Raw genomic sequence first — 72,089 nt, forward strand, 5'->3', positions numbered from 1 at the left:
AGGAAGAATTGGTAGAGAAGAAATAATGAGTGTGTTCCAGTGCTTATGAGAAACAGTTTCCCCCTTCCCAGGTAGTTCAAAAAAATCTTACTAAAATATCTTCTAGATGCAAAATGTGACTTAAGGTAAGCAAATCATGAATTCCACCTAAAGGTATTGAGATACTAAAAAGGACTCTGCTAAAGGAATAGTTCACCTAAAAGGCAACATATTAATTATCTACTGCTACATAACAAAGTACACCCATAACTAACAGTTTTACACTGTACATATTTATGATCTTGTAGTTTCTATTGATCAGGAATCCAGGCATGGCTTACCTAGGTTTTCAGCTCAGGTTTTCTCATAAGGCTGCAATCAAGATGTTACCTGAGGCCTCAGTCATTTCAAGATGAGTCTTGAAAATGGGCTGGGGTAGAATCTGATCTGCTTCCAAGCTCACTCAGTGGTTGCTGGCAGGATTTAGTTCTTCGCTGGCTGTCGGGTGGAGGTCATCCTAGTTCCTTGCCACATGGGCCTCTCTCTAAGGCAGCTCATAACATGGTAACTGACTTCATTAGAGTGAGCAAGTGAGAAACAGAGCAAAAGAATATCAGCAAGATGAAAGTCACCACCTTTTATAATCTAATCTTGGATGATTTGCCACATTCCCATCACATTTGCCCGTATCCTATTCATTAGAAATAAGTGTCTAGGTCCAGCTCACACTCAATGGAAAGGAAGTGATTACACTACACAAGGACATGAATGCCAGGAAGCAGGGCTTACTGGGCCCCGCCTTAGAAGTCTGCCTACCACAGGTGGGTCTACAGTTGGTACTGTAGACTCTGTTACAAGGGGACTTGTAAAACTTTTAACATGCCCACCTACAGTTAGATCTCTTGAGCAAGGAACAGCATATACCATTTATAAAGAACTCTAGTTAATGGAGAGTTAATACGTTATTGCATTTTTTCAAACAGAAAAATAAGTGTGTGAAGTGAAGAAGTAACAGTGGGCAGGGATCCCACTGGTTTTTAACAGCTTTAATTTTATTCTTTTATTTCTGGGTGGTCACAAAGCACTCTAAAGGATTTCTCCTGCAGTACCTGACATCAATCTTATTTTTCCCTTTCTTCTCCTCTTCCTACTTCCTTCTCACTTCTTCCACATTCATACTTAGCGGTGACTTCATTGAAGGGAAGAAGAGTGAAAGAGAATAATTTGCAGGAGTTATTGCACTTGCTAATTTTCCACCCATTTCAAGCTGAGAGGAGAAAGAAAGAGAAGAAACAAAGAAATCAAATAAAGAGGAAGGAAAGGAGAAAGAGGAGAGAAAATGAAGGCTACAGAGAAGACTCTAGCCATCTGTGTCTTTGTTGCCTTAAATTAGAAGTGAGGGAGGAATCCCCAGCTCCCTTTTCTGAGCTAGAAAAGCAGAATCCAGGAGGATTGCCAGGAGCAAGTTCTGGGTGCAGTTTTTGGAGTGGGGAAGTGGTGGTAGAGCTGAGGCAGGTGCAGGCTGGTGGGAACGCTAGGGGCTGCAGGCAGGAAAAGCTGCCCAACAGCATGGGGAGCAGTGAGATCATAGGGCAGTGGACCCATAAGGGAAGAAAGGGAACTGTGCCCAGAACAGCAGCTGGAGGGCAGATCTGGGTCCAGATTATGAGTTATGAAATATGAAGACTTGAATGAAAGGTGGAAACTAATCTTTCCCCAAAGACATGGTACTGGATGATCAAAATTGGGAGGGGTCTTTAGGCTGGCCTACAGAAAGACCCCATTTCTGTATTCTGTGCCTGCTTACTTCTCTCTCCCTTCTTCTTCAGGTTCTTCTCCCCTTGTCTCCTAACTCTACCCTTTCCCTTTCCATTTTCCTTTCTTCCGTCTTCCTTTCTCCATGTCTCTCAGTCCTCACTCCTTACGTGAACTAATTATAGGATAGAAAGATATTTATTATATGTTTTACTTCCAGAATAGAATTTCCTGTTCCCTGTTCTAAATTTAAAACCTTGACAGATGTTTATTTGTTATAAATCCTTATGTTTTAACTCCATTAAGTTATTTTTCATTTGTGTGACCCTCAATAGATTTTTCTCTCCTGTGACCCTTGATAAAAAAGAATTTTCATGTCCCTGCTCAAACTATAATTGTCGGATTCAGTGTCTGTATCATGTGCTTGGCTATTAGGATAAAAGAGCACCTTTTTAGCAAATCCTTCCTTGATGAAAGAGATATTTTCAAAAATAAAAGTTCAAGGTTTCCAATTGGAAACTGTCAAATCTGAACTAAATTGAAAATCTCTGCAGATGACCTGTGGATTGAAGATTTCTTACAATAGATAGTAAAAAACAGAGGCTTTCAGTGTTAAACTGGTTTAAACAGTCTATATTGCAAATCTGTTACTGCATCCATTCTTGATGAATGATGGTCAAGAACTTTATTGCCAGCAAGGAAAATAAAGATGATAAGCAACAATTTGATCTCAGGCTTTGTGGAGAAAAAAGGCCTAGCTCTTAAAAGCCTAAAATTAAACATTTCACCTCAATTCTAATACTGTTTTAGCAGCATGTGGAGGGCCTCCAGCTGCTGCACTCTGAGGTGTGATCCTGTCACTGTCACAGCTTACGGACTGTGTCACAGCAGTGCCTTGACTAGGAAAACTCCCAGAGACACCTGCAAGTCCCTGGATGGTGCTCCAGCCACCACAAGGCAGGGCTACAATCTTCCCCACTGCCAGGCAAGGCCAAAACATCCCCTCACATTGGTGAATATTTCAGGCAAACCCAGTGTCCTACCATAAAGACATTTAGATAATACACTGTGTGCAAGTCTAAATCAGGTGAAAATTTTGTAAACTCCCGAGTAAATAGATCGGCAATACTATCGTGTCTTCAGAGACTGCACTGTGCACAATCAGCAGAGTTCGTACACTGTCATCTAACCATCTGACAAGACCAGCCATTTTGCCAGCATTGTTCTCTCAGAAGAATTGTTTTCAGATAAATGCATTCAAGCACATACATTTGTGAAGCTAAAATTAACCACATAAGGTCTGAGATTCTTTTTTATAAAAGTTCAAAAGTGTGAGGGGAGGAAGTTTGAATCTTCCCTCTATCAATGAGGACTACAACTTCCAACTAGGCTTGAAAGAAGATGAAAGAGAAGAAAACAGAAAGCGAAGAAGAAAGGGTAGGGCAGCTAAGGCAGGAAGGGAGGCCAGAAGGTTGCTTTGGAATGAAGGAACAGAATGAAAGTCACTCCCAAAACAGAAGTATTGTTTCTAAAGAACTTAAATTTTGGTCAGACCTAGAATCCATAAGCTAGAAAAAACTATTGAGTGATCCTGCCCTAACCCATCATGTCATGATGAGAAAACCGATGATGCCCAGAGCAAGGAAGCAATTTGCTCAAAGTCCCCTGGCGAGTTATAGGAAAAGATGGGAATAGAAGACTAACTTCTTGATGTTGGACACATCCTTTGCACACACAAGGACTCTTAAAAGAGCCCATGGTTATTGGACTTGGCATTAGCCATGACTATAGTTGGACTCTTTTCTGGGAGTTACGGCAATGGGTTGAATCTTATGCATATACAGAATATATATATGTATATAATGTAAATTGTAACTATAGTTAAGTATGTATACATAATATATATGTTTACAGTATTACACATTTCTTTGTAGATTATTCTATGTAATGTATACTTTAAATAGAAGCAATAATATGTTTTCTACTAAACCATGCTCTAACGTTTACTGAGTTTTTTAGTTCACCTGACCAAAAGTCTTCACCACAAGTACATTCAAATGGAGGAGACAGATAAATAAAGCAAATATCACAATTTATTTACATTTTCCAAAAGCACGTGTTAAGCATTACCTCCACTTTAGCACAGCATTATCCTAGCAACAGCTTTTATTTCTATCTTATTTTCAAGACATGTGAATAAAAGGGATGGATCCTGTAAGAACTTTGACTCCTCCCTTAGAACAGGATTAATTCTAGGCAAAGTGACAACAAACTGACAAAGATTGCTAAAGCTCCTCTTCCTCAGCTAATGTGACCTTAGTCCTTAGTCTTCCTCTTGCCAATCCCTCATACCCTGTCCCCTGGGAATGAAATTATGAACATTTTAACACAGGGGCATCATGGAAACTCTTAATGCTTGACATACGCAGACTATTTCTTCTGCGTATTAAAGAGGACTGTTCAGATCACTAAACTGTGTCAAACCAAATAACTAAATGCTGAAAGCAGCCATATATGTATTAATTAGGCAGACAAGGAAGTATGATTTTCTAGATTTTGAATTCAACTAGGGTTAAGCTACTTGATTTCTCAAGAATGGCTTCTAAGTGTCTTACCGTGCAACCTTGGCGGCATGTTTAGTGCCTATATGTACTAAGATGATGAAGCCCTCTGCATTTCTAGAACTTGTTTTTTCCACCTGTCTTACTCTCATTCCCCTAATCAGGGCCCAGGTGGTATTTCTGTGATGTCCTTCTCTCCTTTCAATTCTCTTCTGTCTCTCCTTAACCAACCAATCAACCAACCAACAAATAACCAACCAATCCTCTTCTGTCCAAAACAAACAAACAAAATACAAAACGAAACAACTTCACAACTAACTCTCTCATATATTCCTAAAATGACTGAAACTCCATCGTCATTTTTCTTCATTCCTTCATTCAAGAGGGTTCCTCTTCTTACCCCTTGAGTGTTCAAATGCTTCACAGTCTCTATCCCAAACAAAAATCTACTCTTGAAAAATCCTACATTAATATTTAAGTGACTACCAGCACTGTAGAAAGATAACATCTCCCAGGGAAGATCTTGCCTTTTAGCAAAGTTCTGTGAGGTTGTATTCCCAGTGCCCATCCAGTTCCCAGGGCACAACAGACTCTAAATTCTTGTTGAATTAGCATATGGTTCTGTGGGCAAAATTAAAAATTTCCCAATCAAACTCTGCTTTTGGAGGGATAACTCTATTGATAATAATTCACTTTGGATAGGGCCAATCTTGGTTGACCAGGTAGGTATTCAAAAAAACTATTGGATTGTGACAATGATAAATTTTATTATTTTAGTCTTGGTGAGGAAAAATAACTCATAATTTTCATGGATGGTTTTTTTGTCACACCAACTAGTTTATAAACTTGAATTCAGAGAAGGTATGAATATGATGTGTTAAGGATTTATTCTCCACACCATCTAACACATGCTTTACCTGTAGTCAGGGTTCAGTAGATACTTGTTGAGTAAATGTGAAAACGAATGAATAAAAATTGATGGAAAAATGAATGGATGGAAAGATGGATGCATGGATGGATGATGGAAGGAGAGACAGCTGGATGAAACAAAAGAGGAGAGTATTAGTTGACTGAAAGGGAAGTCACAGATTAAATGCCACAATTCACTTTCACCCAAGACAAAAATTAAGTGTAGTTTCAACTAGAAGAGAAAATACATATTAAAGACAGAAAAAGTTAATAAAAGGATGAAGAAAGGGATCAGTGCAAGAAGTATACCTGGAAGTAAGAGATTCATGATGATAAGAAAACTTTAGCACACCACGGTGTCAGAAAATTATCTGAAATTTGGAAATAGGCAAAAGGGGATTACTGGGAACTTTTTCAGTCAAGTGCTGAGCTTGGTTGGCATTTTATTGCCAAGGCCAGTTTACCACTCTGCAGAGACAGTGGTTAACCTGTAGATTTTTGCTTGCTACAATGGATAACCAGAGAAGTTATGGTTTATGGTTCTATTGAATATTAACCACTTTTGTATCTAATCCCTCCATCTTATTTTAGCGTTTCTTATAAATTCCTAGCAACTCAAAATGCTCTTGGAACCAGTTTTAAATGTCTTTCAAGTTTCCTTATTAATTAGTGAGTTGAATAAAATCTTTGAAAATTGCTCATTCTATATTTGCATGAGAGTCATGATTTTCTCTTTACAAAATTTATCAAGGGTCTTCACAACACATCATTAGAGAAACATTAGGTTGTTTAGCAAATAGAACTTTCAGCTGTGGTTCTACCTGGTTCTCTGAGCCCAAAACACACGAAGACATTTGGCTAGTCCCTTGCAGTTTGGCTTCTCTCTGTGAAAGTCTTGATGACTAAAGCAAACAGTTGTGCATCCTTTTCACAATATGTATTCAGTACCCATATTACACATTTCTGTACTAGGAAATATGGGAAAAATGTACTTTTTGAAAAATTCACTGTACTTTTGGATAAAATAGGGACATGAAAAGCCATTGCAGTTTTTCACCAAATGAAAAGAATAAATAGTGATTTCCTTTCTGTTTGAAAGTAACTAAAGTTTGAAAATTTTTTATTTATTCTTTTATTTTTAACTTTTATTTTAGGTTTGGGGTACATATTCACGTTTGCTACATAGGTAAACTGTGTGTCATGGGGGTTCGGTGTACAGATAATTTCATCACCCAGGTAATAAACATAGTACCAAATAGGTATTTTTTCTGATCCTCTTCCTCCTCCATTCTCAACCCCCAACTAGGCCCAGTGTCTGTTGTTTCCCTCCTAGTATCCATATGTTTTCGCTATTTACTTCCCACATATCAGAGAGAACATGTGGTATTTGGTTTTCTATTCCTGTGTTAGTTTGCTTAGGATAATGGCCTCTAATTCTATCCATTTTGCTTCAAAGAATTTGATTTGTTCTTTTTATGGCTACAAAGTATTCCATGACATACATACACACACACACACACACACACACACACACACACACACACATATATATATATATATGCATATAGACATTTATATATATATACATTTTCTTTGTTCAGTAGACCGGGCATTTAGGTAGATTCCACGTCTTGCTATTGTGAATAGTGCTGCAATGAACATACGCATGCATGTGTCTTTATGGTAGAATGATTTAGATTCCTTTGGGTATATACTTAGTAATGGGATTGCTGGGTCAAATGGTGATTCCACTTTAAGTTCTTTGAGGACTAGCCACACTGCTTTTTGCAATGGTCGAACTAATTTACGCTCCCACCAGCAATGTATAAGTATTCTCTTTTCTCTGCAACCTCACCAGCATGTGTTATTTTTTTACTTTTAATAATAGTCATTCTGACTGGTATGAGATGGTATTTCATTGTGGTTTTAATTGCATTTCTCTAGTGATTAGTGGTGTTGAGCATTTTTTCACATATTTGTTGGATGCATGTATGTCTTCTTTTGAGAAGTGTCTGTTCATGTCCTTTGCCCATTTTTTAAAGGGGTTGTTTGTTTCCTTGTAAATTTGTTTAAGTTCCTTAAAGATTTTAGATACTAGACCTTTGTCAGATGCATAGTTTGTAAATATCTTCTCCCATTCTGTAGGTTGTCTATCTGTTGATAGTTTCTTTTGCTGGGCAGAAATTCTTTAGTTGAATTAGATCCCATATGTCAATTTTTATTTTTGTTGCAGTTGCTTTTGGCATCTTCATCCTGAAATCTTGGCCAAGTCCTATATCCAGAATGATATTTCTCAGGTTATTTTCCAGAGTTTTTATAGATTTTGGTTGTACATTTAAAAGTCTTTAATCCATCTTGAGTAGATTTTTGTATGTGGTATGAGGTAGCAGTCCAGTTTCAGTCTTCTGCAGATGGCTATCCAGTTACCTTGGAACTAGGGAGCCCTTTCCCTGTTGCTTGTTTTTGTCAGCTTTGTTGAAGGTCAAATCATTGTAGGTGTGTGGCCTTACTTCTGGACTCTCATTCTGTTCCATTGGTCTATGTGTCTGTTTTTGTGGCAGTACCATACTTTTTTGGCTATGGTAACCCCCTAGTGTAGTTTAAAATTGGCTAATGTGATGCCTCCAGCTTTGTTCTTTTTGCTTAGGATTGCCTTGGCCATCCAAATGCTTTTTTCAGTTCCATGGGAATTTTAAAATAGTTTTTTTCTACTTCTATGAAGAATGTCATTGGTAGTTTGATAGAAATAGCATTGAACCTGTAAATTGCTTAGGGCACTATGGCTGTTTTAATATTGATTCTTTCTATCCATGAGTTGGAATGATTTTCTGTTTGTGTCATCTCTGATTTCTTTGAGGAGTGTTTTATAATTCCTGTTGTAGAGATCTTTTACTCCCTAGTTAGCTGTATTCCTAGGTATTTTACTCTTTTTGTTGTCATTGTGAATGGGATTGCATTCCTGATTTAATTCTCAGCCTGTTTGTTGTTGGTGTGTAGGAATCCTCATGATTTTTGATTGTTTATTTTATATCCTAAAAGTTTGCTGAAGTTGTTTATCAGCTGAAGAAACTTTTGGGCCAAGTCTATAGGGTTTTCTAGTTATAGAATCATGTCAACTGCAAACAGTGATAGCTTGACTTCCTCTCTTCGTATTTGGATGCCTTTATTTATTTATTTATTTATTTATTTATTATTATACTTTAGGTTTTAGGGTACATGTGCACAATGTGCAGGTTAGTTACATATGTATACATGTGCCATGCTGGTGCGCTGCACCCACTAACTCGTCATCTAGCATTAGGTATATCTCCCAATGCTATCCCTCCCCCCTCCCCCCACCCCACAACAGTCCCCAGAGTGTGATGTTCCCCTTCCTGTGTCCATGTGTTCTCATTGTTCAATTCCCACCTATGAGTGAGAATATGTGGTGTTTGGTGATGCCTTTTATTTATTTCTGTTGCCCGATTGCTCTGGCCAGAACTTCCAATGCTATGTTGAATAGGAGGTGAGAGACAGCAACCTTGTCTTGTGCTGGTTTTCAAAGAGAATGCTTCCAGCTTTTACCCATTGATTCTGATGTTGGCTGTGGGTTTGTCATAGATGGCTCTTATCATTTTGAGGTATCTAGTTTATTGAGGGTTCCTTCAATATCTAGTTTATTGAGGGTTTCTTAACATGAAGTGATGCTGAACTTCATTGAAAGCCTTTTCCGCATCTATTGAAATAATCATGTGGTTTTTGTTTTTAGTTCTGTTTATGTGATGAATCACATTTATTGATTTGCTTATGTTTAACCAACCTTGCGTCCCAGCAATAAAGTCTACTTGATCATGGTGAATTAGCTTTTTTCTGTGCTGCTGGACTCAATTTGCTAGTATTTTATTGAGGATTCTTGCATCTATGTTCATCAAGGATATTGGCCTGAAGTTTTATTTTTCAGTTGTGTCTCTGCCAGGTTTTGGTATTAGGATGATGCAGCCTCATAGAATTAAGAAGGAGTCCCTCCTCCTCAAATTTGTGGAATAGTTTCAATAGGAATGGTATCAATTCTTCTTTATATATCCTGGTAGAATTTGGCTGTGAATTCATCTCGTCCTAGGCTTTTTTTTTCTTTTTATTGTTTGTATGCTTTTTATTACTAATTCAATTTTGAAACTCATTATTGCTCTATTCAAGGATTCAGTTTCTTCCTGCTTCAGTTTTGGGAGGTTATATGTGTCCAGGAATTCATTCATTTCTTCTAGAGTTTCTAATTTGTGTGCATAGAGGTGTTTATAGTAGTCTCTGATTTGTTTTTTAAAAAAATCTCTGTGGTATCAGTAGTAACATCCCCTTTGTCATTTCTAACTGTGTGTATTAGGATCTTCTCTCTTTTTTCTTTATTAGTCTAGCTAGGGGTGTATCTTATTAATTTTTTCAAAGAACCAAATTCTGGACTAATGTTCTTTTGTATGGATTTTCATGTCTCAATTTTCTTCAGTTCAGCTCTGATTTTGGTTATTTCTTGTCTTCTGCTAGCTTTGGAGTTGGTTTGCTCTTGCTTCTCTAGTTCTTTTAGTTGTGGTGTTAGGTTGTTAATTTGTGATATTTCTCACTTTTCAATGTGGGCGTTTAGTGCTATAAACTTCCTTCCTAACACTGTCTTAGCCGTATCCCAGAGATTCTGGTGTGTTGTAGCTTTGTTCTCATTAGCTTCAAATAACTTCCTGATTTCTGCCTTAATATCATTGTTTACCCAAAAGTCATTCAGGTGCAGGTTGTTTAATTTCAATGTAATTATACGGTTTTGAGTGATTTTCTTAGTATTGAGTTCTATTTTTATTGTGCTGTGGTCCAAGAGTGTGGTTGATATGTTTTCAGTTCTTTGAATTTGCTGAGTATTGTTTTATCTGATTGTGTAGTCTGTTTTGGAGTATGTGCCATGTAACAATGAGAAGGATGTATATTCCGTTTAAACTGTGAAATTTCATACCTACAGTAAAAATATGGCTTCAGAGGGGCTAATGCTTTTCTAAAAGAGGAAATAATTTCAAAACCCTATCACCAATATTTGAATATTTCAATAAAATAGAGGTAATGAAAACTTTTGGTAATTCTTAGACAAATTTCACTAGCTGGAGTAATTAGATTGAGATCTACACAAAGCAAGCATTGCTTCATTATCCCTCTAGTAATGATGATGAATGGGACTGATCATCTGGGATAACCCCCACAGACTGGTTCTCTTGGTTAGAATGCTGTGTTAAAGAGACCAGGATCATAGATTGTCCTCCCGGGTAAGCCAGTTAGTTGTCAATTCTACAGCTGAAAACAGTTCCCATATCTCCTGTTAGCCATACGAATGTGAGGCCGTGTCCATAGCTAGAAGGCCAAAGGACTGGAATTTTTAGTCAAGATTTTACCACTTGTGGGCTAGATGACCTTAGGTAAGTCACTCTGATCCTCAGGATCATCCTCAAGATGAGGTCCCTAATGGAGCACATGTTGTCATTATTACTATATTTAATTTAAACAGTTTGAAGATAAAATTAGGAATCGGAAAGTAACTTGATAAAATGTAGCAATAAGATGAATTATTAAATGTTGTTTAAGTAATGTTATAATAAAAGTTTGAGGTAATTGATAAAGGGGTCAACAGCAACAGGATTACCAAAATAAATACAGTCACACGCCACCTAATGATAGGGATACATTCTGAGAAATGTGTCATTAGATGATTTCATTGTTGTGTTAACATCAAACTGTGTACTTACACAAACCTAGAGGGTATAGTCCACTGCACACCTAGACTATATGGTATAGCCTATTGCTTCTAAGCTACAAACCTGTACCGAATGTTACTGTACTGAATACTGTAGGCAATTGTACCACAATGTTAAGTATTTATTTATTTAAACATAGAAAAGGTACAGCAAAAACACAGTATAAAAACTTAAAAACTGCTACACCTGTCTAGGTCACTTACCATGAATAGAGCTGAGCTGGTTCCATGAATGGAGCAACAAGAAAAGTTATTTTGGGTGAATCAGTGAATAAGTGGTGAGTAAATGTGAAGGTCTAGGACATTACGCAACTGTAGACTTTATAAACACTCTACACTTAGGCTACGCTAAATTTATTTTAAATTTTTTCTTTCTCCAACCATAACATTTTTATTTTATAAACTTTTTAATTTTTTTAAAAAAACTTTTTTACTCTTTTGTAATAATACATTTCTTGAAACACATTATATAGCTATACAAAAATTTTCTTTCTTTAATCCTTATTGTATATTTTTTCTATTTTTAATTGTTATTTTTTAAACTTTTATTTTAAACTAAGACAAAAACACAGACAGTAGCCTAAGCCTACACAGGGTCAGCATCATCAACATCACCGGAAGGTATTCAGGGGCGATAACACCCATGGAGCTGCTGCCATCTTCTAGGATAACAATGCCTTCTCGAATCCCTCCTGAAGACCTGCCTGAGGCTGCTTTACAGTTCATTTTTTTCAAAAGGGCAAAAGGAGTACCCTGTAAGATAATACTTAAAAATATAGTAAATACATAAACCAGTAACACAGTCATTTACTATAATAATAATAATAAATGTATTAATATTATATACTATACATAATTGTATGTGCCATACTTTTATATAACTGTCAACACAGTAGGCTTGTTTACACCAGCATCACCACAAACAGGTGAGTAATGCATTGTACTATGACATTAAGATGTTACTGAGCCATAGTGTCACTAAGCCTTTCACTGTATAGAACATTCCTAAGCAATAGGAAATTTGCAGCTCCATTATAATCTTACGGGACCACTTATGTTGTCCGTTGTTGACCAAAATATTGGGCAGCTCCTGACTATACATGTAACTTCAGTTCAGAAGAAAGAAAAGAGGACCCTAAATATAGTTAACCAAAACTTATTTAGACAAAAATAGTCCTAAGCTGTAGAAAGCTAACATGGCAATATATAAGGCTAAACCAAATATTATTTTAGCAACACCGTATTTCCTCACTCTTACTCGGTGGTCCCCAGGCAGCATTCTCAGCAACAGCTGCCAAACCATCCAAGAATGGACTGCTTATTCAACCAGCTGGGGGAGGTGGTCCTTCCATTGCAATTGGGTACACTGGGATTCCTGTTTAAGAAAGCATTCTATGAATGAGTGTTGATTTAATTAACCCTAAGAAAAGTTAAGCTTCACGAAGTGACAAATTTAATTTCATGACTTTAAAAAATGAAGCTCTTACCTTGAGATAGATATCTTTCCAAAACTGTAACCACTAAGGTTCTACTTGAAACAGGCAGCAAGCTATACCCTTACCTCCAATGAGAGTACATGTGTAGGGCTTTAATCAGAAGTTAGTTGTAAACAGGGAAAATGCTATTAGCAAACTCATTGTGTAGGCTTCCCTTTAAACATGTCATTTAAACATGTCTTTGTGGACGTGCATCTCCCAACTACATGGTGACAACAAAGAGATGTCAAGAAAAAGGAAGAATTTTCTATACCACGAAAGGCATTGATTCAACACTTCCACTTCTCCAGCTACCTCATAAATTGTGGAACATGGGAGAACAGCTTAGGGACATAAGTACTTAGGATGTTAATAACTAAACTTAACTATAGTCATGAGAATAATTGCTGTATTCCATTTATTGAGCTCTTCAGGAGAAGTTGCAAACCACTTGGATTTTTTTTTATTATTTATTTATTTATTTATTTATTTTTATTTTATTTTATTATTATTATACTTTAAGTTTTAGGGTACATGTGCACAATGTGCAAGTTAGTTACATATGTATGCATGTGCCATGCTGGTGTGCTGCACCCATTAACTCCTCATTTAGCATTAGGTATATCTCCGAAAGCTATCCCTCCCCTCTCCCCCCACCCCACAACAGACCCCAGAGTGTGATGTTCCCCTTCCTGTGTCCATGTGTTCTCATTGTTCAGTTCCCACCTATGAGTGAGAATATGCAGTGTTTGGTTTTTTGTTCTTGCGATAGTTTACTGAGAATGATGATTTCCAATTTCATCCATGTCCCTACAAAGGACATGAACTCATCATTTTTTATGGCTGCATAGTATTCCATGGTGTATATGTGCCACATTTTCTTAATCCGGTCTATCATTGTTGAACATTTGGGTTGGTTCCAAGTCTTTGCTATTGTGAATAGTGCCGCAATCAACATATGTGTGCGTGTGTCTTTATAGCAGCATGATTGATAGTCCTTTGGGTATATACCCAGTAATGGGATGGCTGGGTCAAATGGTATTTCTAGTTCTAGATCCCTGAAGAATCGCCACACTGACTTCCACAATGGTTGAACTAGTTTACAGTTCCACAAACAGTGTAAAAGTGTTCCTATTTCTCCACATCCTCTCCAGCACCTGTTGTTTCCTGACTTTGTAATGATTGCCATTCTAACTGGTATGAGATGGTATCTCATTGTGGTTTTGATTTGCATTTCTCTGATGGCCAGTGATGGTGAGCATTTTTTCATGTGTTTTTTGGCTGCACAAATGTCTTCTTTTGAGAAGTAATTTATAGATTCAATGCCATCCCCATCAAGCTACCAATGACTTTCTTCACAGAATTGGAAAAAACTACTTTAAAGTTCATATGGAACCAAAAAAGTTCATATGGCCCGCATCACCAAGTCAATCCTAAGCCAAAAGAACAAAGCTGGAGGCATCAAGCTACCTGACTTCAAACTATACTACAAGGCTACAGTAACCAAAACAGTATGATTCTGGTACCAAAACAGAGATATAGATCAATGGAACAGAACAGAGCCCTCAGAAATAACGCCACATATCTACAACTATCTGATCTTTGACAAACCTGAGAAAAACAAGCAATGGGGAAAGGATTCCCTATTTAATAAATGGTGCTGGGAAAACTGGATAGCCATATGTAGAAAGCTGAAACTGGATCCCTTCCTTACACCTTATACAAAAATTAATTCAAGATGGATTAAAGACTTAAACGTTAGACATAAAACCATAAAAACCCTAGAAGAAAACCTAGGCATTACCATTCAGGACATAGGCATGGGCAAGGACTTCATGTCTAAAACACCAAAAGCAATGTCAACAAAAGCCAAAATTGACAAATGGGATCTAATTAAACTAAAGAGCTTCTGCACAGCAAAAGAAACTACCATCAGAGTGGACAGGCAACCTACAAAATGGGAGAAAATTTTCGCAACCTACTCATCTGACAAAGGGCTAATATCCAGAATCTACAATGAACTCAAACAAATGTACAAGAAAAAAACAAACAACCCCATCAAAAAGTGGGTGAAGGACATGAACAGACCACTTGGATTTTAAGTCAACAAATATTTGCAGAAAACATGTTGCACGCAGGGACTATGCATTCCAATGGCCACCCCTTCAGTAGGTTCCAATCACTAACCAGGCAAATGGCAAAGGTTCCTTAGAGGGAACATTTAAGCCAATTTCAATGTCTTAATATGATGCAATCCTCCATTATTAAGGAAAAAGATAAAAACTGAAATATCAAACATCTTAAGGACTTGACAAGTCTCTAAAGTCACTTATTTTGTTTTCACTTACGAATCTTTGGGCCAGATTTCTGGTGTAATCTCTGGGCCACCTGCTTTGAAACTGCAGAAGAGCTTCTTGAGAATGCAGACTTCTGCTCCACAGGCATACTAAACCAGCACTTCTGGAGTGGAGCCTAGGAATCTATATTTTTAATATCCTGCCCAGGAAATTTCTTTTCTGTTTTTTGTTTTTTTTTTTTTTTTTTGAGACAGAGTCTCGCTCTGTTGCCCAGTCTGGAGTGCAGTGGCATAATTTTGGCTCACTGCAACCTCTGTCTCCCAGGTTCAAGCAATTCTGCCTCAGCATCCACAGTAGCTGGGACTACAGGTGTGAGCAACCATGCCCAGCTAATTTTTGTATTTTTAGTAGAGACACAGTTTCACTATGTTGGCCAGGCTGGTCTCGAACTCCTGACCTCAAATGATCCACCCGCCTTGGCCTCCCAATGTGCTGGGATTACAGGCATGAGCCACTGTACTTGGCCATGCCCAGGAAATTTCTAAACACATTCCAGTTTGAGAGACACTATCTTAAGAGATGTTTACTGAATAGAGACCTAAAAATCAAAACCAAAGAGAATGTGATATTGTTTACTGCAGATCCTTTTGGACCCAGGTCTACTCTCTCCCTTTTTCTCTAGATTAGTGTATTTTACATGCAAATTCAAGAATGTGTAATTCAGCCTTCTGGAATCATCTCCTTCGTCTTAGTCCCTTCAGGTTGCTATAACAAAATATCCTAAATCGAGTGGCTTCTAAACAATATAAATTTATTTCTCACAGTTCTGGAGGCTGGGAAGTTCAAGATCAAGGTGCTGGAAGATTCATTACAGTATCCAGTGAGGGCTTTCTGGTTCATAGATGGCTCCTTGTAGCTGTGTCTTCATGTGGTGAAAGAGTGAACAAATTCCGTAATTTTTTTTTTTTTTTTTTTTTTTTTTTAGACAGAGTCTTACTCTGTTGGCCCAGGCTGGAGTGCAGTGGTGCAATCTTGGCTCACTGCAACCTCTGCCTTCTGGGCTCAAGTGATTCCTTCTGCCTCAGCCTCCCGAGTAGCTGGGATTACAGGTACCCACCAACATGCCTGGCTAATTTTTGTATTTTTAGTAGAGACGAGGTTTCACCATGTCGGTCAGGCTGGTCTTGAACTCCTGACCTCAAGTGATTCACCCGCCTTGGCCTCCCAAAGTGCTGGGAGTGCAGGTGTGAACCACCACATCCATGGGTCTCTTTTAAGGGAAGGACACCAATCCCATCCCTTAGGGCTGCACCCCCACGATCTAATCATCTCCCAAAGACCCCACCTTTTAATACTTTGGATGTTAGAATTTCAACAAATGAATTTTCAGGGAGACGTAAGCCTTCAGACCATAGCACCCTCTCTCTGATCCTCAATCCCTTACCCTAAAACCTCAAAACTACAGGAAGGGTCATGTTCAAGCCCAGAATCACAAAAAACACAGGCTTCCCTTGGTTTGTATGGAGTCGCCTCTGTCATGTTCTGACAAAACATAACTCAATCTGTTTTTATCTATGATAATCCTACTTGAGAGGATGTGAGACCAGCACTGAAGAAAGCACGCTGGCTTTGGTGAAAGGCAGACCTGGGTATAAATCCTGTCATTAGCTCTTGGTAATCCCTTTCGCTTTGGACAAGATAATCTAGCTGAGCTCCAGTTTTCTCACCTAGTAAATGGGAATCATAGTGCTCAGGATTGTTAAAGATAATATCTGTAAGGTGGTTGTTCAATTAATTCAATCATGCATTCAGCAAATACTTACTGAATGCCACTGTTCACTTAGGACTTTTTTCTGGTCCCTTGGGACCCATAAGTGAGTGAAACAAAGATTCCCGTCCCCATGGAGCTTAAAATTTTAGAAAGAGGAGCTAAATGGTAAACAATAAATAAGATCAATAAGTAAATTATACCATAGGTTAGAAGTGTTAAATACAATGAAAAAAGGGGGGAACCGGGTAGATGAGATCAGGATAGCAGGGTGGGAAAGCAGAACAAAGTGGGCTTCTTTGAGACAGTGAGATTGGAGTTAACTTGAGTGGGGAGAGAATGAGCCAGAAGACAAGCGTTCCAGGCAAGGGAAGAGCTGAAGCGAAGGCCTCAAGGTGGAGGGAGGGAAGAGGAAGACTTGAATGGCACTGTGAGGACTTCAGCTTCCACACTGGGTGAACTGGGAAGTAGAGTTGACCCTTGAACAAAACGTGTCTGAACTGTGCAGGTCCAATTATACACGGGATTTTTTCAATAAACATTGAAACAAATTTTGCAGATTTGAGACAAATTGAAAAAACTTGCAGACAAACCACACTGCCTAGAAATATCAAAAAAAAAAAATTGAAAATCAGCCTGCACCATATAGTGAGACCCTGTCCCTACAAAAAATTTAAAAATTAGCCAGGTGTGGTGGTGCACCTCTGTAGTCCCAGCTGCTTGGGAGGCTGAGGCAGGAGGATCACTTGAGCCCAGGAGGTTAAGGCTGCAGTGAGCCATGATCACACCACTACACTCCAGCTTAGGTGACAGAGTGAGACGCTGTCAAAAAAAAAAAAAAGTTAACAAAATGTTAGATATGTCATTAATGTTTAAAATATATGTAGATACTAGCTTATGTTATCATTTACTATCATAAAATTTACACAAATTTATTGTAGGAAGTTAAAATTTATCAGAATGTATGCACACAACACAAAGACCCTACGTGGTACCATTCACAGTTGAGATCAATGTAAACCAACATAAAAATGCAGTATTAAATCATAACTGCATGAAATTAACTGTAGTATACACTGTAATAATTTCGTAGCCACCTTCTATTGCTATTGGTGACCTCAAGTACGTGCTTAAAATGTGACACTAATCATCTCCACATAAGCAGTTCATCTCTCTAGAAAATTGCATATTTCAGTAAAAAGTTATCTCATGCAGTTCTTGTATATTTTTTATTGTGTTTAGTGCAATATCATAAACCTTGAATAACATCACGAGACCCATACAAAGTGCCACTAGTGATGCTGGAAGTGCTCCCAAGAAAAGCCATGAGAGAAAAGCCATGCCATTACATCTGCTTGATATGTACCCTACATTGAGTTCTGCAGCTGCAGGTGCCCAACATTTCAAGATAAATGATCCAGAATAAGTACCATGGTAAAAAAAAGAAGAAAGAAAACCTGTGAACATATTGCTGCAGCTATGCAAGCAGGCATGGAAACTTTGCACATTTTGCAAAATATCTTTTTATCTCCTATTGAAAATGCAGCTTTTATGTGGGTGCAGGATTTCTATAATAAAGGCATACCTATAGACTCCAGTATGATTCAAGAAAAAGCAAAGTCATTATATGAGAACTTAAAGCAAAAGGAAAGTGAAGAATCTAAAGCTAGAGAATTTAATGCCAGCAAAAGATGACTTGATAATTTTAGAAAGAGATTTTTGGCTTTAAAAATGTCAGGATAACAGGAGAAGCAGCTTCTGCCAACCAAGAGGTAACAGACATCATTAAGAAAATCATGACAAGAAAGGATGTCTGCCTGAACAGGTTTTTCATGCAGATGAAAGTGCCATGTTCTGGTGAGGAGAAATGCCACAAAAGACATTTATTAGTAAGGAAGAGATGTAAGCACCAGGATTTAAGGCAGAAAGGGATAGTCTAATTCTACTGTATTATGCAAATGCATTTGGGTTTATGCTCAGGACTGCCCATATCTATAAAGCTGCTAACCCCTGAGCCTTGAAGGAAAAAGGTAAACACCGACAGCCAGTCTTTTGGTTGTACAAGTAAGCCTGGACAGTGAGAACCCCTTTTTTCTGAATTGATTCCATCAATGCTTTGTCCCTGAAATCAGGAAGTACCTTACTAATAAAGAAATGCCTTTTACAACACCATTCAGGATATAGGCATGGGCAAGGACTTCATGTCTAAAACACCAAAAGCAATGGCAACAAAAGCCAAAATTGACAAATGGGATCTAATTAAACTAAAGAGCTTCTGCACAGCAAAACAAACTACCATCAGAGTGAACAGGCAACCTACAGAATGGGAGAAAATTTTTGCAATCGACTCATCTGACAAAGGGCTAATATCCAGAATCTACAATATACTCCAACAAATTTACAAGAAAAAAACAAACCACCCCATCAAAAAGTGGACGAAGGATATGAACAGACACTTCTCAAAAGAAGACATTTATGCAGCCAACAGACACATGAAAAAATGCTCATCATCACTGGCCATCAGAGAAATGCAAATCAAAACCACAATGAGATACCATCTCACACCAGTTAGGATGGCGATCATTAAAAAATCAGGAAACAACAGGTGCTGGAGAGGATGTGGAGAAATAGGGACACTTTTACACTGTTGGTGGGACTGCAAACTAGTTCAACCATTGTGGAAGTCAGTGTGGCGATTCCTCAGGGATCTAGAACTAGAAATACCATTTGACCCAGCCATCCCATTACTGGGTATATACCCAAAGGATTAGAAATCATGCTGCTATAAAGACACATGCACACATATGTTTATTGTGGCACTATTCACAATAGCAAAAACTTGGAACCAACCCAAATGTCCAACAATGATAGACTGGATTAAGAAAATGTGGCACATATACACCATGGAATACTATGCAGCCATAAAAAATGATGAGTTCATGTCCTTTGTAGGGACATGGATGAAGCTGGAAACCATCATTCTCAGCGAACTACCCCAAGGACAAAAAACCGAACACCGCATATTCTCACTCATAGGTGGGAATTGAACAATGAGAACACATGGACACAGGAAGGGGAACATCATGCACTGGGGTCTGTTGTGGGGTTGGGGGAGGGGGGAGGGATAGCATTTGGAAATATACCTAATGTTAAATGACGAGTTAATGGGTGCAGCACACCAACATGGCACAAGTATACATATGTAACTAACCTGCACGTTGTGCACATGTACCCTAAAACTTAAAGTATAATAAAAATAAATAAATAAATAAATAAATAAATGCCTTTTAAGCTTCTTTTGATATTGGACAATGTCCCTGGCCACCCAGAACCCCATGAGGTCAACGCCAAAAGGGTCGAAGTGGTCTACTTGTCCCCAAATACAATGTCTCTAATTCAACTTCTAAATCAAGGGATCATAAGGACCTTTAAGGCTCATTACACATGGTACTCTATGGAAAGGAGTGTCAATGCTATGGAAGAGAACCCAGTGGGGAGAACATCACGAAAGTCTGGAAGGATTACACCATTGAAGATGCCGCTGTTTTTACAGAAAAGCTCATGCAAGCCATCAAGCCTGAAACAATAAATGCCTGCTAGAGCAAACTGTATCCAGACGTTGTTCATAACTTCCCAGAATTTACAAAAGAGCCAATCAAGGAAATTATGAAAGAGATTGGGGATATGGCAAAAAAGTTGGGGAGTGAAGGGTTTCAAGATACGAATCTTGGAAATATTCAAGCGCTAATAGATACCGTGCCAGAGGAATTAACAGAAGATGACGATGGAGGTGAGTTCTTCTGAACCAGTGCTAGACAATGAGGAAGAAGATGTGGAAGAAGCCGTGTCAGAAAACAAATTGACATTAGACAATCTGGGAGAAGGGCTCAGATTATCCAAGATTGATTTTGACTTCTTTTATGACATGGGCTTTCTATATATGGGCACTGAAACTAAAGCAAATGGTGGAAGAATTGGTACTAAATAGAAACATTTTGAGAGACATGAAAAAGCAAAAAAGTCAGATAAATTACCACATATTTTCCTAAAGTTACACCAACTGTGCCTGCCTCTGCTGCCCCCTCTTCCACCTCCTTCACTTCCATCTCTGCCATCCCTCAGATAGCAAGACCAACCCCCGTCTTCCTCCTCCTCAGTCTGCTCAATATGAAGACAAGAAAGATAAAAGTCTTTATGATGATTCACTTCTACTTATTGAATAGTAAATACATTTTCTCTTCCTTAGGATTTTTTAATAATATTTTCTTTTATCTAGCTTACTTTATTATAGGAATATAGTATATAATACATGTAGCATACAAAATATGCATTAATTGCTTATGCTGTCAGTGAAGCTTCCACCCAACAGTAGGCTATTAGTAGTTAGGTTTGGGGGAAGTCAAAAGTTATACACGAATTTTTCACTGCCTGGTGCATCCATGCCCCTAATCATCCCATTGTTCAAGGGTCAACTTTGGTTTTGACCCTTGAACAGTGATGAGGATTAGGGACACAATGCAGGATTTTGAACAGAGGCATGACATGAGCATTATGACTACTTACCTATCATTAGAGATGATGTGCTTCAATTATACATTCTGGGATCTTACCTTAAATCCGAAAAACTTTTCAGTAGATTAGTCCTTTTTCAAATATTCTGCTCAGGTTTACAGGGATTATTTTTTACAACAGGACTTTAAAATAGGACTAAATTTGCCAAAGGCCTCTTCCGTGTTCACAAAACCACCTTTAAATATGACATCTCTGGAGAGGAGTGTGTGTGTGTTTGTGTGAATGTGTCTAAGTGTGTATGTGTATGAAAGCATGGGTGTTGTGGTGAGGGTGTGCATACATGTATGTGGAGGGCTTGGTGTGTACATGTATGTGCAGGCACACACACGCTCCCAAGCTAATACCTGGATGCTGCTGCCATCCTACTGGGCTCATGCCAAGTCCCTTCCCACTCTGATATTTTAGGTGCAAACCTGTGTTTTTGGGTGTGGAGCAGAGTCTGAGAAAAAGTAATATCCCTAGGCGTGTAGTCATGGGCCAGTATGCCTCTGCAACAAATGAAACTTCAGCTCTAGATACACACAGTTCGGGCAACTTGACATCTGCGTGAAAGATTTTGTAAATTATGCATTTTCTCCATGCTGTATAGTTAAATGAGAGATGATAGATACAATGTTAGATCTTGTGCAGGCATTTAAAAAAAGAACATGAAGCATATTTCTATATGTTAATACAGAATTTGTTCCTAATGGTAGCTAGGAGTTGAATCAGAATAAGCTACAATAGAAATTGCTGAAGACACTAAAATAATTTGAAACCTCATTAATTCATTCTCTAATAAAAGCATTGATGCATTGACACTTAAAAAAAAAAAAAAAAAAAAAAAAGAAGGAACCACATCATCTTCAGTTGGTTGGGAAACAGCTAGCAAGGGTAAAAGAGTATTCTTTCACATTGTATTTTTCCACAAAAGCCCTGTTACCAGGCACCACGTATTTCAAAGAAATTTTACTGCTAGAACTTTGTGGTACATTTTAGGGTTTCTAGCAGCAAGGGCATTAACTTCTCATATTTTACTTCATTCCTGATATTTTTATTGAAAGTTAATTTTTCTTTACAGGTCGTTGTACTTGCTAATATTGCCTGAATAAAATGTAATGGTGCAATAAGGTAGAATTTGTCCCATGGAACAAAGAAACGTGAGGCTATCGAATAGGGACCTTCAGCTTACCACCCTTTGTTTGCTGTTCCAAGGTGCCTCTATGATAAGCTTAACAGATCCTTTAACTATTAAACTTTCATATCCAAAAGGCACTCTATTAACATATTTATCTAATAAGAGAGGAGTGCAATATTACCCTGTATTAATTTCTTTTTTAAAATTCATCTAGAAAATTGAATTAAACCAATTCAAATCTTCTGATAGAACATACAAGCCAATAAACTTTCCTCTCTATCTCCCTTCTAACTGTCATGTAATCTAAATGCTGGCACTCAGTATTGTTAAATTATTATTTGTCTAAGGGTGTTTACATCAATATTCAAACTAAATGGTAATCTTCTGAGATGGAAAATATGGCAGTTTAGATGTATTCTTTGCTGATATAGTCAAGGAAAGCATGGACCCTGGAAGTAGCCTGCCTAGGTTTGAAGCCCAGGCCTGAGCCCACTAACTTTGTAAATAAGGTCAAGTTATCTAACCTCTCTGGAACTCCATTTCATTATCAGTGAAATGGAAATAGCAATAAGGATGTCAAGAGGATAAAATGAATTCATATATGAAAGCACTTAGAACAGTACTTGATATGTGATAAGTTGCTATCGATAAATGGAGAAATATTTATCACCTACTCTAAAGAAAAAAACTCATGAGGTGGGGGACATGTAAATTACTGCCTCTACCTCTAGCATTATTTTGCTATAGACCAGCTAGTCTCATTAAATCTCTCTTATCCTCAAAGGTATGGGGCCCATGCTCTCCTCCTTGCAAAGATAGTATTCACACAGGTGATTCTGAACATGAAGCCAAATTGCCATTTTCATTTCTTCTCTTCTTTTTTGAATGTTCTCGTTGATTATTGGGGAAGAATATCTTGAGCTTATCTCTTGTGAGGGAAGACCTAATATGTTCCTTCCCAGGATTATTGGTGTTTATGGGGGCAATATGGAGCGGCAAGGCCTAAGAATATGAATAATATAACCCAGAAATGATTTTAGGGATTCACGCTCCCTGGCAATCTGGTGAAATGCTGATGCTGCCATCCTCCAGGGATGTAGATCAGTGTTGAAGTGAACCAGAGAGAGTGTTGTGCATTATTTCCTATACATGCCCATACACACACACACTAACATGGCCCCCACCCACACAGTGATCATTCACTCAAAAATGGCATGTCCTTCCACCCATCTCCCTCCTGAAGGTTCTGTGTTTGTTCCCTCCGCCCAGAACGATCTGGTCCAGCCCACGTGTTACTTCCTCAGAAAGGTTTTCTGTGATCAATCAAGGGTCTGAAACAGTAGCTGGCACATGATAGACACTCAATAAATAGTTATAGATATGTGAAGGAATGATCTGTGTTTTCACAAAGTCAAACAGTATCTAGCCAAAAAGCTACAAAGTCAAAAGACAGCCTTTGTCACTTTCTTTTGAGGGGATAGAAGGGTTAACATATGCACGTGGTTCAAAATTCAAGTAGTACAAAATAATGTACAGTGAAAAGTCGTCTATTTTCCTGTCCTTCATCCATCCTGTTCTCCTCCTAGATGCAACTGATATTGTGAATTTTTGTGCGTTCATAGATTTTTTCCTTTTGTCAACCACTATGTGTGTATGTGTATAGGCATACCTACACAGCTATACATATATATGTATAATCTGCCCTCCCCTCCCCATTTATAGCTATTTTAAACAATCTTTGTTGTCTATTTCTTCCCAGAGTTCTTCTGTCTTTGTTTTGTGTTTTGTCTGTTTTGAACACCTAATATAGTTGAGCTTAGAGAATTACCAAATCAAATAATAATTATTCAAGTTCTTTAAAATGAGAGCTATTTCACTGAGAATAATGGCCTCAAGTCAAACAGCACATGTCCTCTCTTATAAATGGGAGCTAAACAATGGGTACACATGAACATACAGGTGGAATAATGGACACTGGAGACTACAAAACATGGGAGGATAGGAGAGATGGGGGCTGAAAAGTTTCCTAGCGAGTACAATGTTCACTATTTGGATGAAGGGTACACTAGAAGGCCAGACTTCACCCGTGCGCAATATATTCATGTAACAAAAATGCACTTGTATCCCCGGATATATAAATGTTATAATTTAAAAAAATAAGTAAAATAAAATGAGAGCTCCTCTAATGTTTATAAAATTTATTTTATAAACATTAACATTAACATTATTATAAACATTAACATTATTTTATAAACATCTTGTTTATAAAAATTTATTTTGGGCCAGGCACGGTGGCTCCCACCTGTAATCCCAGCACTTTGGGAGGCCAAGGTGAGCAGAACACTTGAGGTCAGGAGTTCGAGACCAGCCTGGCCAACATGGTGAAACCCCATCTCTACTAAAAATATAAAAATTAGCAGGGCGTGGTGGTGCGTGTCTATAATCCCAGCTACTTGGGAGACTGAAGCAGGAGACTCGCTTGAACCCGGGAGGCAGAGGTTGTGGTGAGCTGAGATCGTGCCACTGCACTCCAGCCTGGGCAACAAAAGCAAGACTGTCTCCAAAAAAAAAAATAATAATATATATATATTAATATATATATAAATAATATAATAATATAATATATATATAGCAACTCATTTTTTAGAATACTATGTGTTAAATAAAACAAATAAAATGTAAAATCTACAGATAAGTTCATGAGGAGATAACCTTTCTATGGCATGGGATATATTAGGAGAAGGCTCAGGAACATATCCTATCAACATAGGATATGTGGTATTTTTATATTTAACATTAGTGTGAATGTGATTTTTAAACACAGAGGGATTCTGGTAACAAATTAAGCATTTTTATCCTTTAATAGTTTTTTGGAATGACTTACCTACATAGGTTAAAAATCTCCATGTCCTATGTGATCCATATCTAGTTATGCTGTTTGGGCCTCTAATGCTAACATTCCTTTATTTTCTACCCACTCAACTGCATGAAGCCATGACTTCTGCCTTTCCTCATTTCTAGAATATTTTATTTTACTTGTCTTATCTCACATCCCAGAGGTAATGTACAAATTTCTGCCCAACACGAATATCTACTTGCTTCTTTTTACCCCCATTTTCAAATTTTCAGCTCTTACAAAATGTCTTTGAGGCTTACCCACAGCTAAAAGTGACGAACCATAGAATAGGTTATGACCAGTGCTGTGTCTTAGAAATAGGAATCTTTCTAAATTAATTGGCTTAAAAGTCAATACTTTCCCACTATGAAGCCTATTATGGAAATGAATAAAACTGTAAAGTAATGAATTAAAGGTAATTTTGCATTGTATACCATTTGCCGTATTTGACTTACAAATTTCACATTTAAATAAAAGAAGTTGGGGTTGAAATAAAAAGCTGTTACACAAGGGAAAAAGAAAAATACTTAACAGAAATTCATGATCAATATTTCTCTTGAAAGAAAAATAGATCATTTTTGATAAAAGAGTTCAAACAAGTGACTCATGACAATATTAGTTATACATTTAAATATAAATGCGTGTGTGTGTGTGTGTATGCACAGACAACAGTGAATTTCCTTGGAAAGCTTGGGTTCTTCTCCAACCTAAGGCCAACTGAACTGAATAGCATCCTTGGAACTTTATCTTCTACCACTAATAGGCTATATTTCAGACAGACAAATTGAACAGAAGAATGAGAAAATGTAGCTATAGAAGTTTTTTTAGAAAAATTTATTCAATATGTTTTCAAATACAGAAACTATATACATAAAAAATATAAATACATGTGTGTGCATTTTTCATAATAAAAACTACAGAAAGCAAATCAATACTTGACAACATTTTCTTGGCTGGAAGAAATATGCAGAATGTATAGTGATTCTCAAATGGAGGTTTACAACTGGGGAGGTACTGAAATCTCAAAAAAAGGGAAAGATGCAAAATGTTTTTATTCCACTATAAGCAAAGAATCTGAAGCGTTTCAAAACATGGGTATGTGGGAGATAGAAAGAGGGTAAGTGACTATAGGACTGCTTGGACTAAAGAAGGAACTAGTCTCTGGACTCTGGCCCCAAGTTCATAATCATGATTCTAACAGCCAGCATTTTTTGGCCATCACTCTGAGCGCCAGGCACCGGACTAAGCACTAACTCGTTTTATCCTTCCCAGACCTTCATATACACAGTGTTAATACTTCTATTTTATGGATGAAGAAACAGATGTCTTGAGAGCTCAAGTAACTTACCAAGATCACACAAATAGTAAAGTCGAAGTCAAGATTTGAAACAGGACATCAATGCTTTACTTTTCTTTTCTTTTTTTTTTTTTTGAGACGGAGCCTCTCGCTCTGTAGCCCAGGCTGGAGTGCAGTGGCGCCATCTCGGCTCACTGCAAGCTCCGCCTCCCGGGTTCACGCCATTCTCCTGCCTCAGCCTCCTGAGTAGCTGGGACTACAGGCACCCGCTACCAGGCCCGTCTAATTTTTTTTTGTATTTTTAGTAGAGACGGGGTTTCACCGTCTTAGCCAGGATGGTCTCGATCTCCTGACCTCGTGATCTGCCCGCCTCGGCCTCCCAAAGTGCTGGGATTACAGGCCTGAGCCACCAGGCCCGGCCAGGACATCAATGCTTTTAACCACTGTATACTGTGCTACTCTATTCTATTCTACTCTACTGGAAAGAACTGATTTTTGCTTTTCACTAAAACATTCTCATTAATGTCTTTGCTATAGTTGACTATGATTACACCATATAGTCTGTTCTCTTAAACCATATCATTTCCTAAGAGCTATATTCCAAAATTATTTGGATATTTAGCATAAATAGATGGATTGTACTGGGATCCAATGATTGAATTGCTGGCTTCCTACAAATTTGTTCTGTGGCGAGGTGCATAATAAAAGCTCTTTTGTCTAACAGGAATAATAATAGCTAATGATTTTTGAGTACCATGTGCTAGCTGCTATTCTGAGAGCTTTAAGTTTATTAACTGAAAGGGATTTAATCTTCATAACAACCTTATGAAGTAGGTGCTATTATTATATCCAATTTATAGATGGGAAAACTGAAAATGTGCTTTTTGAAGACCTGTGAACAGATATAATCCCTAAAAAGATATGAAAAGCAAGCTGCAAAATTAAAACAAATGCTTAATAGAATGTCTACCATACATAACATTATATAGGTTCTATTAGTTATTGAATGTAATATATGTGAAGTCTTTATTACATCTGAAAACAACTTGTAGAATAGATTTTTCTCACTTGCAAGAATTCCTGAGTATTCACTGTGCTTTCTAAGAAAGACATCTCAGCCAACCTTTAAATAAAATGAGTATTCATAGCCAAAGACCTCAAAAGGAAAATCATAAAAATCTCTCAAACATTTTCACTGAAAAAATAGAGAGAGAGAGAGAGAGAGAAAGTTGAGGGGTTTCCCAAAGAAAGGGAAAGACTTTTGAAGGGGCTAAAATAGCCTTGAAAGTGCTAAGGACTTTACATTCACCTTGTTCAAGTTCACTCTAAGTTTAAGATGCACTAAAGAACCATGAAATAAGATTTGAAAGCTGATGATCCTGCTCTGCTCCCCGCTGGCCGTATGACCCTGGGCAAAGCCCTTAGTGGCCCTGTTCCTCATCATCAAACAGTACAGTTGTAAAGATTAAACAAGGTGGTGTACTGGAAAGTGCTTTGCCAACCATATATTTCTACAGAAGTAAGATAGAGCTGTTAATTCCAGCCATTCAGTTTTTCTCCTATTGAGAGAAAAGCAATTAAAATTCTAAGGTATTTTTAAAAGAAATTTTGTATTCTTTATTATTAAGTAAATGTAATAATGCAACAAAATGTTGTCAAGTCACTCTCTGTCCTTGGGAGACTTCTTTCTATAAATAGCTAAGGATAATTAACCTATTGACTTTCTGTAAATGAGCATTGCTTAGATGCTGGAGAAGTTTATTTATTTAAGTAGTCTCAACATACTCTCTGAAATATTATTTATGCCTGCCAGTGCTCATCAAGGTGCCCTGAGCACTTTTGCAGCCACTAGCCTCTGGGTAAGGTGCTACTGAGACCCACAAGGCAAATGTCCACTCTGTTTTCTCAAAAACCCAAGTCCCTGCAGCTGCCTGTGGGGCTGCCCTAAACTGTGTGAGGGCCTCAGGCACCCTTTCTCTCACTCAAGGCCTGGGCTTGAGCAGAAGAGATAAAGACCTTCTTTTCTCAGGTTCAGTGAGGAGATGGCTCAATCTGCCAGCCAGACTTTTCCCTCCACTTCAGAAATTTAAGGAACCCTATGCAAGGGGACCTTGCAAGCCCGTCTTGGCACAGAGGTCACTAGAGACAAAATAAAGAGAAGCAGAAAGAGAAAGAGGGGAATGATGGAATCCCGCAATTCTCTTCAGCTGTCCAACTATGTGCCAGTTAATTTTCACAATATTTTCACCTGGCTGAGTGGAGCCTAAAATACTGAGGACAGCCAAACCTTCCTTCCCCCTTCTCTTAAGCTGTGTCCCCACCCCAGCACCTGCGTCCCTACACTCACAGGCATGTGCATAGCATTATGTCTTCTACCTGGGAGAAACTGGGGTGGGTGTAATGAAAGGGGAGGAGGGTTAAGAAGACAAACGTAGAGGAAGGGGCAAAGGGTAAGGTAACTACTCCATCTCTGTCCCTCACTCCAAAACTGAAGTGTTTGAGAGATTTAGTGCAGCTCCAGAAGTAGCAGAGCCACCTCTTGGCCGGGGGAACAAAGTGCAGGGCAGGAGGGCCATTCTCCCAGCCCCTTAAAGAAGGCAGGAACACCTGAACTCTGGAAGCATTGGAAACGTGGAATCAGCCCAGACTTGTTGCAGGACTTCTTGTGCTGGGCATGGCAGCAGTGAGAAATCACCAAGTGACATTACCACATCGGAGTTAGAATAGAATCTGAATCAAGGGTGCACGAATCACTGCTGCCAGCCTGGTGCATAGATGTGCATAAAACACCCTAAAAACCACACCCGGAAATAATGCAAGTGACCTTGAGAGGCCACCAGAGTCAGACAGGTGGGGGCTCATGCTACCATGGCTTACTCCCTAATGACAAATGTGGCCTGGGACACCTTGGTTACATTCCCTGCATTACTCCTCTCACTAATCCATCCATGTGTCTTACAGTCCTGACCCACATCACAAGGCTCCCCTGTAGATGGAGGGGGAAGCCTTCAGCTCCCAATGGAGAACCACTTGTGGGCTCGACAAAACTCCTTCTCATATAAAAGTTCAACTAGGTTTTTGACTCTTTATCAAAAATTCGAACATGGGACAAGTTGATAAAGTTTACACCTGTCAGTGAGACAAAGATGATAATAATTAGGCACAAAAACTGATTCATCTTATGCAACTCTTGCACCCAAGAGGGCTGTGTAACAGGTAGTCTGAAGTTGCTACATATCATGCCTTAAATCTTTGTCCAAAGAAAGACAGCACTGAGACAGGCTTACACTGAACCTAATGAGTTGCTCTGGTGGTCTTCTCAAGCTTGAAGCAACTATTTCCGTCTTCCCAGGACTGAAATGGTTATGAATCACTGTTTCTGTGTTTAAATCTTGATTTCTTATGATTTTCAAACATAAATGTTGCTACTTTTAGCTGCTCACAGATCTAGAAAGACATGGATACATACCTAAAATTTGTGGCTGTATTAGATACAATCTCCTTTCACAAAATCTTGCATATCACACTACTTGCAAAAGGGTGCCTTTTCCCAGTTGTGTGGCAGGGAGTGGGAGGAAATTTCACTTTATGTTAAAATGTCAACTTTTGATGGAATAAAACCTGAAAATGGAGAGACTATCACACGAATAAGAGAAGATAATATTGTCCATTTACTACCTAGGTGGATTTCACTGTTTCTTTAAAAAAAAAAAAGTTTGAAATGGAAAGGAACTTTTAAAAGCCAAATTAGGCACCAAAAAAAAGTTCTTATCTTACTCTGATTCCCCCTAGTCCCATTCACCTGTGTCTATGACCCAAAGCATTCTAGAGAGAATAATAGGAAGAGGTAAAAGGGAAAGAAGGTAGAGGATGAATAAAATTGTCCTCCAAGAATCTTGGGAGACACTAAAAATTAGGGAAAAGGATTCAGAACTTCAAATGAAATTGCAGAATAAAATCTTACATTTTTGCTCCAACACAAGCATGATTTCTATGCTCACCAGTTATATAAATATAAGGTGTAATTTAATGGGTCTTCATTTGCCATTTGGAATCCGTTTAACAGAGTTGCTCTATCTGGTTTTATCTACTTTAATTAATTTTTACACTTCTACTCCTAAATCTAAGGCATCTTCAAAAAGGGTATTGCCTAAAACTTTAAAATAATACAACTGTTACTCTAAATAGTCATTTAGTCTCAATCCTACTTGGGTCTATTTGGTTCTGGCTGGAGTACAGTGGCTCCTTCATAGCTCACTGCAGCCTCAATCTGCCAGGCTCAAGTGATCCTCCAGCCTCAGCCTTCCGAGTAGCTGGCATGTGCCAGCATGCCTGGCTGATTTTTTATTTTTATTTTTAGTAGTGGTGAGGTCTTCCAATGTTCCCCAGGCTGATCTTGAACTCCTGGCCTCAAGCAATCCTCCCGCCTCAGCCTCCCAAACTACTGGGGTTACTGCACCCAGCAATTTAAAAATCTTTAATGGAACAAAAGAGAGTATTTCAGGGGAACACTCCTTGCTACATGGACAAAGGATGCAGGAGCTGGAATCTAGCTTTTGTTTTTGTCCTCCTTCGCTGAGCAGCAGGAGCAGAGGATTGAGCTAATTGACTTCCATAATGGCACATTGCTTTACTTGGTCCTAGGAAAGTCTCTCTTTTATTTTACTTTCGAATTTTGTACTACTCCCTATTCCTTTTCCATCTCCCCCTCCCCAAATTGGCCTCATTTCTCATGTGTTTGATATATTTTTCTTTTATCGGACCACCCTTATTCTGTACTCAAGCCTCCCCCTAATCTTGGCACCCACTCTCCAGAGTCTTCTTTCCATCTATGGTCATGCCCTGATGTCAGCTTTAGCACCCTGGGTTATCTGTCCCTCTGCCTCCTCACTCACCATTTCCTTCCCTGCTGGCTTGATGTTGCCATGACTGTCCAATCAGTAACCACCCTGCTAGGTAGGCTCAGGGCTGCAGTTCTGGAACAATGGCAATCTGCAGGAATAGCCTGGATCTTCCAGGAGGCCTTTGGCTTCCCAGGATCTGCTGTCAGGGAACCTCCATCTAACACATAACCAAAAAAAAAATAACTCTCAGGGAGGAGCCAAGATGGCCGAATAGGAACAGCTCTGGTCTACAGCTCCCAGCGTGAGCGACACAGAAGACGGGTGATTTCTGCATTTCCATCTGAGGTACCGGGTTCATCTCACTAGGGAGTGCCAGACAGTGGGCTCAGGTCAGTGGGTGCGCGCACCGTGCTCGAGCCGAAGGAGGGCGAGGCATTGCCTCACTCCGGAAGCGCAAGGGGTCAGGGAGTTCCCTTTCCTAGTCAAAGAAAGGGGTGACAGAGCTGGAAAATCGGGTCACTCCCACCTGAATACTGTGCTTTTCCGATGGGCTTAAAAAATGGCGCACCAGGAGATTATATCCTGCACCTGGCTCAGAGGGTCCTACGCCCACGGAGTCTCGCTGATTGCTAGCACAGCAGTCTGAGATCAAACTGCAAGGCGGCAGCGAGGCTGGGGAGGGGCGCCTGTCATTGTCCAGGCTTGCTTAGGTAAACAAAGCAGTCAGGAAGCTCGAACTGGGTGGAGCCCACCACAGCTCAGGGAGGCCTGCCTGCCTCTGTAGGCTCCACCTCTGGGGCAGGGCACAGACAAACAAAAAGACAGCAGTAACCTCTGCAGACTTAAATGTCCCTGTCTGACAGCTTTGAAGAGAGCAGTGGTTCTCCCAGCACGCAGCTGGAGATCTGAGAACAGGCAGACTGCCTCCTCAAGTGGGTCCCTGACCCCTGACCCCCGAGCAGCCTAACTGGGAGGCACCCCCCAGCAGGGGCAGACTGACACCTCACATGGCCGGGTACTCCAACAGACCTGCAGCTGAGGGTCCTGTCTGTTAGAAGGAAAACTAACAAACAGAAAGGACATCCACACCAAAAACCCATCTGTACATCACCATTATCAAAGACCAAAAGTAGATAAAACAACAAAGATGGGGAAAAAACAAAGCAGAAAAACCAGAAACTCTAAAAAGCAGAGCGCCTCTCCTCCTCCAAAGGAACGCAGTTCCTCACCAGCAACGGAACAAAGCTGGACGGAGAATGACTTTGACGAGCTGAGAGAAGAAGGCTTCAGATGATCAAATTACTCCGAGCTACAGGAGGATATTCAAACCAAAGGCAAAGAAGTTGAAAACTTTGAAAAAATTTAGAAGAATGTATAACTAGAATCACCAATACAGGGAAGTGCTTAAAGGAGCTGATGGAGCTGAAAACCAAGGCTCAAGAACTACGTGAAGAATGCAGAAGCCTCAGGAGCTGATGTGATCAACTGGAGGACAGGGTATCAGCGATGGAAGATGAAATGAGTGAAATGAAGCAAGAAGGGAAGTTTAGAGAAAAAAGAATAAAAAGAAACGAGCAAAGCCTCCAAGAAATATGGGACTATGTGAAAAGACCAAATCTACATCTGATTGGTGTACCTGAAAGTGACGGGGAGAAAGGAACCAAGTTGGAAAACACTCTGCAGGATATTATCCAGGAGAACTTCCCCAATCTAGCAAGGCAGGCCAACATTCAGATTCAGGAAATACAGAGAACGCCACAAAGATACTCCTTGAGAAGAGCAACTTCAAGACACATAATTGTCAGATTCACCAAAGTTGAAATGAAGGAAAAAATGTTAAGGGCAGCCAGAGAGAAAGGTCGGGTTACCCTCAAAGGGAAGCCCATCAGACTAACAGCGGATCTCTCGGCAGAAACTCTACAAGCCAGAAGAGAGTGGGGGCCAATATTCAACATTCTTAAAGAAAAGAATTTTCAACCCAGAATTTCATATCCAGCCAAACTAAGCTTCATAAGTGAAGGAGAAATAAAATACTTGACAGACAAGCAAATGCTGAGAGATTTTGTCACCACGAGGCCTGCCCTAAAAGAGCTCTTGAAGGAAGCGCTAAACATGGAAAGGAACAACCGGTACCAGCCACTGCAAAATCATGCCAAAATGTAAAGACCATCAAGACTAGGAAGAGACTGCATCAACTAATGAGCAAACTAACCAGCTAACATCATAATGACAGGATCAAATTCACACATAACAATATTAACTTTAAATATAAATGGACTAAATGCTCCAGTTAAAAGACACAGACTGGCAAATTGGATAAAGACTCAAGACCTATCAGTGTGCTGTATTCAGGAAACCCATCTCACATGCAGAGACACACATAGGCTCAAAATAAAAGGATGGAGGAAGATCTACCAAGCAAATGGAAAGCAAAAAAAGGCAGGGGTTGCAATCCTAGTCTCTGATAAAACAGACTTTAAACCAACAAAGATCAGAAGAGACAAAGAAGGCCATTACATAATGGTAAAGGGATCAATTCAACAAGAAGAGCTAACTATCCTAAATATATATGCACCCAATACAGGAGCACCCAGATTCATAAAGCAAGTCCTGAGTGATCTACAAAGAGACTTAGACTCCCACACATTAATAATGGGAGACTTTAACACCCCACTGCCAACATTAGACAGATCAACGAGACAGAAAGTCAACAAGGATACCCAGGAATTGAACTCAGCTCTGCACCAAGCGGACCTAATAGACATCTACAGAACTCTCCACCCAAATCAACAGAATATACATTTTTTTCAGCACCACAACACACCTATTCCAAAATTGACCACATACTTGGAAGTAAAGCTCTCCTCAGCAAATGTAAAAGAACAGAAATTATAACAAACTGTCTCTCAGATCACAGTGCAATCAAGCTAGAACTCAGGATTAAGAATCTCACTCAAAACCGCTCAACTACATGGAAACTGAACAACCTGTTCCTGAATGACTACTGGGTACATAACGAAATGAAGGCAGAAATAAAGATGTTCTTTGAAACCAACGAGAACCAAGACACAACATACCAGAATCTCTGGGATGCATTCAAAGCAGTGTGTAGAGGGAAATGTATAGCACTAAATGCCCACAAGAGAAAGCAGGAAAGATCCAAAATTGACACCCTAACATCACAATTAAAAGAACTAGAAAAGCAAGAGCAAACACATTCAAAAGCTAGCAGAAGGCAAGAAATAACTAAAATCAGAGCAGAACTGAAGGAAATAGAGACACAAAAAACTCTTCAAAAAATTAATGAATCCAGGAGCTGGTTTTTTGAAAGGATCAACAAAATTGATAGACCGCTAGCAAGACTAATAAAGAAAAAAAGAGAGAAGAATCAAATAGATGCAATAAAAAATGATAAAGGGGATATCACCACCGATCCCACAGAAATACAAACTACCATCAGAGAATACTACAAACACCCCTACGCAAATAAACTAGAAAATCTAGAAGAAATGGATAAATTCCTTGACACATACACTCTCCCAAGACTAAACCAGGAAGAAGTTGAATCTCTGAATAGACCAATAACAGGAGCTGAAATTGTGGCAATAATCAATAGCTTACCAACCAAAAAGAGTCCAGGACCAGATGGATTCACAGCCGAATTCTACCAGAGGTACAAGGAGGAACTGGTACCATTCCTTCTGAAACTATTCCAATCAATAGAAAAAGAGCGAATCCTCCCTAACTCATTTTATGAGGCCAGCATCATCCTGATACCAAAGCCTGGCAGAGACACAACAAAAAAAGACAATTTTAGGCCAATATCCTTGATGAACATTGATGCAAAAATCCTCAATAAAATACTGGCAAATCAAATCCAGCAGCACATCAAAAAGCTTATCCACCATGATCAAGTGGGCTTCATCCCTGGGATGCAAGGCTGGTTCAATATACACAAATCAATAAATGTAATCCAGCATATAAACAGAACCAAAGACAAAAACCACATGATTATCTCAATAGATGCAGAAAAGGCCTTTGACAAAATTGAACAACCCTTCATGCTAAAAACTCTCAATAAATTAGGTACTGATGGGATGTATCTCAAAATAATAAGAGCTATCTATGACAAACCCACAGCCAATATCATACTGAATGGGCAAAAACTGGAAGCATTCCCTTTGAAAACTGGCACAAGACAGGGATGCCCTCTCTCACCACTCCTATTCAACACAGTGTTGGAAGTTCTGGCCAGGGCAATAAGGCAGGAGAAGGAAATAAAGGGTATTCAATTAGGAAAAGAGGAAATCAAATTGTCCCTGTTTGCAGATGACATGATTGTATATCTAGAAAACCCCATTGTCTCAGCCCAAAATCTCCTTAAGCTGATAAGCAACTTCAGCAAAGTCTCAGGATACAAAATCAATGTACAAAAATCACAAGCATTCTTATACACCAATAACACACAAACAGAGAGCCAAATCATGAGTGAACTCCCATTCACAATTGCTTCAAAGAGAATAAAATACCTAGGAATCCAACTTACAAGGGATGTGAAGGACCTCTTCAAGGAGAACTATAAACCACTGCTCAATGAAATAAAAGAGGATACAAAGAAATGGAAGAACATTCCATGCTCATGGGTAGGAAGAATCAATATTGTGAAAATGGCCATACTGCCCAAGGTAATTTATAGATTCAATGCCATCCCCATCAAGCTACCAAAGACTTTCTTCACAGAATTGGAAAAAACTACTTTAAAGTTCATATGGAACCAAAAAAGAGCCCGCATCGCCAAGTCAATCCTAAGCCAAAAGAACAAAGCTGGTGGCATCAAGCTACCTGACTTCAAACTATACTACAAGGCTACAGTAACCAAAACAGCATGGTACTGGTACCAAAACAGAGATATAGATCAGTGGAACAGAACAGAGCCCTCAGAAATAACACCGCATATCTACAACTATCTGATCTTTGACAAACCTGAGAAAAACAAGCAATGGGGAAAGGATTCCCTATTTAATAAATGGTGCTGGGAAAACTGGCTAGCCATATGGAGAAAGCTGAAACTGGATCCCTTCCTTACACCTTATATAAAAATTAATTCAAGATGGATTAAAGACTTAAACGTTAGACCTAAAACCATAAAAACCCTAGAGGAAAACCTAGGCATTACCATTCAGGACATAGGTATGGGCAAGGACTTCATGTCTAAAACACCAAAAGCAATGTCAACAAAAGCCAAAATTGACAAATGGGATCTAATTGAACTAAAGAGCTTCTGCACAGCAAAAGAAACTACCATCAGAGTGAACAGACAACCTACAAAATGGGAGAAAATTTTTGCAACCTACTTATCTGACAAAGGGCTAATATCCAGAATCTACAATGAACTCCAACAAATTTACAAGAAAAAAACAAACAACCCCATCAAAAAGTGGGTGAAGGACATGAACAGATACTTCTCAAAAGAAGACATTTATGCAGCCAAAAAACATGAAAAAATGCTCACTATCACTGGCCATCAGAGAAATGCAAATCAAAACCACAATGAGATACCATCTCACACCAGTTAGAATGGCAATCATTAAAAAGTCAGGAAACAACAGGTGCTGGAGAGGATGTGGAGAAATAGGAACACTTTTACACTGTTGGTGGGACTGTAAACTAGTTCAACCATTGTGGAAGTCAGTGTGGCGATTCTTCAGGGATCTAGAACTAGAAATACCATTTGACCCAGCCATCCCATTACTGGGTATATACCCAAAAGATTATAAATCATGCTGCTATAAAGACACATGCACACGTATGTTTATTGTGGCATTATTCACAATAGCAAAGACTTGGAACCAACCCAAATGTCCAACAATGATAGACTGGATTAAGAAAATGTGGCACAGATACACCATGGAATACTATGCAGCCATAAAAAATGATGAGTTCATGTCCTTTGTAGGGACATGGATGAAATTGGAAATCATCATTCTCAGTAAACTATCACAAGAACAAAAAACCAAACACCGCATATTCTCACTCATAGGTGGGAATTGAACAATGAGAACACATGGACACAGGAAGGGAAACATCACACTCTGGGGACTATTGTGGGGTGGTGGGAGTGGGGAGGGATAGCATTGGGAGATATACCTAATGCTAGATGACGAGTTAGTGGGTGCAGCGCACCAGCATGGCACATGTATACATATGTAACTAACCTGCACATTGCGCACATGTACCCTAAAACCTAAAGTATAATAATAATAAATAAATAAATAAAAAACAAACAAACAAAAAAAACTCTCTTGGAACTCTAAGGAGTATGTGTCATACATACTCCTAATTCAGAATTGGAGAACAAAAAGTATCATCATAATGGCATTGAACTCTACTTCAGGGGAATTTGGAAAATATGAAAAACACAAAATACCTGTTTGTGTCTGCTCTTCATCAATCGTGGCCTGCTATTCAGGATTTACTAGGCAAACATAATGTTCAAGCATTGACTAGCTATCCAGAATGCAGACAATGTGTGCCCCCAATTCAAAAGAAGCATAAAGGAGAAAATATTATTGTGTTTATAACACCATAAAGGGATTGAAAATGAGCCATGGTCCGCCAAACTAACAATGTTCAGATTTGTGCTGCTCTTCGGGGGCCTGTTGCCGATCTAGGACTCCAGTGGACCCTGCTGTAGGCTGAAAGAGTTCTTAAATGTCCAAGAAAACTCTGGTCACCCACTGGACACATCATTCTTTTGGTGGGATTTACCACAGCAGGCCCATCGGAGAGGTGGCTTAGTATAGTAGACTGTTAATAATTGTGTTCTTTATGAAAAAGCTTTCAAAATATGCAATATGATGGAAATTCTTTGAAACTCATTTTAAATCTTCAATCTGGCAATGTCAGGCAGACAAAACATGGAGCAGCATATGTTTTTAAGTATCTCACAGCTGTCGTCTTAAAAGCTGTAGACAGCTTTAGTTCAGCCAACATACTCATTTCCTGCAAATAAAAAGTTGAACAGACAAATACCCATATCTCTGCACTCAAAATGCATGTGTTTGAATATTATTCTTCATTATATATAGCACTTTTTATTTGTAAAGCACTTTCTAATTACTCTGGTGACTTACTCTCTAAGGCAATCCTGTGAATGGCATTTTCAGAGTTGATAGACAAGAGAACTAAAATGCTGAGACTGTGGTACAGGCTGAGGGCCTGTGCCTCTTAGGTCCTGCAGCTCCATGTGTTGGGATGAGGAGATGTTGAAAAATGTGAGGTGCATTTAGAGACTTCTGAATCACTACTTTCTGCCCTAAGTGGATGTTCTTGGGGCAACCTGTTATGTGGTGAGATCTGTCCTTGGCAATGTGAAAGTAATGCTGGTTTATACTTTATGATTCTTTTCTCCTAAGTTACTTAAAGTGCTTTTCAGGTAATAACTCACAAATTACCCTAGCATCTCTATGATACATGTCTGCGGCAGATATTATCTTCATTTTAGCAATAAGAAAGAAATGGAAGCATAGAGTCATAGAACAACTTAGAGCCTCTCCTGCCTCCCAGCCAGCAGGCTGATTTAGCAAAGAAGCATGCAAGTAAATTCAATGAAGATCATTTTTCTTTGAGACAGGGTCTTGCTCTGTTGCCAGGCTGGAGTGCAGTGGTGCAGTCATAATTCATTATAACCTCAAACTCCTGGGCTCAAGCTGTCCTCCCTCTTCAGCCTCACAAGTAGCTGAGACTACAGGTGTGCACCACCATGCCCAACTAAAATTTTTTAAGAAATAGGGTCTTTCTATGTTGGGCAGGCTGCTCTTGAACTCCTGGCCTTAAGTGATCCTCCTGCCTCAGCTTCCCCAAGTGCTGGTAATACAGGTCCGAGCCACCATGCCTGGACTCAAGGAAGAACATTCTGATGGAAAAGACTTCAAACATACTTATGTATTAGCAACAAAACTAAGAAATAATTATGTGGTGAGTCCGAAATAGGGCTCTTTGCATTGATGATTCACAAGAAATATTAAATAACTGCAGCAACAATAAGAATCTGCTTGTTCTTTGTTTAGGAGCTGATTGCAGACCCACTTTGGCCATTTAAACTCCTTTTCAAGGCCAATAAATTCTTATTGAAGGATTTTTTCGTTCCCCTCTACTTAGAAAATAGAAGCCCCTTTTGCATCAGAAAATGTTTCTCTGACAAAAAATGTTTTTAAAACTTTATGAAATAAACAGAAAAAAGAAATGGAACAAGTATAGTTCCTACCATGCATAATTAACCGGGTAGCTCTTAGCATGTGTGTGTGTTTATTCATCTGATTTTCCAGCTCTTTCAAGGATCCAAATGTAAAATGGAGCACTTGGGAAAAACTCACAGATTTATAAGGCGCTCTGGGGAATGCAAGGTCTATAAACCCACACATTAGCCTCATCCATAGCTAGGGTATGAAGTTCTTTTACTGCCACAATATGGACCGTGATGTTTCTAATCCAGAGATAATTTGGTATCAGTAACCAATATAACATTGGCACTGAAATGTCCTTCATTTCCCTTTACTGCTTCCAACCTAGGCAACGTGAATGTAATTGAGTGGAAATTGCTTTTCAAGGAGTTGTGTCTGCATGAGAACATGAAACAAAGGATTAAGAGTCCATCTCATCTCCTCAGGCCAGCTACCAAGCACTTTTATATTTGAAAACTTAACAGAAAGTTCATATGGTGGCTTCTCATGCTGAATTTATATGGTTTAAGTAGAATTATGTACTGAATACAGTTTTCACAAGCCAATAAACAGGAGTGCAAAAATAGAACCTTTACTTTTCTCTGTAATCAAGCTAAACTTCTATCTCAAACTCTGAGTCTTCTCTGTAGCAGGAAAGTTAATCTTCCCGATTTAAATTAATTCAAATTAGTGGTTCTTCAGTCACTTCAAGGATAAAATTAGACAAATTCAGGGTTTCATGCTTTCCCTTTCATTGTTTTGGGATGTCAGTGCAGTTCTGTGGGAACTGCATGCATTATGGTGCTGAGAAGTGAGGCAGCTTCTCCACTGGCATCTGATGACAGCACTTTCACCTGCTGGTCTTTGGTCAATAGTCTCTATCTCCATAGCATCCTCTGTTGGTGTGCTTGGGTCCACCATGGCCTCTGGCTTTTCCACGCTGCTCCTGACTGGAAACCCTTGTCACAACCAATCTCAGCCATGTCCACAACCCACTAGGGACATTGAAAATTCTTGTGGGCTCTTCTCTAAGCTGCAGGAGTCTCAGAATTGCCAGAGCCCTTCTCACCTAGATTTGCCTCATTGTCCTCTCTGCTTTGCTACTGCTTCAGTGTGCCCATGAGGTTCACTGTGCCCTCAGGCCTCACCCACAGAGCAAGCACAGTTCTTCTCTGCTCTTGGAACCCTCCAAGTCAATCTGAGCCTTCTCTCAACCTCACCCAGGCATTGGTCACTGCTAAACAAGGACTCTAGAGTCAAACTTGCAGAGTGCAAACACTGGCTCTGCCACTTACTAGCTATGAGACTTTGGGCCAGTCTCTTGACTCCTTTGTGCCTCAGCTTTCTCATCTACAAAATGGGATCTACATCATAAGGTTGTTGAGAAGAGTAAATGGATTAAAATATGTACACTTGGAATACTGGTTGGCACATAGTAAGTTCTACATGGGTTGGATATGATTATTGCTGCTGGTCCATGGTGGAGGCTGAGGATGGGGCACTTCTCTCAGAGCCATATCAGCATCTCCCTCCAAGCCCGTTGAGGGGAAGAATTAGCTGTCACTTTGCACTGTCTTCTCATTCTAATGTCTATTGTATAAACATTGTGCTCTGAATCCTTCAGTCTCTTAGGCTTTGGGAAATCAAAACACCTTTTCTCTTTCAAAAACCTGAACTTATCCAATTTCAGTCTTTGACTCTGCCATAGACATCAAGAAACTATTAAACTGTTGGAAATTAAAAGTCAAGAATTTGTCTTCTTCACTTGTCTCTCCCCTAAGGTAATAACCCTGATCTCCCTGATCAGGGGGAAAGACTATAAGTTACAAAGTTAGCATTTCCCTCTTTTTTTTTTGGATGAGGAAATTAAGTTTCCATCCAATTATTTTTTTCTTTTTATTCCTTTTATGGCCATCAGAAAACTTCAGAAGAAAGAGAGATAGAAAATAGGATATTATGGGGATAAAAAGGGAGAAGGACAAGATGGCTGGCTAAATCCAGCCAGGAATAGCTTCTGCCACTAAGAGAGGCCAGAGTAGCATGGCATATTCCAAACAGATCTTATGAGAGAATGCACTGAAAGTGGATGGAGAAATGATACAGATACTGGGGCTGAGGTGAGAGGAAGCGGGAACCCTGCACAAGGTTGCCAAGTGCTGGGTCTCATTCCTGCCCCTGAAAGCTCCCAAGCAAAAGTGAGTTAGGGAATTGCAGAGTGGCTAACTCTTACCATGGACCGCTGGGATCCTAGCTGCAGGAGATCGCATGGCCCCCATGAGCATTTAAGTTGGTAGGGAAAACTACCAGGAGAGTCAGTAGAGACAGAGATCCAGTCTGCAGGGAACCTGGGGAATTTGATGTACAAAGGGGTGCAAAGGAATACGGACATACCACAAGGCTTGCCATACTTCTCTAGGTGGCTCTGACCTTTGTTAACTGCTTGACCTGGCAAGCAGGGCTGTCTTTTCCATGGAACCAAGTTAAGTGTGATCTACACACACACACACCCATCCACTGGTCCCTCGCAGGGTCCCTGCCTGGCCACTTCCATGAAATCAGGCACACAGTGAAGCCTCCCCTGCTCTGCCAGAGCACTTTTGCCAATCACCAACACCGTAGTGCTATTACTGGTGGCCCCTGCCACCCCACCATAGCACTTTCACTGGTGGCCCCCACTGCTCTACTGGAGCACTTTCACCAATGGCCCCCCAACTGTCTTGCTGGCGTGCTTTTGCTGGCAATCCCTGATGCAACACTTTAGCCAGCAGCCACCAACAGAGCACTTTTGCCAGTGGCCTAGAAGCACCTCAACCCTCCAACCTCAGTATGGCCAGTGCTCAACCTAGAGGGGCCAGAGGGCAAAGGCATGGGAATGGTCCCAGCCCCCTAGGGCTAGAGGACACAGCTCAGGAGTGCTATATGAAGGCTTGTCCATCTGAAAACATCCATAACTCCAACTTATAGTTGAAGTCAATCAACTATATTCAACTTAAATGATCCAAGAGTTGAAAGATGATATAACCATTTTAAGAAAGATTTAAACTGAACTTCTAGAATTGAAGAATTCACTACAGCAATTTTGGAATACAATGAAAGTATTAACAACAGAATAGCCCAAGCTGAGGAAAAAATTTCAGAGCTTGAAGATTGCTCCTTCGAATCAATGCAAGCAGACAAAAATATAGAAAAAAGAATTTTTAAAAATGAGCAAAACCTCCAAGAAATGTGGGATTATGTAAGGAGACCAAACCTATGACTCATTGACATTCCTGAAAGAGAAGGAAAGAAAGTAAGCAACTTGGAAAACATATTTCAGTATATAATTTACAAAAATTTTCCCAATCATGCTAGAGAGGTTGACATGGAAATTCAAAAAATTCAGAAAACCCCTGCAAGATACTATACAGGATGACCATTTCCAAGACACAGTCATCAGATTGTCCAAGACCAACAGGAAAGAAAAAAATCTTAAAGGTAGAGAAAAGGAGCCAGTCACTTAAAAAGAAAACTCCATCAGGTTAACAGTGGACCTTTCAGCAGAAACCTTACAAGCCAGAAGAGACTGCGGGCCTATTTTCAGTGTCCTTAAAGAGAAGAACTTCCAACCAAGAATTTCATATCCCCCCAAACTAAGCTTTATAAACAAGGGAGAAATAAAATCCTTTTCAAACAAGCAAATGGTAAGGAAATGTTTTACCACTAGGCCTGCCTTACATAAGGTCTTTAAGGAAGTGCTAAATATGGCAACAAAATAAAGATTTCTGCCATCAAAAAAAAACACACACACATACACACTTGCGGATGCAGGGAGCGGGGGCTGGTGTAGCCTCTGTGCCTCGTTCTTCCTAGACCACCCAGACATCGCTCAGGCTGCCAGCACCGTGAAGATCTGGACTTCGGAGCACGTCTTTGACCACCCGTGGGAAACTGTTACAACAGCTGCAATGCAGAAATACCCAAACCCTATGAACCAACTGTGGTTGGAGTTCATGTGTTGGACAGACATATAGATCCCTCTGGAAAGTTGCACAGCCACAGACTTCTCAGCACAGAGTGGGGACTACCTTCCATTGTGAAGTCTCTTATTGGTGCAGCAAGAATGAAAACATACGTGCAAGAACATTCTGTAGTTGATCCTGTACAGAAAACAATGAAACTTAAATCTACTAATATTTCATTTACAAATATGGTTTCAGCAGATGAGAGACTTATATACAAACCACATCCTCGGGACCCAGAAAAAAATATTTTGACTCAAGAAGCCATAATCACCATGAAAGGAGTTAGCCTCAGCAGTTACTTTGAAGAACTGATGGCAAGTATGATATCCTCAAACACTAGTAAAGGCCAAGAAGCAATAGAATGGGTAATACATAAATTAAATGCTGAGATTGAAGAACTGACAGCCTCAGCAAGAGGAAGCATAAGGACTCCAATGGCAGCAGCAGCGTTTACAGACAAGTGATCATGAAAGTTGGTAGACAACGTTGGGTAGCCCAGGTCTCTCCAAGCTGACTATATATTTATTTGTTATTTAAAAAATGCAACTACATTTTAGGTAGTTTTTTTTTTATAAACTGGTGTAAGGCTATGTGATTTTTGATCAAAGCAGATGCAGGGCCTCTAAATAAAAGGGATCATCCGAAATTAATGTTGTTTGAAATTACTATCTGATTTTGAGGGTTCCAGTCTTTCTGTGAAAATTCAACAAGAACTCCTTGGAAATTGGTATTGATATTGAATCTCCTTAAGGTAGAATTTTCAAGCTTTTCATATATTGGAACTCCACCTGACTTTGGACCAACCCCAGAACAGAGCAGAGCCACCTCCTATAGATGTCCATTGCCCTGCTGATGTACACTTCAACAGCTTGCACAAGGGAACTCACTTAAAAGGAGAAATTGTGTAGTTTTAAAATATATTTTGTGTAAAATAACTTGCCGTGCTATAAACCACCATTCAAAACCAGTGTTTTGATTTGGTACTTAAATATTTTGGGAGTGAAAATTATCACTAAAGTAACATAACTCCAACAAAAGTATGGTTTCATTAAAGAATACTGTATTGATTTGCCAAAGTTTTGTATCTTAGTAAAGGTATTAACTTCCTTGGATTTGTACTTTGTGATTTTGTATGCTGTACCATGGGCTGGTTATGTTTACTAAAAAAAATAAAGTCATTACCTGGGTTTTGCAGTGCTCTAACTTAAACAGAAGAACAGCTGTTCACATCTTTTAGCATTTCACATTTGCCTAACTTAAAAATTTTCATGTGTCAAAATCACGGTTGTGTAATTGCTAAGTATGATATGTCAGATTATTTTAATATAATTACTTTTTGAAGTAATCGTGACCACAAAACATCTTTTTTACGTGAAGGAGCTGTATATCATTTGAAATTACTCAACTGATGTCTTGCTCTGAAGCATAAACCCCAGGTACTTAATGTTTTTAATAATACAGGGCCACTGCAGGATTTGGGGGCAGTGGGGAAGAACAAGGATAATGGTGGGGGGAGGCTTGGCCTGAAACTAACCACTAAGTGAATTGCACTGCAGCTTTATTTATGGGGATTCCTTATTTGGGATGTCAGAGGGCAACTACAAATTGAAAAACAATTCAGTAAATGTACTTTGTTTTACATTTTGTAGCAGGCAATTATCAACCACTAAATAATAGCTTTGACATTTGCAGTTGTTGCATAGAGAGTATTTTTGCTAGAAGATGATTAGCTCTTGCCTTTATTTTACTGTGCTTAATGTGATAAACTTCTGGTCATGTTTCCTATCAAAGAGACCAGTTTATGTATGTACACCACAGAAATAGTATAACAAACTATTTTTAAATTATCATTTTTCTACTTAAAAATTGTTTAGCTTAAGAATTCTTAGGACATTTGTAAAAGCAGGCTAAATTTAATAAGGTTTCTGATTCTTTTTTGTAACCAGAGATAGTTTTTACAAGTGAAATAACATTTCAGCTAAATAAAACATCACTAAATAATTGATATTTGATGAAAATCTGCCTTGTATAATTTCTGCAAATTACAGTTGTTCTGAAAAAGGTGTAAGGCCCTAATGATAAGAGATTTTTAAACAAATCCTTATCCTTTGATTTTTTAAACTCTGATCTAATGATAAAATTCTATACATTTTCATTTTCTGGTGTAGTTAGTTACTTTTTTTGAAATAGCTGGTAATTGATAGCTTTTACCTGTTAAACACAAATACACAGCAAGCAAATGTATTTAGGAGGACTAAACTGGAATAAGTGTTCATAAATGAAACCCTTGGACTATCTAATACTAAAGTTGAAATGTAGATTCAGAAAAATTTTTGTTAATAAAAACTTTCTTTTAAGTGAAAAAGAAAAACACACTTAAGTACATAGCCCACTGACACTAGCAAGCAACTACACAATCAAGTTTATGTAACGATCAGCCAACAACATAATGATAGGATGAAATCCTCATATATCAGTATTAACCTTGAATGTAAACAGGCTAAATGCCCCATTTAAAAGATGTAGAGTAGCAAGTTGGATAAAGAAGGAAGACCCAACTGTCTGCTGTCTTCAAGAGACCCATCTCACACATAACACCCATAGGCTCAAAGCAAAGGGATGGAGAAAGATCTATTATGCAAATAGAAAACAAAAAAAGAGCAGGGGTTGCTATTCTTATATCAGATCAAAAAGACCTTAAACCAACAATGATCAAAAAGGACAAAGAAGGGCATTACATAATGATAAAGGGTCCTACACGAAGACTCAACTGTCCTAAATATACATGCACCCAACACTGGAGCACCCAGATTCATAAGACAAGTTCTTAGAGACTTAAAAAAAGACTTAGCCACACGATAATAGTGGGAGACTTCAACAGCCCCACTGACAGCATTAGACACATCATCAAGGCAGAAAACTAACAAACATATTCTGGACTTAAACTCAACACTTGACTAATTGGACTTAATAGACATCTACCGAATACTCCATCGAACAACAACAGAATTACATTTTTCTTATCTGCCCATGGCACATACTCAAGATCAACCACATGCTCAGCTGTAAAGCAAGTCTCAATAAATTAAAAAAAACTGAAATTATACTAACCACCCTCTTAAACCACAGTGCAAAAAAAAATAGAAATCAATATCAACATCTCTCAAAACAATGCAATTACATAGAAATTAAACAATTTGATCCTGAATAGCTTTTGGGTAACAAACAAAATTAAGACAGAAATCAGAAACTTTTTGAAATTAATGAAAACAGTGATACAATACACCAAAGTCTTTGGAAAACCATTAAAGCAGTGTTAAAAGGAAAGTTTATAGTACTAAATGCCTACATCAAGTAGTTAGAAAGATCTCAAATTAACAACCTAACATCATATCTAGAGGAACCAGAAAAACAAGAGCAAACTAAACCCAAAGCTAGCAGAAGAAAAGAAATAACCAAAATCAGAGTAGAATTGAATGAAATTGAGACTCAAAAATCTATTAAAAAGATCAATGAAACCAAAAGTTTGGTTTTCTCAAAGAATAAATAAGAATGATATCCCACTAGCTAGGTTAACAAAGAAAGAATGAGAGAAAATCCATATAAGCACAATCAGAAATGACAAAGATGACATTACAACTGACCCCACCAAAAAAAAAAAAAAATCCTCAGAGACCATTACTAACATCTCTGTGCACATAAACTAGAAAACCTAGAAGAAATGGATAAATTCCTGGAAACACACAACCTCCCAAGAATAAACCAGGAAGAAACTGAAACCCTGAACAGACCAATAACAAGTTCCAAAATGGAATCGTAATTTAAAAAACCTAACAGCTAAAAAAGTCCTGGACCAGACAGATTCACAGCTGAATTCTACTAGACATACAACAAAGAGCTAGTACAAATCCTATTAAAATTATTCCAAGAAATCAGGGAAGGGGGGACTTCTCCCTAACTCATTCTACAAGGCCAGCATCATTCTGATACCAAAACCTGGCCCAACAAAATGCTAGCAAACTGAATCCAGCAGCATACCAACAAGTTAATTCATCATGATCAAGTACGCTTTATCCCTAGGATGTAAGATTAGATCAACATACACAAATCAATCAATGTGATTCACCATGTGAAGAAAATTAAAAACAAAAATCATATGCTCATATCAATACATGCAGAAAAAACTTCCAATAAAATTCAACACCCTTTCATGTTAAAAACCCTCAACAAACTAGACATCAAAGAAACATACTTCAAAATAATAACAGCCATCTATGACAAACCCACAGCCAACATCATACTGAATGGGCAAAAACTGGAAGCATTCCCCTTGAGAACTGGAACAAGACAAGGATGACTATTCTCACTACTCCTATTCAAGATAGTACTGAAAGTTCTAGCCAGAACAATTAGGCAAAACAAAGAAATAAAAAGCACCCAGATAGGAAAAGAAGAAATCAAATTATGTCTCTTTGCTGACAATACAATTCTATACCTGGAAAACCTCAAGAAATCTACCAAAAGGCTCCTAGAACTGATAAATGACTTCAGTAAAGGTTGAGGTTACAAAATCAATGTACAAAACTCAGTAACATTTCTATACACCAATAACGTTCAAGCTGAGAGCCAAATCTAGAATGTAATCCCATATATAATAACCAGAAAAACAATTTTTTAAAAAAACTTAGGAATACAGCTATCCAAGGAGGTAAAAGATCTCTACAATGAGAATTACAAAATGCTGTTGAAATAAATCAGAGATAACACAAACAAATGAAAAAACATTACATGCTCATGGATTGGAGGAATCGATATTGTTAAAATGGCCATAAGCCCAAAGCAACTTACAGATTCAATGTTATTCCTATTTACCCCAATGTCATTTTTCACAGAATTAGAAAAAAATGATTCTAAAATTCATATGGAACCATAGAAGAGTCAAAATAGCCAAAGCAATTATAAGCAAAAAGAACAAAGCTGGCAGCAACTTACTACATGATTTCAAACTATACTATAAGGCTATGGTAACCAAAACAGCATGGTACTGTACAAAGACAGACACATAGACCAATGGAACAGAATAGAAAACCCAGATATAAAGCCACACCTATAACCACCTGATCTTCAACAAAATTGACAATAAAAACCAATGGTAATTTGACTTATGTTATTTATTCAACAAATTGTTCAGGGATAACTTGGTAGGCATATGCAGAAGATTGAATCTGGACCCCTACCTCTCACCATATACAAAAATTAACTCAAGATGGTTTAAAAACTTAAATGTAAAATGTAAAACTATTAAAATCCTAGAAGAAAAACTAGAAAATACCATTCCAGACATGGGCCTTGGGAAATAATGTATGTCTAAGTCCACAAAAGCATTTGCAACAAAACCAAAAATTGACAAGTAGAAACTAATTGAAGAGCTTCTGCACAGCAAAAGAAATTATCAATCGAGTAAACAGAAAATGTACAGAATGGGAGAAAATATTCACAAACTATGCATCTGACAAAGGTCTAATATCCAAAATCTATAAGGAACTTAAAAATTCAATGATCAAAAAACAAATGATCTCATTTAAAAATAGGCAAAGGACATGAACAGACACTTCTCAAAAGACATTCATGTGGCCAACAAACACATGAAAAAACACTCAACATCAGCAATCATTAGAAAAATGCAAATCAAAATCACAATGAAATACCATCTTATGCCAGTTAGAATGGCTATTATTAAAAAGTCTAAAAATAACACACACTGGTGAGGTTGTAGAGAAAAGGGAACACTTATACACTATTGGTTGTTATGTAAATTAGTTCAGCCTCTGTGGAAAGCAGTTTGGAGATTTCTCAAAGAACTTAAAACAGAACTAGCATTTGACCCTGCAATCTTACCCAAAGGAAAATAAATCATTCTACCAAAAAGACACACACACACGAATGTTCATTACAGCACTATTCACAATAGCAAAGACATAGAATCAACCTAGATGCTCATCAATGGTGGACTGGATAAAGAAAATGTGGTACATACCCACTATGGAATACTATGCAGCCATAAAAAAGAATGAAATTGTGTCCTTTGCAATAACATAGATGAAGGTGGAGGCCATTATCATAAGCGAACTAAGGCAGGAACAGAAAATTAAATATCACATGTTCTCACTCATAAGTAGGAGCTAATATTGAGTACACAAGGACATAAACATGAGAACAATGGAAACCTGAGACTACTAGAGCAGGGAGGATGAGAGAGTGAGAGGGGGTAAAGGTTGAAAAATTATCCAGTACTATGCTCCCTACCTGGCTGATGGGATCATTTGTACACCAAACTCCAGTAACATGCAATTTACCCTTGTAACAAACCTGCACACGTACCTACTGAAGCTAAAATAAAAGTTGAAAGAAAAAACAAGAAAAAAGAATGAGAAGGAAGAATTGGTGCAATCCACTGAAAATTCTTGTTAGAAAAGTGATGGTCCTTGGGTCAGAAGTTAGAGAATATGGCTTGCTCATTGGTGTGTTTTTGACATCTTCTTTCTGCTTTTGCCCTCTTTTCTCTACTTTCCAATGATGAGAAGTGGAAATTTTATTTAATACTAGGCAGGTGAATTCAACTAAAATACTGCAAGGGCTGGCTTTGTTTTCCATGCCACAGTACCTCATTCAGCAAACAAGCTGGTAGTTTGCTAGGAAGCATTTTCTCTTAATTGGACTGCTAGTCTGATCATTTGTGGGGATAAGAATAAGAAGGTGGCTAGGGTGGCCACACCTGTCCCATGCTTCAAATATTTCCAGAAGTCTTGAGAGCAGTTAAACACTATCCAAGGAAATAACCCACTAAATGAATGACTTCAGGCAACTCATGGAAAAATGTGAAAAATACACTAAAACAAGTGTGACATTGTCATCTGCAACAACACAAAATCAACCCATATCACCAGGACTCAGCTGCTCTATGATTGGAGCAAAGATGCTAATGGTTATACTGAAAAATTAAAATTAGTAATAATTCTGTTCCCACAAGAGCTTTGTTCTGTTCTGAGCACAAATGGCATCAACATCTTGGAAGCTGATGGTTAGCTAACTTGAAGCAGATCCTCTAGAAATGTATTTGTTTATGTATTTATTTTAGAGACAGGGTCTTGCTTTGTCACCTAGGCTGGAGTGCAGTTGTGCAATCATAGCTCACTGGACCCTCAACCTCCTGGGCTCAAGTGATCCTCCCGCCTCAGCCTCCCAAGTAGCTGGGTCTACAGGCATGCACCACATGCTCAGATAATTTCTCATTTTTTGTAGATATAGGGTCTTTCTGTGTTGCCCGGGCATGTCTTGAACTCCTGGCCTCAAGCAATCCTCTCACCTCAGCCTGCCAAAGCCTAAGATTAGAGGCATGAGCCACTGCGCCCAGCCTAAACATTTATTTAAATCATGGGATTTCCCATTGGAATTTTCATTTTTAGCTCTAAATATGTTTTTGGTTACTGAACCAGATCTTCCAGCATTAGAATACATCCCCTGTGCATACTCAAGAGATATATTGCCTCTTCCAGGCCACTACAGGAATATTTAATGAATTATGACCCAGGCTATAATAGGAGAACATTACTCACACCGAGTCCCTGAAAGCAGCTGTTTAGTTCTACAGGCTCAAATGTTACAGCTTAAAGTCTTCAAAAACCTTTTTAAGAAACAGCTAAATGACACCACTGGCGTTTTCAATCAACCCACATTCATTTGAACTTCAAGTGGTCAAACTTTGTGTGAGAAAAGGTAACACCTTTTTCTCAATAGTCATGGGCTACCTCAATACAATGTTCTTCCACCCTCAGATTAGCTCCATCCACGATTTTTAAATGTCAGCTTTCAGGCACTAATGAATCCACAGCTTCAGCTCAGTGGTTACAATGGAGTTAATTATGATATATGAGAAGGCAGGATCCTTGAGAATGCCCCAGGGAGGGAGCTTTTAAAATCTCAGATTCATTTATATACGTAATGGAGCCTGTTCCATGTTTCTGTAAAACCACAAAATTATTGATCATTTTCATCGGCATCACTTTCATCTTAATAGTCTCAGACTGATATTAAATGTATAATTAAATGACTGCCCCATTGTTTGGTCTCAGATAATGGTAATAGCTCACACTTAACAGAGGGTTTATTATGGTCTACTCACTGTGCTAAGTTCTTTACTACAAACATTGACATTTTACATAAGCCTCAGGAAGGTTCAGGAGCTTGTCTAATGTCACACAGCTCATGAGTGGTGGCACTGGAACTAAACCCAGGTTGGTCTGATTTCAGAGCATCAGCTCTTTACTCCACCAGCCCATCCCACTGCATATACTACATAACTTAATCAAAAATTGAGATTCTCTATTTTCAGCCGCCAAATCAGAGCCAAATATGATTTTGACTCTGAATAGATATTAAATTTTCCTCCTTGAATTGTCTTTCCTTTTTTCCTCCTTTCCTTTTTAGTGTATCTCTTTGCCTCCTTTCACCTTAAATCCTTGCCCCCTTTTAAATGCCAATAGTCTCAAGCTCCACCCTCACAGAATGTCCCTGCAATAACACAACATATCCATTAGGGTCTAGAAGTCATTTGGAAAACTAAAGCAAAATCTCACAAAATATGATCATTCTTAATTCTTAAAAAATTAAAAGCAATTAAACTGAACAAAATATTTTGTCATAAAAATTTGTAAATTTGTACTGATATTTGCTTCTTTATAGCCCATACCTGAAATTACAGTCATGTACCACATGATGCTATTTCAGTCAGCAATGGCCACACTGCCAGTCTATAAAAGTATAGCACATGCAATTGTGCATAGTATATAACACTTGATAACAATAATAAATGACTATGTTGCTGGGTTATGTATTTATTAGACAACACTTTTTATCATCATTTTAGAGTATACTATGTCTACTTGTTTTTTAAAAAGTTAACTGTAAAACAGCCTCAGGCAGATCCTTCAGGTGTATTCCAGAAGAAGGCATTGCTGTCATAGGAGATGGTAGCTCCATGTGTATTATTGCCCCTGAAGACCTTCTAGTGGGGCAAAGTGTGGAGGTGGAAGACAGTCATACTGATGATCCCGATCCTGTGTAGGCCTAGGCTAGAGTATGTTTTTGTCCAGGTTGGAGTGCAATGGTACAAGCATAGCTCACTGAGCTTCAAACTCCCAGGCTCAGGCAATCCTCCCACCTTGGTCTCCCAAAGTACTGGGATTACAATGCAAACTGCCACACTGGACCCCCAAAATTTTTAAAAATAGAAAAAAGTTTACAGAATAAGGCTATAAAGAAAGAAAATACTTCTGTACAGCTAAACAATGTGTTTGCATTTTAACCTGTTATTACAAAAGTCAAAAAGTTAGAAAAAATTTTAATTATATGAAGTAAAAAACGTTACAAGTTAAGGTTAACTTATTATTGAATAAAGAAAAATAATTTTTATAAATTTAGTGTAGCCTAAGCATATAGTGTTTATAAAGTCCACAATAGTGTACAGCAATGTCCTAGGCCTTCACGTTCACTCACCACTCACTCAATGACACCCAGAGTAACTTTGAGTTCTGTAAGTTCCTTCATGGCAAGTGCCTTAGGCAGGTGTACCATTTCTTTCTCTTTTATACTGTATTTTTACTATGTCTTTTCTATGTTTAGATATGGATGAATACATAAATACTTACATTGTGTTCCAGTGTCCTACAGTATTCGATACGCTAATACGCTGTATAGGTTTGTAGCCTAGGAACAATAAGCTATATAGCCTGGGTGTTTAGTAGGCTATACCACTTAGGTTTGTGTAAGTACACACTACGATGTCTGCACTATGACAAAATCTTCTAGTGATGCATTTCTCAGAAGAGGATATCTCTGTCATTAAGCAATGCATAACTAATCTAATGTAAAATACCCCAAAAACTTAATTTGGACTTGCTAATTTTTCATTGTACATTATACTTAGATTAATTGTTAACTTACTGTCACTTTCATCCATTTTCTAATCATTCATAATATCATGTTTAAGTAGTTTATTTTTACACCATTAAAATATAGAAATACTGTAGATCAGTATAAAATGACACGTATAATTTTGTTAAAACTTACATAGAGTAAGTATGTATTAGTCTATGTGGTACTCACAATAATTAATTTCATCATGGGGAAAATTATAATAGTCTTTAAAATTATTACATGAGTATAATCTAAATGATAGGGTTGCATTCTGTGATCTGCTGTGCAAACACGACATGGACACCACACGATACAAATACAAAATAAGATTTTTAGGAAAAAGCAGTCAAAGAAACGTCAGAGGTTATGAGCTCCATCCTCTTGCTATCCTGTAGTGAGGCAATCTCAAGTGAAGAATATCCAGGCATACCATGGAAAGCACATTAGAGGAAGGACCCCACACCTGTGCCACTTTACATAGTTATCAAAGCATGGAAAGGGGCCAGGAAAGCTCTAGACATCTGTAAAACAGTGGGAACTTCATGGAAAGGAGATGACCTTCTTAGAAAGGGGAACTGTCCTGAGGTCAGCCTCTGGAGAGCCTACTCTTCTGAAGAATCAGCTTCTTTCCAAGCTTGTGAAAAAGCAGAAGGGATGAGCCTCCAGAAAAGTCTCTGGATTTGTATCTTCTCAGCATCTAAGCCAATATTTTTAGCGTGTCTTTATTTCAAATGGGAACAACTTAAAATATGTCAAAAGGACACAGCAACCAACTTAGAGGGGCTCTCAGTGGTCAGATTTGAGGAAATTTAAGTAACAATAAGAAAAAATTATAGTAATGAATTACGACCCATAGACTAAAATAAGAAACCAAGAGCCCACAATGATATAAATAAACAAATAAAATCTTCTCACACTAGGCTTCCAACTTGTAGATGTTGGATAAAGGAATGATGAAAATGGAAAATCAATTTGGCAAACATCACAGTAATCATTTTTCTTCAGACAAGAATAATTGACACATTCTTAAATTTCTGAAAGTTTGATGAGATACAGAATAGTTTACTGAGTCACAAAGTATCTTTCCATAAGATGCATATTAATCACCATGGAAAAAGAATAACTTTTTGGAAAAGCCTGGTAGACATCTTCTTAAGTGATTAAAAGTTATCACCAGTAATGGAATAAGTTGATATCATGTGCTTCTCAATATAATGCACTGAATATCAATTTTATGGTCTTCTTGCCAAAAGGGTGCATAACCTAATTTGAATCATGAAGAAACATCAGAAAAATTCAAACTGAGTGACATTCTTCGAAATAACTGGTCAGTCAATACTCTTCAAAAAGTGTCAAAGGTGATGGAAGACAAAAAAGACCAAGGAACTAGCACAGATTAAAAGACCCAAGGATACATGATAACTAAATCCATCATGTAATCCTGGGTTAGGTCTTGGACCAGAAAGGAAATTCATGGAATGGTTGCTGAAGTTTGATATGCATTATTAACAGTACTGTATCTATGTTAATTTCTTGATTCTAATAATTTTACTATCATTAAGTAAGGTATAAGCTTTTGGGAATCTGGGCAAAGGGCTTGCAGATATCCTTTGTACTGTTTTTACAACTTTTTTGTAAGTGTGAAATTATTTTTAAGTGAAAAGGTAAAAAAATGATCAATGATTGTTAAAACCCTAGTAAACTCTGAAGTAAGTACTTTTAGTATTTAAATATTACTTTGTTTTACTAACTATATATTCCACTCTGTAATAATGTATAATGATCCTACTATTAAAATAATTCTAAATTTGTTTTGTGTACATTTGTGAAATAAAGAAAGACAGTGCATATTATTTTCTTTATTGTCAGCAGTTCTGTGTCCTTTGCTCTTCAACTTCCTAATTTCTCACTCCTTCAAGACTTGAAATATAGCTTACACTTCCATTCTCTTGACTCTTCACAAATCTACAAAACTTCTTTCTTAAGGGTCACTAGTGACTTCCTAGCAAGGGTATTTCTTTGTCTTCACCGTCCTTATTGTGCTTCAGCAATGTGACAATATGGGTGACTGCTTTTAAATAAATAAAAGGTGTGTCAACAATTATTAAGTCTTGGACCATCTTCTTTTTCCTAGTCCCATTACCACTAGATTTTTGTTTTTGTAGAGATGGGGGTCTCACTATGTTGCCCAGGCTGTTTTCAAACTCCTGGGTTCAAGTGGTCCCTCCACCTCAGCCTCACAAAGTGCTGATATTATAGACATGAGCCACCATGCGTGGCCACCCACTAGATTATTTCAAAGACAATCCCAGACATGCTACCATTTCATTCATAACTATTTCCTTGTACATCTCTAAAGACAGTATCTCTTTTTAACATAACCACAATACCACTATCAATTTGAAAAAAGGCCAATGTTTGAATTTCCCCCCTTGGTTTATATTTTATACTGTTGATTGGTTTGACCCAAATAAATTTATAGGTTATGGTTGGTTGATATTAGACCTTAGCAGTCACCTAACAAAATCCCAGTCCAAGTTAAACCAATCTGTGCACTTGTTCAATGCACCCAAGCGACCCATGGAACAGAGCTGTAGAAAATGATACATAAAACTGCCCTCATTTTAAATGTGTGACAGTTGCAGAGGAAACCTCTTCTCCACAGATTCATGTTTCTATGCAGAGAAAGCACTGCAAAGCAACACTATTTGGCCTTTTTTGCCCCCCACCCTCCATTACTCATTCCTCTGCTGTTCCATGAGGTGGCCCCACTGCAGACTGGGTGGAGGGCAGTGGTGGTATGGTGCTCAGTGCTGCTTGTGTCTAGGTGGTACATCTGCCTAATTTTGAGGTAAGATGTTAACAAGACCTATAGCTTCATTCTCCACCAGCTGTATCAGTTACGAAGCTGACATTTTGCTTTCTATCAGTTGGGTTTGTGGGCTATTTCTCAATAAGTCTGAATCCGGACAGAAAGGAGATAGCATTATTTATTAGGAGGGTGGCTATACTATACACTTCATTGCCCAAACAGAGACACTTTTAAGAAAGAAAGGGAACACTCCAGGAAAATCAGGACTTGTCCCCTAGCAAACCAGGTTGTATTAGGCCTGGCTTGTGCCTGAGCTGAGATCTTGAAAAATAAACAAAGAATGGAATTTGAGGAAAAATAACACTTTGAGATTGAGATGAGGTAAGAGACAGGACTAGACTCTGGAGGTAGGGCTCAGACACTGGACCAAGTTGAGGATTAGCTAAAACAGACACAGGGTGGAAGCACCTCCCCGTAAGATACACCTATCAGTATGCCATGTCAGTTTCCCATTGCCATGGCAACACCCAGAAGTTACTGCCCTTTTCCATGGTAAGGGCCCAGCAACCTGGAAGTTACCACCCTCATCCTAGAAATTGCATAAAATGTGCCTTAATTTGCATATAATTAAAAGAGGGTATAAATATGAGTGCAGAACTGCCTCTGAGCTGCTACTCTGGGCATCTACTGCCTATGAGGTAGCTCTGCTCCATAAGGAGCAGTACCTCTGTTGCTGCTATACACTGCCACTTCAAAAAAAGTTGCTGTTTACCACCACTGCCTAACCCTCAAATTCTTTCCTGGGCAAAGCCAAAAAACCTCACTTGCTAAGCCTCAAATTTGGGGCTTGCCTGTCCTGCATCAGAGGCTCTTGGTGAAGTTTGATAGGATAGCTTAGACTTTAGAAAGCATAGCCACATGGAATTTCTTTTACCATTATATTATAAAATAAAACAGACACAGAAAATAGCACATAACAAATATATAGCTTAGTGAATATTATAAAGTAAACACTCTTACAACAACCATGACACAGCTCAATAACTTGCTACATGACAAGAATTTTGGAAATTATACAAACACGCAGAAATTAAACAATATACTCCTGAATGAACAGTGGGTCAATGAAGAAATTAAGAAGAAAATTTAAAACTTCCTTGAAACAAATGACAATGGAGACACAAAATACCAAAGCCTATGGGATACAGCAAAAACAATATTAACAGAGAAATTTACATCTATAAGTGCCTACATCAAAAAAGAAGAAAAACTTCAAATAAATAACCCAATGAGGCATTTTAAGGAATTAGGAAAGCAAGTGCAAACCAAACCCACAGTTAATAGAAGAAAAGAAATAATAAAGATCAGAGCAGAAATACATGAAAATGAAATGAAAAAACAATATAGAAGATATTGACCAAAACCAATGAAAGGTTGGCTTTTTGGAAAAAAAAAAAATTTACAAACCTTTAGGCATACTAAGAAAAATAAAGAAGACTTGGCCAGGCACGGTGGCTCATGCCTATAATCCCAGCACTTTGGGACGCTGAGGCGGGCAGATCACGAGGTCAGGAGATCGAGACCATATTGGCTAACATGGTGAAAACCGGTCTCTACTAAAAATACAAAAATTAGCCGGTCGTGGTGGCGGGCACCTGTAGTCCCAGCTACTTGGGAGGCTGAGGCAGGAGAATGGCGTGAACCCAGGAGGCAGAGCTTGCAGTGGGCTGAGAGCACGCCACTGCACTCTAGTCTGGGTGACAGAGTGAAACTCCATCTCAAAAAAAAAAAAGAAGAAGACTCAAATAAATTTTTAAAAAGAGGTAAAAAAGCAGAAATTATAATTGATACCACAAAAAATCAAAGGATTTTTCGTGGCTACTATGAGCAACTATATGACAGTAAATTGGAAAATCTAGAGGAAATGGATAAATTCATAGAGACATACAACCTACCAAGATTGAACCATGAAAAAATCGAAAACCTGAACAGACAAATAGCCAAGTAACAAGATCAAAGCCATAATAAAAAGTCTACCGGTAAAAAAAAAGAAAAAAAAAAAACCCAACCCAACCCAGGACCTAATGACTTCACTGCTGAATTCTGCCAAAAATTTAAAGAGGTAATATCAACGCTACTCAAATTATTTCAAAAAATAGAGGAGGGAATACTTCCAAACTCATTATGTGAGGCCAGTATTACCCTGATACCCAAAACTGGGCAAAGACAACATCAAAGAAAGAAAACCACCAGCCAGTATATCTGATGAATATTGATATAAAAATCCTCAATAAATACTAGCAAACTTAATTCAACATTGCATTAAATAGAGCATTCATCATGACCAAGTGGGATTTCTCCCCAGGAAAGCAATAATGGTTCAACATATACAAACCAATCAATATGGTACATCATATCAACAGAACGAAGAATGACAACTTTATAATCATTTCAATTGATGCTGAAAAGGCATATAATAAAATCTAACATCCTTTAAAGATTTAAAAAAAACAGCAAAAAAAAAATTGTGTATAGAAGGAACATATCTTAAAATAATAAAAGCCATGTATGACAGACCCACAGCTAGTATCATACTGAATGGGGAAAAAACTGAAAGCCTTTCCTCCAAGATCTGGAACACAACAAGGATGCCCACTGTAACCACTGTTATTCAACATAGTACTGGAAGTCCTAGCTAGAGCAATAAGACAAGAAAAAGAAAGAGCAGGCATCCAAATTGGAAAGGAAGAAGTCAAATTATCCTTGTTTGCAGATGATATGATCTTATATTTGAAAAAATCTAAAGACTCAACCAAAAAAAAATGGTTAGAACTGATCAATAAAATCAGTAAATGTGCAGGATACAAAATCAACATACAAAAATCAGTTGCATTTCTATATGCCAACAGTGAACAACATGAAAAAGAAATCAAAAACAATAGCCACAAATAAAAATGCAATACCTAGGAATTAAACAAAGGAGTGAAAGATCTCTATAATGAAAACTATAAAATACTGATGAAAGAAATTGAAGAGGACACCAAAAAAAGAAAGCTATTCCATGTTCATAGGTTGGAAGAAACAATATTGTTAAAATGTCCTTATTGCCCAAAGCAATCTACAGATTCAATAAAATCCCATTAAAATGCCAAGGACATTCTTCACAGAAATAGAAAAAAACAATTGTAAAATTTACATGGAACCAAAAAGACCCAGAATAGCCAAAGCCATTCTGAGGAAAAAAAAAAAAAAAAAACTGGAGGAATCACACTATTGGATTCAAATTATACTACAGAGATATAGGAAGCAAAACAGGTATAGGAAGCATGGTGCTGGCATAAAAACAGACACATAGACCAATGGAATAGAATAGATAACCCAGAAACAAATGCATATGTCTATGATGAACTCATTTTTAACAAAGGAGCCAAGAACGTAACTGGGGGAAAAGACAATCTCTTCAATAAATCATGCTGGGAAAACTGGATATCCATATTGGGAAGAATGAAAGTAGACCCCATCTCTCACCATATACAAAAATCAAACAAAAGGGATTGAAGACTTATATCTAAGGCCTCAACCTATGAAACTACTACAATAAAACATTGGAGAAAATCTCAAGGACATTGGAATGGGCAAAGATTTCTTGAGTAATACCCCACAAGCACAGACAACCAAAGCAAAAATGGACAAATGGGATCACATCAAGTTAAAAATCTCCTGCACTGCAAAGAAAACAATCAACAAAGTGAAGAGACAACCCACAGAATGGGAGAAAATATTTGCAAACTACCCATCTGACAAGGGATTAATAACAAGAATATATAAGGAGCTCAAACAACTCTGCAGGGAAAAAAGTCTAATAATCCAATTTAAAAATACACAAAAGATTTAAATAGATATTCCTCAAAAGAAGACATACAAATGGCAAACAGGCATACGAAAAGGTGCTCAACATTATCAATCATCAGAGAAATGCAAATCAAAACTACATATCATCTCACCCCAGTTAAAACAGCTTTTATCCAAAATACAGACAATAAAAATACTAAAGAAGATGTAGAGAAAGGGAACCCTCATGCACTGTTGGTAGGAATGTAAATTAGCATAACCACTATGGAAAACAGTTCTTTTTTTAGCTTTTTGTTCCTCAAAAAACTAAAAATAGAGCTACCATGTGATCCAGCAATCCCATAGCTGGGTATATAATCAAAAGAAAGGAAATCAGTATATTGAAGGGATATCTGCACCCCCATGTTTGTTGCAGCACCGTTCACAATAGCCAAGATTTGGATGCAACCTAAGTGTCCATCAACAGATGAATGGATAAAGAAAATGTGGTACATAAACACAATGGAGTACCATTCAGCCATAAGAAAAAATGAGATCCTGTCATTTGCAACAACATGGATGGAGCTAGAGGCCATTAAGGTAAGCAAAATAAGCCAGCCCCAGAAAGACAAACATTGCATGTTCTCACTTATTTGTTGGATCTAAAAATCAAAACAATTGAACTCATGGAGATAGAGAGTGGAAGGATGGTTACCAGAGGCTGAGGAGAGTAGTAGTGGAGTGGGGTAGAAATGTGGGAATGGCTAATGGGTACCAAAAAAAAAAATAGAATGAAAGAGACCCAGTATTTGATAGCATAACAGGGGGGTTATAGTCAATAATAATTAAATTGTACATTTTAAAATAATAAAAAGGGTACAATTGGATGGTTTGTAACACAAAGGATAAATGCTAGAAGGAATGGATACCTCGTTTTCCATGATGTGATTATTACACATTGCATACTTGTGTCAAAATGTCTCATGTACTCTACAAATGTATACACCTACTATGTACCCACAAAAATTAAAAGTAAAATATTTTAAAAAGAAATTGCCCTTTGCCAACCATTCCAGAAGCCTTCACATGTCCTAATCCCAATCACAGCTTCCTCCCTTCCTCCAGAAGTAACCTCCATATTATAATAATCACTGCCTTTTATTTCTTTTTGTTTGTTTTATTGCCCATGCATGCATGTATCTTTGGACTCAATAGTTTAGTCTTGCCCATTTTGAGTATTTTATTAGTTCTTTTAAGTCTCTTTTAATCTACAGATTTTCCCTTCCATCTTTTTCTTTTTCTTACATTTTATCTATTTGAGGTCGTATATCATTTGACTTGGTTTCCCACAGTCTAGATATCACTGTCTCTATCACAAGAATAGAATGCAGGAAACCATACCCATGATTCAATTGTCTCCACCTGGTCCCTCCCATGACATGTGGGGATTATAGGAACTACAATTCAAGATGAGATTTGGATGGGGACACAGCCAAACCATGCCAATGCCCCATGTAAAAGGCACAGAGTGGAAAGCTGGATAAAAAAGCAAGACCCGATGGTATACTTTTCAAGAGACCCATCTCACAGGCAGTGACATCCATAGGTTCAAAATGAAGGGATGGAAGAAAATCTACCAAGCAAATGGAAATCAGAATAAAGAAGGGGTTACAATCCTAATTTCAGACAAAACAGACTTTTAACTGACAAAAATCAAAAAAAGACAAAGAAAGGCATTCATTACATAATGGTAAAGGTTTCAATTCCAAAAGGAGATCTAACTATCCTAAATATATACACACCCAACACAAGAGCGGACCCAGATTCCTAAAGCAAGTTCTTAGAGACCTAGAAAAAGACATACTCTCCCACACAATAATAATGGGAGACTTTAACACTCCACTGACATATTAGATCATTGAGGCAGAAAATTAACGAAGATATCTAGGACCTGAACTCAGTGAACCAAGTGGATCTGATAGACCTCTACAGACCTCTCCATCCACCAAAAACAGCCAAGCCGAGAGCCAATTCAGGAATTTGGACCCATTCATAAGTACCACAAAAAAGAATAAAATGCCTAGGAAGACAATTGACCAGGGAGCAGAAAGATCTCTGCAATGAGAACTACAAAACACTACTCAAAGAAATCAAAGATGACACAAACAAATAGAAAAACATTTCATGCTCATGGAGAGGAAGAATCAATATTAAAATGGCCATACTGCTCAAAGCAATTTACAGGTTTCTATCAAACTACCAATGACATTCTTCACAGAGCTAGAAAAAAACTATTTTAAAATTCATATAGAACCAAAAAATAAATAAATGAAATGCCTTGAAGAGCCAAGGCAAGTTTAAGCAAAAAGAACAAAGCTGGAGACATCACACTACCAAACTTCAAATTATACTACAGGGCTACAGTAACCAAAAAAGCATGGTACTGCTACAAAAACAGACACATAGACCAATGGAACAGAATACAGAGCCCAGAAATAAAGCCGCACACCTATGATCATGTGACAGTCAACAAAGCTGACAAAAACAAGCAATGAGGAAAGGAATCCCTAGTTAATAAATGGTGCTGGGATAACTGGCTAGCCTTATGCATAAGATTGAAACTGGACCCCTTCCTTATACCACATACAAAAATTAACTGAAGATGCATTAAAGATTTACATGTGAAACCCTAAACTGTAAAAACCCTGGAAGATAACCTAGGTATAATACCATTCTGGACATAGGAACTGGCAAAGATTTTATACCAAAGACAGTAAAAGCAATTGCAGCAAAAGCAAAAATTGACAAATGAGATCTAACTAAACTAAAGAGTTTCTGCACAGCAAAGGAAACTATCAGAGTAAACAGACAGCCAAAGAATGGGAGAAAATATTTGCAAACTATGCATCTGACATAGGTCTAATATCCAGAATCTATAAGGAACTTAAATTTACAAAAAAAAAAATAATTAAAAAGTGGGCAAAGGACATGAACAGACACTTTTCTAAAGAAGACATACATTGGCCAAAAAGCATATGAATAAAAGCTCATAATACTGACCATTAGAGAAATGTAAATCAAAACCACAGTGAGATACCATCTCATACCAGTCAGAATAGCTATTATTAAAAAGTCAAAAGATAGATGCTGGTAAGGTTATGGAGAAAAGGGAATGCTTATATATTGTTGGTGGGAGTGTAAATTAGTCCACCCATTGCGGAAGGCAGTGTGGGGATTCCTCAAAGAGTTAAAAACAGAACTTCCATTCAACCCAGCAATCTCATTATTGGATATAAACCCAAAGGAATATAAATCATTCTACCATAAAGATAGATGCACACAGATGTTCATTGCAGCACTATTCACAATAGCAAAGATATGAAATCAACCTAAATGCCCATCAATGGTAGGCTGCATAAAGAAAATGTGGCACATACACACCATGGAATACTATGCAGCCATGAAAAAGAACAAGATCATATCCTTTGCAGGGACATGAATGGAGCTGGAGGCCATCATCCTTAGCAAACTAACACAGGAACAGAAAACCAAATATCTCAAGTTCTCACTTATAAGTGGGGGCTAAACAATGAGAACACATGGATACTAGGAAGGGAACAATAGACACTGCAGCCTACTTGAGGGTTGAGAGTGGGAAGAGGGAGAGGATCAGAAAAAATAACTAATAAGTACTAGGATTAGTACCTGGGTGATGAAATAATCTGCACAACAAACCCTTGTGACATGAATTTTCTATATAACAAACCTGTATATGTACCCCTGAACCTAAAATAAAATTTTAAAATAAATTAAAAATTTAAAAATACTAATGCAATATCACCTTATACCTACTAGGATGGCTACAATAATAATAAAAATAAAATGACAAGTGTTGACAATATTGTGTAGAAATTGGAATGCTCATGCTTATGCATTGCTGGTGGGACTATAAAAGAGTGCAGTGTTGTGGAAAACAGTATGGCAGTTTCTCAAAAGGTTAAATACAGAATTGCCATATGACTCAGCAATTCCACTTATGGGTGTATACACAAAAGAACTGAAAGCAGAGTCTCAAGGAAATGGTTGCACACAATGTTCATAGCAGCATGATTCACAAGAGCTAAAATGTGGAAACAACCCAAGTATCTATCAACAGATAAATAGAAAAACAAAATGTGTCCATACATATGATGCAATATTATCCAGACATAAAAAGAAATAAAATTCTGACACATGCTACAACAAAGATGGACCTTGAACACATTACAGATTGTGAAGTGAGCCAGACACAGAAGGGCAAATATTGTGTGGTTCCACTTTAATGAAGTTCCTAGAATAGGCAAATTCAGAGACAGAAAGTAGAATGGTGGTTGTCAGAGGCTGGACAGAAAGTAGAATGGTGGTTGTCAGAGGCTGGAGGAGGAGGGGAGAAAGGGAGTTATTGTTTAATGGATACAGAATTTTCTTTGGGAATGATGAAAGTTTTAAGCATGGAAAGTGGTGATGACTACACTGTGAATGTATTTCATGTCATTGAATTGCATACTTACTAATGGTTAAAATAAATATTATGTTTTGTTTTGTATATTTTATCACAATTTTGAAAAGCACATTAGAAAAAATAATAACAGGTTCCTTACAAGCTCTCAACTCTATCCTGTATTCTGAGAGGCTTTTAGAAAAATTCAACGATACCCCCTAACTTTTACTTTTTTAGGAGATGAGAATAGTAGGAGGACAGAAGGAGAAGTTTCTTTCCAGAACATTGCAAATTCAGGACCTATTGATTCCATAATTCTACGGCCATGTAGATGGACAGGAAGACCAAGAATAATGGATTCTTTTTAAGCTTTTGCTTGCTCTTGTGGGGGATGCTAAAGAGGCAACCCTCCATGTGATGGGGCTTTTATAGAGTAGGAGTAGGATACTCTCTGATAGAGTCAAAGTATGGAGTATGAGTGGAGAGGATGCAGACAAAGTGGGGACTTTACCCTACTCTAGGGCTTCACATTTATGGAAACTGAAGAGCAGAAGCTCTTTTCTCCTGTTACAAGAAAAAAAGATAAATAATAATGTTAAAAGTAGATGCCATCAGTGTTTTCAAGATGGACTATAGCCATATGCCAATTACTGAAATAAAGCAAGAGACCATGTGTATCTAGAGAAACAGAACTAATAGGATAGATATATATATAAAGGGCAGTTTATTAAATGGTATTAACTCACAAGATCACAAGGTTCCTCAATAGGCTGCCTGCAAGCTGAGGAGCAAGGAAGCTAGTCTGAGTCCCAAAGCTGAAGAACTTGGAGTCTGGTGCTTGAGGGCAGGAAGTATCCAGCACGGGAAAAAATGTAGGCTGGGAGGCTAAGCCAGTCTAGTCTTTTCATGTTTTTCTGCCTGCTTTATATTCTGGGCATGCTGGCGGCTAACTAGATGGTGCCCACCCAGATTAAGGGTGAGTCTGCCTTTCCCAGCCCACTGACTCAAAGGTTAATCTCTTTCGGCAACACCTTCACAGACACCCCCAGGATCAATACTTTGCATCCTTCAGTCCAATCAAGTTGATAGTATTAACCATCATACCATGTAAGTATTTAGCATTTTTTAATGAAGTGCCTTGTTACGGATATTTTACTGCTCTGTGAAAAGCTGTGTGATTATTGGCCTTCTTGTCAGAAAACAGTACTTTTCACTCCCTGGCATATGGTAGTCATTCAGTGCATTAAACATAATTTTCTGTGTTAAAGATAGTTTCTAGGAAACTTCTGCTTCTGGGAATATATAGTAGACATATTTTTCCCCGTTTCTCCAATGAGTACTATGAAATGCTGAGACTTTACTTATAAAACAAACACAAGAAGATTCTGAAAAGTGAAGAGACAAAATGTGCTTCTTCAGATTATGTTAAACTGACACTCTGTTTCAAGATTCTCTTTGCGTTTAATGTTTCACTTTGCCCAAATAATGCATGCGGGAAATGTCTCTGTCAGATAGCTCAGTGAAGAGCATTTCACCACAGGACCTCACTGCTTTTTACTTCTCTCCCTGATGGACTTGGACTAAGGAAAAACAAAACTTTAGAAGCACTCAAATGGTTGTAGAGTCACAGCTGTGTATAGGTATGAACCTCATTATGTGGCCTGATCTCTGGTTCATTCTAGGCCGATAAGTCCCAGAGTAGAAGTCCAAAGAAGTTTCAAAGAAGTCTTAATGAATTCTCCTTTCAGTTCTTAACAATAACTAACTTTTATTGAGCATCAGCTGTGTGCCAAGCATTCTCCTAAGTGCTTTAAATGGATTAACACATTTAATTCTCACTCCATGAATTAAATTCACTCCTTTTTATTTGGGAAACTGAGGCACAGAATGATTGTATAACTTTGCTCAAAGTCATACAGAAAGTAGAAGGAGCAAGATCTAGACCTCGGGAAACCAACCTCTGGACTTCTCCAGCTTTGGAGACTAAATGCTTAAAAAAAGGTTTTTCAAGTTTGGTCCAAAACATTGGCTTCAAGATCGTGCAGATCAAGTGCCTGTAATCCCAGCACTTTGGCAGGCTGAGGTGGGCGGATCACGAAGTCAAGAGATGGAGACCATTGTGGCTAACATGGTGAAACCCCATCTCTACCAAAAATACAAAAAATTAGCTGGGCGTGGTGGCACGTGCCTGTAATCCCAGCTACTTGGGAGGCTGAAGCAGGAGAATCACTTGAACCTGGGAGGAGGAAGAGGTTGTGGTGAGCCGAGATTTTGCCACTGCACTCCAGCCTGGGTGACAGAGCAAGACTCTGTCTCAAAAAAAAAAAAAAAAATCATGCAGAGGGAGTGCTTGTTATAAAGCTGATTACTGGGTCCCACCACAGCATTACTACATCTAAATTCTGAGGGTGTGGTCTAGGAATCCAGATTTTCAACAAGCACCCTAGTTGATTTTTATGTGAATCAAAGCTGGAAACTCACTGGCCTACACAGAGCATGCCTCAGCTCCTACAGGAAAAACTCACAGATTTCTGAGAGAACCAGATCAAGCATAGGTCCCTCTTGATGGCCCAGTGGGTCCCTCACTATCCCAATATGTAAAAATGGAAACCAGAGTGAGCAGATGCGTCTAGCAGCTCCCGAGCGAGGATCCTGGAGACTGGTGCTGTGTGGAGGTTGTACACAACAGTGTTTCTTTTTTATTCTCTTTCTTTAGAGCTTTAGTCCAAAGCTTAGTGGCAGCATTGTCTTCCCACTCAATGAACCATCCATTTAACAGTCAATGCACTTCATTAGAAAAGTCCTGATATTTTGCCTGCTTGTTTAACTGAAGTTTCTACTACTGCCCAAAATTCCAGACCACAATTTTCTTTTGAAAACAAAATAACGAATTAACTGAATGAATAAAAGAATGAATGGACAAATAAATAAACTTGAAATGTACAGATCATGCATCGAAATTGCTCACAATTTCCCATTCACTTTAACAAATATCTCAAGGTACTGTCATTTACAAGCAGCATTACTCATGTTAAGATACAAGATATCATGGTTTATTTACCTAGGTAGCATTTGTCCCTTGAGCAATATAACTGTGGGTGCCCTTTATGATATAATGATTCAAAGATGACCATTCTTCATGATAAAAATTGACAAGATTCAGAAGTGAGTAGTGGGGGAGCATTATAAATGTTGGACTAAAAAAATTAAATGTGTGTCTACTGTGTAACGAGTATTACTGAAGTAAATCTAGCCATTAATATCGAAACATCAGTGACCCAGTTAAAAAGAAAACCTAAAAAGAAGTGTGAATAGCTTTCTTTGGGTGTTTATAGATAATTACATAAACCTGTTTGATGGGAACATGTGTTTGCCATAAACAGAGGCTTAAATTAGCATTTAAAGAATTAAGAGTTGGTCAGAAGGTCTAAGAGGATGGATAGGTAATAGCATTTAATAGAATGGGGCTAGCATGAATTTTGTGAACCAAGTAGAACTGGGGGGACTAGTTTTTTCCAAAGAAATGGTAAAATACTCCTATGCACTGGAATCCAGTACCAGATTAGGCCATTTGGACCATCCAACGTCATAGATGTAATAAAAATATCATGGATTTTGGAGTCAGAAGGTCCTAGATCAGAAGGTCCTAGATTCAGATCCTACTTACCAGCTATGTTCACTTAATCCAATTACATAGTTTCTCAGAGTCTCCTTCTACTCACCTAAAAAATGGGGATACTAACACATATTCTACAAAACTATTGGGGGTAATAAATGAGATGACAAATACTGAGCACCTAGCACAGAGCTCAACTCATATTAGGCACTCGATACATGAGAGTTCTCTTCTCTCTCCGCCGTGCAAGTAGCTACATTACCAGAATAAAAATAAAGCCTAAATGATGGCATCTCTCACTCTCACATAAAGGACTGCATTGACATAAACTCAGATACTAGCAATATGTGGAAGCTGGACTTGCAAGGATTTATTATACATTTGTCATTCTTTTTTTTTTTAAGTAGAATAGAAGGTTAATGTTGACCTCCTAGCTAGTCTTTTAAAAAACATACCTTTAAAGTCATATGATTAGTGCTCTGTTTCCATAGATTAATAGAAATCAAAATTGTAGAAAGAATAGTTAAAATATTATAGGCTTTCTGCTGTTCCTTTCTTGTTTTTAAATTTTTATCTTCTTACAAAAACTTATGTACGTACAGCAATCCTTAGTTGCAGCACAGCAGGGCTTTTGTAGTTCTCTGAATTATAGGTAATAATGAAACTCTGAAACTTCACTTTCCTCCCAGGCTGGTGTGGAGCTGACACGGCCAGGGGAGGTAGGTTAGCTGTGTGAGTCGGTGGTAAGGTAGGAGGTGATGAATAAAGCAGAAAAAACAAACATGAAGAGAGCAGGGCTGGGCTTTTCACAAACCCAGGCTGCAGGCTGAGCAGTGCTGAGCTTGAGTCCTTTTGCAGAGGTTTTGTAGAAAGGCGATTATATCGCATCATCCTCCCCTTTGAAAAAGAAACATCTGACAATGTGGTTTCTAATAGGTAAGAAGGAGATCAAAGGTTGCAATTAGGCTGCTGTCTGCCCTATCCTGTTTGCACTTTTAATGCGTCCCTTAGTGAGCCTCCGAAGCTGTAACAAGCCCCGTCTGTCTCTGTTGATGGCTGTTCCTCCATGAATCTCACACAGCTCATACCTGTGTCCAGAAAAAGCCTGCATCCTACCGCATGTTTCTCCTACAGGGCTGCTTCCCAGAAGCCAATGGTCACGTCCCAAGGCTTGATAGGCTTATACAGAACTTCAGCTGAGACAGGACCATTGTGGTGGTTCACTCACAGTCCAAATCTGTCCACTCTGAACACATTTGTGAGACTTAGCACAATGGACGCCCCTCCTGCCATCCCACCAGCCAATCGCACTTTACCTTTCTCCCTAGATGGCGTCTCTCTCAGTGCCTCTCTCCCTGCTCTGCTAGTTCAGCAAGTGTGGAGAATCATACTGGTTTCTTTATCTATCTCCCCTGAGCCAAGAGCTGTGGTTCCTCATCTTCTCATCACCAAGATCTCTTTTGTCTGTGCTGAAACATCATGCCCAGCATGAATGGAGTCAAATTCCCAGCTTTGAGTTCCCAATTAGAGCCTTGATAGCTCTGACTTTTCATTTTAAGAGCCAGGTATTTGTAAAAGGAAATACTTAGGGGAAGTGGTCAGATGGGGTGGATTTCCAGAACTTAGCTTGAATACCAAGAACTAGGCTGAGAGAACTTCAAGCACAGCATTTCAACAACAATCCAGAAAGTGGGAAATGGTGTGTGTTGATGTAAGTGACAAGTTTCCAACACATGAAGAGCAGATTCTGGGCTGGGGAGAGGAGCCTGGAGAGGAGAAGAAGGGTTTCCATACTGGCCAGGGCACCTGGGCTACCATTTGTCTATATGGTATCTTTGTGTGAATTAGGAAAAAAAAAAAAAGCACTCCTTCCTCAAGATACGTGACTTCTATTTTCCAGAAAATCATCAGAATAAATGTACAAATCAATGGTGTGTATGATGTGAATAGCGTTCCCTCAGGTGTGCCGCTGTCCTGCGGTGGATAATAATTCATGAAGGCCCTAAGGGCACACACTGTTCCTTGCCTGCTCTGTCTCAGCTGTAGAGGGGAGGGAGTGGAAAATTTTTAGTAGATTGGGGATTTGAGACCAGAGGGGAACTGTGCCCTGCTTGCCATCAGAGATCTCAGGAAGGAAGCAGCCTCCGTGCACTCCCCACCAGCATGCAGCTGCAGTAGCATGGACCCTGGCAGAGCTAGGCCAGAGATGCATTGAGGCCTCCAAGAAATCCAGAGAGGCATTGAAGGCAGCCGATGATTGGAAGCCAGCAAACCTACTAAGGAGTGAATGATTCCAGGTGAGCAGACTGATAGCTGAGGCTGCGGATGGACCAGCAGGGCCTGGGAGGATGTTGCTGACCCTCAGAACAGCAAGTGCCAACCAGAGCTATGGTTAGGACCAAATCTGGAGAGGAAAATGCTGAGCATCTGAGGAACACTCGCCATGTGTGGTCTGTGCCTAAGAGAACAGGTGCCACAGGGAAGCAAGACAGCCCTGGTGTCCAGGGAGGGAATCTGGGCTGTCTTGCTCCCCTGCGGTATCTGTTCTCTTAGGCACAGACCTAAGAGATCTAAGTCCCTGGGGGTGATGGGTAAGACCCCATCACTATCAAACAGAGTCCTCCTTCCTCTTCTCCTCCCCTGCTCCCTGGCTGTGATCTGAGTCCCTAGGGGTGATGGGTAAGACCCCATCCTTGTCAAACAGAGTCCTCCTTCCTCTTCTCCTCCCCTGCTCCCTGGCTGTGATCTAAGTCCCTAGGGGTGATGTGTAAGACCTCCCATGGACTTAGATCACAGCCAGGGAGCAGGCAACGAGACGAGGAAGGAGGACCCTGTTTGACAGTGATTGCACTACTTTGAATTGGCAAGAATATATTTTTTTTCTAATTACTTTGTTCTAGATTAAAGAAAATTATTTTGTGTTGACCACATGAATTTTGTGACTATGTGAACATCATGCCTGCCACAAACAAAACACTCATTCGGTATTTATCAGGTGTCTCCTTCCCTTCACTTTTCACCTCTCCTGCTGCTGCAGGCTCGGAATTCAAATTTCATAGTTAGCCCCAAGAGGAACATTTAACTTTGTAAAACTTCAGACATTTGCGTTTTAACTGTGGGCTTCTCCCATTTATTTTATCCTGTTTGTTCTCATAGAATAACTAATGGTAAACATTTTTAGAAACAACATGGTTCTTTAGGAAACTGGAATAAAAGGGATTAGTAATCAAGTTACGTTCCTGAGCTATAGTGAACAACAGAGAATCTTTTCCCAGCCACATGCCCAATGGAGCAGTGAGGAAGAGTCAGGCATGCAAGGGAGGGCACCTTTATCACAACAGTTCTGGGGCTCAAAACCCTGGAGATCTTAATGGTGGAAGGATGAACTTCTCCATTGAATGTACTTTTCCGAAGGTAATGGTGATTTGGATAAAGTATGGAATTTATAGTGTGTACTGTTTAACTTAAGGAATAGAAGATGAAATGTTTTCTTTCACAGGCAACATTTAATATCAACAACTGTATTTAATTTTAACGACTGCAAATTTTAGATTCTTTCTGAAAATGAGTTTAACTCCTTGTTCTTCCCAAGCAATGGCTTTGACACAATTCAGCACCTTTCATATCACCTTTATTCTTTCATATAATCTAACACTGACATCATGCTCTGTGGGATTCTGCATGATAATAATTGTTAACATTTATTGAAGATATAATTATGTCAGGAGATAGTAATAACTATATAAATTAGCTCATTTAATTCTTGCAACCCTATGCGAAAATTACTATTCTCATTGCACAGATGGAGCAACTGAGGAATATAACTTACACCTGTTCAGTCTCCTCAGAAAAGATGCTGCAACCATTCTCTATCCACTGGTGCATGGAACTAAGGATTTGGCAGCCTGGATGCAGCTGCTA

At 38.5% G+C, this 72,089-nt stretch overlaps 1 pseudogene; it reads left to right on the forward strand.

Annotated features, from left to right (window-relative positions):
• Positions 1 to 20,289: 20,289 nt before the first annotated feature.
• On the forward strand, positions 20,290 to 43,968 carry LOC100436643 (PRELI domain containing protein 3B-like; annotated as a pseudogene).
• Positions 43,969 to 72,089: the final 28,121 nt, after the last annotated feature.

This window comes from Pongo abelii, chromosome 6 (assembly GCF_028885655.2).
Source record: "Pongo abelii isolate AG06213 chromosome 6, NHGRI_mPonAbe1-v2.0_pri, whole genome shotgun sequence".
In the NCBI taxonomy this organism is placed as follows: domain Eukaryota; kingdom Metazoa; phylum Chordata; class Mammalia; order Primates; family Hominidae; genus Pongo; species Pongo abelii.